At 37.5% G+C, this 72,089-nt stretch overlaps 3 protein-coding genes and 1 pseudogene across 5 annotated transcripts; 2 read left to right on the plus strand and 2 right to left on the minus strand.

The window, feature by feature from the left end:
- Positions 1-13,903: 13,903 nt before the first annotated feature.
- Positions 13,904-17,257, minus strand: LOC113080378 (elongation of very long chain fatty acids protein 4-like). 2 transcript variants are annotated; one of them, XM_026252548.1, is made up of 8 exons: positions 16,814-17,257; positions 16,588-16,654; positions 16,119-16,306; positions 15,971-16,051; positions 15,777-15,833; positions 15,567-15,681; positions 14,440-14,567; positions 13,904-14,343 (listed from the first exon to the last, which is right to left on the minus strand). In XM_026252548.1, exons 1-8 carry the CDS (start codon positions 16,826-16,828, stop codon positions 14,176-14,178), a joined length of 819 nt encoding a protein of 272 aa, XP_026108333.1. In that variant the 5' UTR covers positions 16,829-17,257; the 3' UTR covers positions 13,904-14,175. The 2 variants fall into 2 exon arrangements, with proteins under 2 accessions (XP_026108333.1, XP_026108334.1); XM_026252549.1 differs by lacking the exon at positions 16,588-16,654.
- Positions 17,258-22,363: 5,106 nt separating this feature from the next.
- On the plus strand, positions 22,364-26,802 carry LOC113080376 (target of EGR1 protein 1-like; annotated as a pseudogene).
- A 434-nt stretch (positions 26,803-27,236) lies between these two features.
- On the minus strand, positions 27,237-50,015 carry LOC113080375 (dual specificity testis-specific protein kinase 2-like). Of its 2 annotated transcripts, none has more exons than XM_026252546.1 (11): positions 49,936-50,015; positions 46,661-46,956; positions 40,844-40,965; positions 38,696-38,744; positions 33,638-33,784; positions 32,761-32,843; positions 31,696-31,780; positions 31,507-31,590; positions 31,304-31,390; positions 30,975-31,116; positions 27,237-29,249 (listed from the first exon to the last, which is right to left on the minus strand). In XM_026252546.1, exons 2-11 carry the CDS (start codon positions 46,883-46,885, stop codon positions 28,345-28,347), a joined length of 1,929 nt encoding a protein of 642 aa, XP_026108331.1. In that variant the 5' UTR covers positions 46,886-46,956; positions 49,936-50,015; the 3' UTR covers positions 27,237-28,344. The 2 variants fall into 2 exon arrangements, with proteins under 2 accessions (XP_026108331.1, XP_026108329.1); XM_026252544.1 differs by lacking the exon at positions 49,936-50,015 and adding an exon at positions 49,399-49,929.
- A 7,194-nt stretch (positions 50,016-57,209) lies between these two features.
- Positions 57,210-61,782, plus strand: LOC113080377 (dermatan-sulfate epimerase-like protein). The gene has a single exon (XM_026252547.1). The coding sequence runs from the start codon at positions 57,255-57,257 to the stop codon at positions 60,831-60,833; it is 3,579 nt and encodes a 1,192-aa protein (XP_026108332.1). The 5' UTR covers positions 57,210-57,254; the 3' UTR covers positions 60,834-61,782.
- Positions 61,783-72,089: the final 10,307 nt, after the last annotated feature.

Consider the following 72,089-nt stretch of genomic DNA (forward strand, 5'->3'; position numbering starts at 1 on the left):
ACATCTCAAAAACCAATCAGCATAAGATCTGTAAGAGTGTTGCATCAATGACACAAATTCAGGATTTCCGAATCTCTGGCCTTATTGTAAATTAACTGATATGTAGGGAGCCAAGCATTTGCGACAGCAATCCCATAAACAGCTAGTTCACAGAGTAACCCACAAATTCATGAGTGATTCTCTGTCATACTCACACTTAGCTGAAAGCATACTGTACAATATTTGTTCCTATTGCTGCAAGGTGATTATTAATCCCCACCCAAACATTCTTCTAGCACCTTCCATTATCACACTCCGCTCTCATTGTCTCGGGATGGTCTTATTTAATTATAGGGATCCTGGAACCATAGGTTCATTTTGTGTTAAATAGGAGTGCCTGGGGCTGGATTTAGAATAGAAAAGGCTCCAGTCCCCACTCTATGAACTCTGCCTTGCACATAGGCCTGGCTGCATGGGGAATGCAAGGCATGAGGGGGAACAAAGCCCACCACTGTCCCCCATAGAGAGGTGGGGCACGGCAGGCCCTCAAAATGGCCCCTCTCCTCCACAAAATCCAGAATATTAGCTGTCCTGTTATGGGCGGCCATTACATCTGCTGTTTGAGTACATCATGTATGCACAGACTGCTGCACGGCAAAGACAGACAACACAGCCTAAGTGTACAACAGCAGAGCAGGAATGAACAACATCTGGGTGATCTCGTTCTCTCTGCTTCTAGCCACCATTCCACCGACATGGTGCCATTCACGCGGCATTCTCAACGTCTGCCTAGCGCTCGCTCACATTGAGCGTTCCCACTCGCGCACATGCCAGGAATTCTCCTTCACCTGCACAGAGCAAAGAGAATGCAGGCTTGAATAATATCTTTATTAATCACAAGATGCCAGCGCCTCGCTCTGTTGCAAGATTCAAACCTGTTGTTGTGCAGTGGAGCGAGGACGTGTCAGCTTGACAGAATCCCTTATGTGGGTTCCAGTGACAGAAGGACCTGACATCCTTGAAGAGAACAAAATCCCATAATGCACTACAGCGGACTGAGTTGTAATCCAGTCTGGGTGGCAATAGAAATGTTGATTATTAATGTACTTTTAAGACATAAAACTTAAAACGTGCCAAATTTTACCCCATGATTGTCTATAATGTATATTTATGCTTATCAGGCTTGTTGTTGTTAGAAAAAAAAAATGAAACCAGTAAAAATAAAATACAAATAAAAATCCTTGAAATAAATTTAATATGAACCGAAATGAAATTATTTGGACATTTTTTCCACATAAATGTTTGCAAAATATCTTTCACAAAATAACATCACGTTATGTGATTGATTAGATTGTCTTTTCAGTATGAATGAATATTTAGAAATAGATATTGGCTGTTTCCCAAAAGCATCTTTAGCCTATAAGTAGATTGTATATTTGTAGACTTGTGATGCTTTTGGGAAACGCACCCATCGTTATGTGGCTAGACAAAATGTTTTGAAAGTGTGGTTCTTTAATTTAAACTGCAATAAAAGCTGGCACTTGACATACTTCTCACAACCCCTACCCTGTGCACTCGGTCAAATCTAACTCTCTTACCTAGATCTTACCTAAATCTTCCTTAATTGCCTCTTTTACCATGGTTATTAAGAATATTTCCAGGTTATTTATGCTGAGAGTGCCAATCACACAGAAGACTCTTAATCAAGTGATTTTCACAGACTGCAATGTGATTAATCACAATTTCGGAGCTTGTACAAAAACGGGTTTCTCTTGAGGTGGCCAGCCTCTGTGTCATCAGACAGACAGAACCACAAGAGACCTTCCTTTGACAGTGTCATCACCTTCATGACACGTGAATGGCCCTATGAAAGAGATGTTTATAATTTCTAACATGCAGCTGCTGTGGAAGCGCCTGATTAAAAGCATAATCTCGGAACGACAGATATCTCTTGGCATTATTTACAAAGTAAACCTGTCAGCTGCATCGCACTCGGTCTGTGACATCCGTTCTCAGAGGAGCCACTTTTACGAGACAGCTTCGCCTGGCCGTACGACACCACCTTCAAGATTTTGATGTCGGAGCAGACTTAATTGTGATGGTGCTGCCAGCAGAGCCCACCCTCCATTTATTCCACAGCAGTCTTCAGCTTTGTGGCTGTGAGCCCGTTCATTGTTTTGTTTGCCATGACGCTTCTTCGAGCAGATTTCCCCAGGATTCCCCAGTGCAGTGGGAGCTGGCAAATTGATTCTTACAATGTTTACCTTTCCCCTATCTTAATAATTAACCCGTAAATTAGCCATTGTCTGGCTTTAAGTCCCTCGGAGGTGTTCCTGAAATGAGCTGGTTAATTACCTTTTCATACCTCTGGCTATGAGCCTTAAGGAAAGCTGTACATCATTTAAAAGCATCTTAATAACATTTCCTGCTTTTCATGTTAGCGAACCCATCAGCAACTTTGTGGATGATGATGGTGGGGAATGTTCTTTTAAAGGTGAAGTGTGTCATTTTACGAAAATATCCCAGTTTAATGTGTAGAGACAACTATTAATAAGCAGCTCTGTAGGCCTCTTTTACATCACACATGAAATAAGATTTTTGCTACATAACTGAGCAGTGCCTTTGTAGGAAATAAGGGGATTTTTATGTAACTGCACAGAATATTTCCTTAATTAATACATGTTGGCCATTTTCTTCAATAATAATGATTCATTAAATTAAGCAATAATAAAATTGTATTTAATAAAATAAAAAATAAAATAAATAGTATTTATCTGCAGCATCAGCTACCAAGAGTTGGACAACTACTACAAACGTCAATGAAATGTTAAATCATATTTACTTCCAATGATCACATTTACATCCAAATGCTAATGAATTAACTCTAATTTGTGTTCAGAGGAGGTTAAAGTAAAGTCCAAGTCACATGTTCTTGGTTAAATACACGTTACTTACACTATCCGAAAAAAATACAAAATAAAAATTCAGTTGTATATTTTTACATAAACAATGTTATCAATATTCTGTTTATTAAAGCCAAGTATGGATCTCATCAAGTTAGTGTTTTTAAGCATTTTACATTTATTCCAACATTAAAACCTGAAGGCAGTAACAATTTAAACAGTATATTTTATTTATAAACTTATGTTTAGCTATTCTTTTGAATAGTTAACTTTGAACTGTTTTGGAATTATTCGGTTCATCAGTCATCAAAGCTCAGTAAATAGACTATTGGTCACAGACACAGAGATTTACTTTAATTTGACCAAGCTGATTACTCACTAAAAACTGCTGATCATGTTTTCACGCCATTTTAAGTCTTATTTTGATTTAACAAAGTGATTAGATATATAATATCCTGTGTCCCATTCGGAGGGGCTCACCCCTATGCCCTAATCTTTTCAAAGGGTTTGTCCTCCAGAGTGAGAGCATCGAAAGGTTGAAGGGTGTAGGGGCCCAAAAAAACGTCATCATGCAAAGAATCTGCACAAACGATCATGGGAGGTCAAAGTGTCCATCAGTTGTACCCTTTGAAGTGGCCATGTTTTGAGCACTTCAGTTTGGAACGACCCTTCAATATGGCAGCCATGATTGCTTTCACTCCAAAGTGCCCTTAGGAGTGCGTTATATTGGAACACCACAAGTGTGTGAGTTGTTTACTTGCTTTTTTAAAGGAGTCTTCCCGTTAATGCCACATTGTTTATTCAGACTGATTCGCGAAAACAGATCATGCTTAAACACAAGAGGCGGGATTTATCGCATGAACCAATCCCAGCCAAACATAACCATTCAGAACCAATCATATTGCGATGGAGGTTTTAGTTTGTCTGTTAAAACTCAGTGGGCTCAGGGGAGGCGAGAGTTGTGAACTCCCACTGTTACTTTACATGCAGGTGTCGCTGTTGGATGATGTTCTTTAGAAAACCGAGTGATTTATATAGGCTACTTTTTAATGTTATACTTTGTAATATTGCCGTTGTTTTATTTTGTACTACAATTTTTATTTTCATCCAATATTTTGAGGAGACACTGCCTCGATTGCCTGCTCAGAGGAAACGCCCGAGCTTATTTGTGTTTTTATTAAACGTCTGACCCGACACACAAGCAACCAGATAAGTTTGGTTTATTTTAGTGTCGTGTTTAGAGACCTGAAAATGTAAAGTTGATGTCCCTATAACAGACCGGCATGCATCTTAAAAATATTTATTTAAGAATGTTGTGCAAGTTCACTGGAACAATGATGATGTGCACTTTACATACTTTTGGAAACCGAGTATTTTGTTGATCCTGATAAGTGCTCATTATCAAAGTTGTAAACATGACCACATTCTTCTTATTGGGGTGGTGTCACGATGACTTTGTTTCCAGAAAATAAAAAAAGAAGTGACACACACATATTCCAGAAATGCTGGAGAATTAAACCAATCTTTAAAAGTGTTTCCGATTTTGTGTGCCTTATGCACCAGACGCTCATCCAACGGTACTGAAGCCGTGGGTTTCGGGAGGGGGGGACTATCTGATTGACAATCAATAGAAGATGGTGGGAGTGTTTAAAAAAAAAACTGTTATTATTTCTGAGGTTTCAAAATTACACACTTCATCTTTAAGATGTACACAAACATACCATTAAATTGGTTTTAGCACTTTGTTTACAAAAGAAATATGGAAATGGGTCTTTGTTCTCAAAAACGGACAGACAGCTGAACATCTTTTCTTTGTTTATTCTTCAGTTTTCAAAAAGATAATTTTTTCTCTGATAGACTACTTACAAAATGGCAGTGACATTAGGAAAAGTGTTAAAAATCCTTTTTGTAATGACACAATCTACATCTCTTGTCCTGATTGTTCTATAATGTCTCGTCTGGCTATCAAGGGCCCTTTTCCTCAGCAAAGCAGCCAACTTCATGACCATTACCTTTCTCTTCACTGTGCCTGAAAGCCAAAACAAATCAGAGAGCATTCAGACACGGGCATACTTGAAAGATGAACCATTGATAGGTGAAGAGTAGTTAGGTTTCCTGCAAGAAAAAGATAATCAGTGTGTTTTAGATGAAGGTACGCAAAACAATAGTTGGTTCTCAGATTGGAGTTCATCCTCCAGAGGGAGAAGACAGGCAGCATCCCCCTCCCTCCAGCTTCTTCACATGCTTGGAAGTTTCAGAGCGGTTGAAGAGTTTCTCTCTATCACGTCTACATTCCCATGAAGCTTCTGCTCTCACCCTGCCGCTCCTCAGCCATGCTACCATCTCCCCGCTGCACCACAGAGATACGACACTAAAAATTGGTAGCAATGATGTTCAACAATACCCCCTTTGAGTAAGGAGTGTTATTATTGGCCATTCTTGCCTGCATTCAGCCCATTCAGCCCAGTGTGCAGGCCTGCAGGTGGGAATCAGATGTTGAGGAGTACTGGTCTGGAAAAGTCGCACATATCTGTTTTACAACAGCAGCGTGCTATTGCTGGACGAGTGCCCAATCTAGAACGGTTCTGAAATTTTAGTCTAGTCCTAAAACACCCTTAATATCACAAAACATCACAAAAAGAAGTTGTTCTCTTTGAGACTTCTGAAGTCTCAAAATTTATCTTCATTGTCTATCTTAAATGAAATGATATTCTTTACAAATATCATAAATAAAAAGGTCAATTTATTGTTATTAATTTGAGTTAAATAATTTTAGTTTGAGTTAAAATGTTTATGTACGATATAATATAATGATATAATACACTACAGTTCAAATGTTTGGGGTCAGTAATATTTTTTGAGAAATTAATATTTTTATTCAGCATTAAATTGGTCAAAACTGATGGAAAAAGCTGTTAAAACATTGTTAAAAGAAATTCTGAAAGAAATGTTATTCTTCACAATTTTCTACCATAAATCAGAAATGTTATCCCAGTTTCCACAAAAAATATTTGATGATATCAAATTTTTAAATATAATAATATGAATTGTACTTGGCCAAATTAGCATATTAGAATGATTTCTGAAGAATCATGTGACAATGAAGACTTGAATAATGGCTGCTGAAAACTTTGCTTTGCCGTCACAGGAATAAACTACATTTGAAAATATATTAAGGTTGAAATGTTATTTTAATTTGTAATAACATTCCATAATATTACAGTTTTAATGCATTTTTTTTATTAATAATAAATAAATCAACCATTTAATGATAAAACATTCTCTCTAGCCACTTAACTTCCCCATGAATTTAAAATAAATTTAGATTTGATTATTTGCAAATATTGTGTGATTTGATGTGTGCATTTTATTCAGTGTAACTAATGAAATGTTGCATCAAGGGCAGCCTGTGATATCAAGACATTGAATAAAATAACTTTGGAATTCAAAATATGTTTGTAAGAGTCATAAACAAAGAGCGCAAAGTATTTGCGGACTGAAAGTTATAAAGTAACATCATCATTCGGCTGGTTATAGAGAGTAACTGTGTGAAGTACTGCTAGATAACATAAAAGGGAATAACGGAGATGTGCGCAAGGTCTTTGAAAACTGCTGATGGCCCGTGATGAAATCTTGCTTGTGATTGAAATGTTCAGGAAGTAGAATGGAGGGGCGTTGTCTTTTCTCACATTATGGAATGTGAATCCTGCAGTGATGATCCAGAAGAGATCTGCATTCACAAAAAGACACTATATCACTCAAATGCGCTGCCCCCATGTTTATACCCCAGCACTTTCATCTAACTCTGCATGCATCATATCTCCGTGAGAAGGAGGAGGGCAGAGACTGCGAGCACTGATATGGGCTCTACCCCCTCACAATCTCTCTCCATCTCTTTTGCAAGTGCATCATAAAAATGGGGGGTTTGCTGGAGTAAATTAACAAGAGCCCTTGATATGCAGATCAGTGCCTATTAATCAAAGAAATGAGATTAGGATTTCAAATGGGGATGAAGAAAGCCTCTATTATCTTGCTGGAGTGTCATGTTTAATAACGTGGAACGGCACTGTAATTCACCGGCACGGCAGGCCCAGGAGGAGAGACCAATCTGCGGCAGGCCCCTGCTCTGCGTCAGGTGACCCTGGAAGCTCGTTCTGGGGTGAGGGGAAACACTCGACGTAAAGAGGGAGCGTGGAGGAGAGAGGAAGAGATAGAAGAGAATCAAAAGAGAATGTTCCTATGGGAAAGTGTGGGCCCTGCTCATTTGGCTTTGATGTTAAAGTGTCTTGCCGTGCTCGGTGAGGCCGCGTCTACGCAGCACATAAATAATGGCTGGCTAAATGTAGAATCTGCTCACTCATGCAGCTGGAGAACTGACAGAACGGCACGAGGTGGACGCACATGTTCATCCGCACACAAAGAAACTCGCAGATATTTACATGACCGTTCAAAAGTGTGTGGTTCAAAGTTTTCTCCAGGAACTTAATATTTTTATTCAACAAGGATGTATATAATTGATCAAGTGTGACTGTATAAACATTCATAATGTATTTTTTGCTTAGGTTATTTTACAGTTAAAGACTGGGAACCAATGAAAATCTCAAGACTCACCTAAGTTATAGTTGAATCATTTTTTAAGTAAAACCAAGGGTTGTTACAATTATCTCTGCTCTGACCTACTGCTAAGCTTTAAACACGGCTTTAAACACTGAATTGTCTCACTGCCCTGCTCACAATTGATTTCGACAGTCTTTTCGCCATTGGGAAAAACATAACTCACTGATGACTGTGGGCCTGCACTCCTCAGCTCCTTGGGAACCACAGAAATTATGCTAGCATTAATGTTTAATATAGCTGGGGACTCAAGAGATGCACATGTGTGCAGGGTCCTTTGTCTTTGTGTCAAGCGAAATGTGCTTCGATGCAAGGAAAAATCATTTCAAATGGAGTACAAGACGAGAGAGAGAGTGCTTCCACTTGGTCACTTCATGGTGAATAATGCAGAAAGGGAGGGGAAAGATGACAACTGGGTCCACACAAACAGACCAGGCCCCGGTTAGTCCAGGCCCACTGAGAGCTGACCCACACAGATTCCTTACATCTGCTCAGTGTATTGAAAACAGCAGTTTGCAGTCTTAGAACTGCAATTACTGAGATGTATGCTTGCTGCATTGTGATCAGATAAGTGTGTCTGCTTGCAGCAGATATTAACGGGACAGTGCACACAATAACAAGTTACCAGTAACAAAGCCATTATATCTACACATCTGTATGGCTTTCTGTGGATCACAAAACAACGAACAATAAGAATAAAAAAAGAATTTTGAACAATCATAACCTAGACATTTAACATCCCTGCTGAAAAACAAAAAGAGTTAAATCTGGTTGGCTGGTCTCAGTTGGTCTTCCAGTCTGGTTATAACTGGTTTAGCAAATTGGTTTTAAAGGTATTTTTAACTTTTTGGAAATTTTGGAGAAACAACTTTTATTCAGAATGCCATGTACAAATAAAATGTCTCAAAAGTAAACATATTAAGATGATACAAAAATATTCCTGTTTCTAATGAATGCTGTTATTTTAAACTTTCTGTCCATCAAAGAATCCATATAAAAACTGTAAACCGGTTTATACAAAAAATATTTAGCAGCACATTTATTTACAGCATTGATCATGTTGAAATGGCTGTTGAAAATTCAATTTGGTGAGCATTAGAGATTTATTTCAAAAACATAAAAAAGCTACAGCTTTTGAACAGTTTATATGCATTTTTTTAAGTGTAAAGACAACCTTAGGCAAATAAAAGTTAGTTCATGATATTAATTCAAGCAAGGATCAGCAATCATTTCTTTATTTGCCCTATGATGACAATGCTGAGCTTAAGCCTAGGACAAGATAGGAATCATTTAACACACGATTACGGCAGCCAGATAAAACATGCCATTAGTCAGGTCAAAATGCTCTGTGATAAAAAATAAATAAATAAATGACAAGATGGTCAACACAGAAAATCAGTGTTCTTATCAAAAGTCCCCAGGACAGCCACAGGATGTGTAGTATGAGCTAGGGCCGGGACTCGATTAAAAAAATTAATCTAATTAATTAGAGGCTTTGTAATGAATTAATCGAAATTAATCGCATTTTAATCGCATATAAATATTTGACCTGAGAACATTGAGAAGTAATTTTTCTCACATGGATTTATAGTATACCATTGAATAATGATTGAATACATAAGCTTAAGCGACAAAATGTTGTTTATTTTTGTTCAACCAAGTCTAGCAGACCAGTGCAATTTTTGTCATGAAGTGTAGCAATAGCATATTTAGAAACAATTTAGAAATATTACATTTCAGAAATTCAGGAAGCTTATAGGTGCTGGAACCTTCTGTAAAGTGTTTTTTTTTAAGTAAAACACAATACTGTCAATTATATTCAGAACATTGGAAACACTGACTATTAGAAAACATCTCTCTGTTGCTTCAGAGGCCATAACATACTAAGTCCAACTCTCAATAACCTTGGCCAAAACAATAAAGAGTTCAACATAAACTGTTGCACCAACAAAATAATACATAGTTCAACATAAAGTGTAAATTCCACGCTAGCTGCTATATGTTTTGCGTTGAGGTGATACTTGAGGCTCGATGTGCTGCCGGTGATATGCGAACGCTAGTTGGTGCTTCAGTATAATCGGTCCGCCGAAACGCATCCAGTGAGAAACGTTCCGTGGTGCAAAAATAAGTTATTAAAAACGCGGGAATTTTTTTTTTTTGTGTGTGTGTAATTAATTAATCTTAGTTAACGCGTTATTTTTTGTGTAATTAATTAATCTCAATTAACGCGTTAAAGTCCCGGCCCTAGTATGAGCATATCTCTGTGCAATACCTGTATTTGGAGCTTTTGTGAAATCCTGTGACATACTTGGGAGAGAAGAATCATCCACAGACCACAGCTGCCTTTCCAAAATCAACGGCGGCATATGAAAAGCATGTCACATGCATTGTTGTATTGGATGTGTGTCATAGAATAAGACAGAGGAGTCCTCACTCTTTCTTAAAGGGGTCATGATGCTGCTAAAAAGAACATTATTTTGTGTATTTGGTGTAATGAAATGTGTTTATGCGGTTTAAGGTTAAAAAAACACATTATTTTTCAGATACTGTACATTATTGTTTCTCCTCTATGCCCTGCCTTCTGAAACGCATAGATTTTTACAAAGCTCATCGGTCTAAAAAGAGAGGTATGCTGTGATTGGCCAGCTATCCAGCACGTTGTGATTGGCCGAATACCTCAAGCGTGTGATGGAAATGTTACGCCCCGTAACTTATTGTGATACCCTGTCCGGCCAGAGTGACAAGATGTAAAGATAAAACCCATTATAAACGTGATGTAAACATGATTTCTAGTCGTGTCCTCTTTTGGAAGGCGGAACAAAGGCGTTTTGCTTCCTCAACGAAACAGGGTCACACACTGAGACCTTAGGTGTTCCTCAATGTCAAGGAAGGATCCTCGGAAGCCAGTATTTAGAGGATGCTACGTCATGGACATCCGTCGAAGGACTGTTCCAATGTCGAGGATCCTCGGAATTTCAACCAAGGACAGAGTCCTTCATTCGAAAAATATGCCATACACAGGAAAGGATGCATATGTGTATCCTTCGCGCTCTTCGCGCTCTCAAATCACCCACAATCCTATGCGCGCAGCTTTGCTATCTTGTTCAAAAATTCAAAAATGTTGAAATGTTGGAGCGTTAACGGTTTTTATTTACGTTACCAAACATTTGTTATAACTGTAGTAAATATAAGTAAAGATTAACGTTTAAATGCCAGTACAAATTAATACCATATTCATATTGTAAATTATACAAATACAAATGGTTAACTGAACCAGACATGTCATTTTAAAAATTGTTAACTTGGTTGCGTCATCAGCATTTCTTTTATAAATAACTAGTTAAGTTGTCCAAAGTAATTTAACGATACCATTCACAGCGTTAATTCAAACGGACCTTTTCACTGAAGTAATGACGTAATTACGTGCACTTGCTAGCCTGTTCCATTTACGTGTTCTCCGAATGCTAAAGAGGAGTCTCGCCTAGCCTCTGAAGGAAGTGACTTGGAAGGATCAGTCCTGCCAAGGAAGTATCCTTGACATTGAGAAACGCCTCTTGAGGGGGCGGAGGCAGGCAGCCTAGAGAACTTTCTTTCTTTGCATGAACATCTGTGCAGCATTATGCAAATATAGTGATGTAGAGATGTGGGGGCGTGTTAAAACGAGCCATTTTAGAGGGACGTGGTTGACTGTAAACTTGTATAAAGTATACCTTTTTGGATTTGAGACTTTAGTCTTTGCATCTTCACAGATCATCTTTATGCACCAAGAGCTTGTAACACTCCAAAGAGAAAAAAAATTAATTGCATCATAAATAAAACACCATAATAAATCCTCCCCTGTGAGAAACATGAACAGTGAGCAAATAAACCTGAGCCATGTGATCTTTTAATATGTACACTGAGCACATAAATAACATATATAAGTTCTGCTGTCACAGGTCTAAATGAAGAACTGAACAAAAAGTCAATTTCAGCATATGCTAAGATTCAAATAATATATAAATACATATGAGTATTACCATAGAATTAAAATACATTTGTCTTGAGCAACGCATTCTTTTGAACTCTTTTGTTTGCTGCATTACAATGTGTCTGTACCCCATTTGGGTTTTCCACAATTTTCTGTAATTTGTCCATTTTTTTGACAGTACTATGGTAATAATGCCATTTTTTCATAGCCTAAATGCAAATAAAAAATTGTATCTCTCTTGCAATGTTTCAGTACAGTGGATTTTGACCAAGTGTTTATAATTTTATAATTAATTTTATTGCTGTATGTGCATAAATAATTTTATTTTTATTATATTAATAATACTGATATACTATTTCAATGGAAGTGATTTTGTACTATATTATATACCACACCGCAGTACTTTCTGTAAGGATGTTTTCTTAACAAAAAGTGATAATTAGACTATTAATGTCCCCGTTATTATTATTATTATTATTTTTTTAGCCTTCCTATAATTTACATAATTTAACAAAACAAAATAATTGCTAAAATGCTAATGTCATCTAAGGTTTGCTTTTTTAAGATAAGAAGCACACTTAATCAACAACACTTTATTAAGTGATCAGGTTTATGTGTGTGTGTGTGTGTGTGTACAGGTCAGGTCAGGTCGTCAGGTTTCCATAAAACCCTCTATCTCTACCATCTTAAGCAGATCTTCCTGCAGTCCGAAATGAAACACAATAACATGAGCGTGATGGCCTCCACCTCGCTGACACCACATCCGCCAGATCGCTCTGATCATGTAGTGGCTGTGACCGCTGCTGGAGATTCTCAGGGAAGCTGAGTGTGGCAGTGGCTGAGCTCTGCTAACCTTCTTGTTAACCCTCTTTGTGTGAAAAAACCATACAGAACCTAAAGCACCATCATCAGCAGTTCATTTGCTGGTACTCAGGGCATGTGTGATTACTGACAGGCAGCGGTGAGGAGGTCTCAGCCCCTCTCTGGGTGATTACTAATTACAGTTCAGACTGAGAGGAAACCGACCTCAGCCAGAACACAACACCACTCTAAAGTTTACAGCAGAAGGAACACTCTAGTTCATGTGTGGTGAGAAAGCAGAAGAGCATGGCTCAACATAGAGATCGATCTATCTATCTATCTGTCTGTCTGTCTGTCTATCTATCTATCTATCTATCTATCTGTATGTCTGTCTGTCTGTCTGTCTTTCTATTGGTCGGTTGAAACTTTTGTGTTTACTATAAAGTAAGATGCTAACAAGTTACTACATAAAGACTACAACCACCATCTTCTGGGATCATTTGTTGCTCCTGAAAACAAAGTGTGCCTAATTCTAAACAAATAATGTGGAGGGAGGTGAATAGATTCCTCATCTTCTGTTCACCTTTACAAGTACTTCCATTTCTGTCAGCCTGCATCAGAGACATTTGTTGCTCGCTCTTTATATGCCTTAACAAAGAGAGGCAGAGGAAATAATGGCTGCGACTTAAAGTGACAGCAACCTGAAAGGATGGCCTTCATCTGGCATCTTGCAGGGAAAGTGACATTTAGAGGTGCACCTTGAGAGCTGTCTGTTTACCGCACTGGACTGTGGGATGCATGAAGAGTCGCACATTGATGGCACTGTGGGGAATGTAAGCTTCAACAGGTGAAATGCAACCTGGGCACATTTTGTCAGATGACTGACATGTCGGAGAAGCGTGTGCTGGTTTTATTTGAACGAGAGACAGGCGAGAGCTTACATATATTTAAATGGATGCAATGAATTCTTCAGACTGCATTCAAGCCGAAGCTGAGGCACAAACCTATGTCTGCTCTGTGGAAAAATATTGCTCACAAATAAAATGGTATTTTAAGAAGCTATCAATAGAACAAATAATAAAAATGCATTACATTTAAGAGGTCATTTAGAAGAGCACTGCGATTTTTAGACGTCTATAATGTCATGCAATTTTATGCAGGGGTATAGCATGTTCCAGTGCACAATAGTCCGCAATTCCAAGCCATTACCTTCCACTGCAATGAAAGGACATTGTCACGGTTTCGACACATGTCATTTAGGTGACAGAGTGCTTATTTTTTTGGAGTAGCCCTTCACTTGCTATTTAGAGCTTGCTGGAACAATTTTTCAGGAGAAATCTTCTCTCTACACCATTGATTTTTTTTTTTCTGTGTGGCAAGCTTTCATGCTTGTGTGCCATTCATAATGTATTAAATGCAAATACTATAAATTAAAGGTAACAAAAGGTATATTTAATAAAGCATAGGCCTGAGACAAGGTAGAAGATGGCAGCTGTAAAGAAGGCAGAGCCCTAAATAAGCCACCCCCCCAAGCTACACTGTGATTGGCTGTCCTTATCCAATGAGTGATAAAACAAATGAAGTGTCACGGTGGGAGATTAGATAAATACGTGAGTGAGGAGCAGAAGGTGGACTCGGGTTTATTTCAATTTGGCCAGATCACTAGAGCGTTGCAGGGTCTCAATCCCTAATGACCGGAGGGGGATGGGAGAGAAGAGATTGTATGGGCTCTTGTTTGGAGGAGGGGACAGTACACAGACAAACGGATCTGAGATAAAGGATTAAACAGAGTCCTTCAGACAGTCTCAACCTCAACCACAACATTCAGGATCAATGGATGTCACATTTTTATTCAAACATTCAAAGTATATATATATGTATATTTCAATATCTTCCATCTCCATGCTATCATGCCATCTTGGTCTTCTTGGAAATGTAGCTCTGATAATAAAAGTTGCTGAACAAAGCGATCAGGCTGAAGGCGTAGCTGAGCACCACCATATTCATGGAGTCAGGAAAGTCACAGTCAGCATAGAAGTTGACTGCAGTGTGAATGGTCACGATAAAGAACTGGAGCTGAGGGGGACAAAGAAAGACAGTTACATAAAAGTGACTGAGCCTTTATTTTAAGTTATTATTCCCTTAAAAAAATAAATAAAATAAGAGTCTCACCAGCTGAAGGGAAGTGAGATAGCGTTTCCACCACAAGTACTTATGCATTTGTGGGCCCAATGCTGCCAGGCCATAGTACATATACATCACCACATGAACAAAAGAGTTTATGAGGCCAATAAGGAACGCTGAGGGAGAGAGAACATCTTTAGTCAATTATTCTCTGCCTTGACACTTTAGAACATATGGCTCTCTGAAACAGATAAAATAGCAAAATCCATGAGATATCAGCTGTTTAATATCAATAGCCTACAATAACAAATGCATTTCAGAATACTTTCATTGTGTATTTCTGAAGCAATACATCACCTAGTGGCGTCTGAGTGCCATTGCAACTAAATCAACCCCCGATATGAAGATGCCCATTTAGGAGCTGAATATGATTTGACATAATCCATTCAGGATTTCAAGCTTCAATAGACATTTTTTGTAGTTTATTACAAGATTTAAATATTTTAAATGTTGTCTCAGACATTTGGACCTACAATAGTTTAACCTAACTGTTTAATTTACAATCTGATTAAAGGAATAGTTCATCCAAAAACGAAACTTTGCTGAACATTTACTCATCCTCAGGCCTTCCAAGATGTTGATGAGTTTAACAGATTTTTGAGAATTTAGTATTACATCACTTGCTCAGTGGATTGATCAGTGGATCCGCTGCAGTGAATGGGAGCCGTCAGAATGAAAAGCTGCGTGTTTGTAATAAACAAATTCATTATGAATTGTTTTTAACTTCAAATCCTTGCTTCCAGCTAAAACATGAGTCCACTATTCATAATATTGAGAATTATGCATAGATCAAGTAACATAAAAATGAAAACAGTCCAAAACAGTTATGAAGAAATATGTCAGTGGATTCTAATATGAGAGGACAAAAATTATGAGGGATTATTAATGGATTTGTTTATTACAAACATGCAGCTTTTTTGCTTCAAAAGACATTTATTAATTGACTGGAGCTGTGTGAATTGCTTGTGAACTTGGGTGATGTTTTTATCAGCTGTTTGGACTTTGACTCTTATGGCACTCTATTCAAAAAGTCGACACAGATTGTTATATTCTGCTAAGTGGACTGTTGAGTGTAAATACAATAATCTGTTTTGCTCCAAAGAAAGAATACTTACACTGGCCTCCTGCAACATACTTGACCCCTGCCCACCAGTTGAAAATCATGGTGCCGTGGTGATACACATGCAAAAAGGTCAGCTGATTGTTCTTCTTTCTCAGAATGAAGAACATCTGATGATAATGACATTTACAAATTAATGTAATAAAACATCATGAGACATTCATAAACAATTATCTGACATCAAGGTAATGGATAATTCACTTACTGTATCAGTAAGTTCAATAACTTTGGAGAAGTAAAACCACCAGCACACTCTGGCCATCTGCATGTCATTAAAATGACACAAAATTAATAAAAGCAATAACTATAATTATATATATATATATATATATATATATATATATATATATATATATATATATATATATATATATATATATATATATATATATAGCTTACCCTCATTGCCAAGGGGGTTTCAGAGTAGTCCACAGGCTGACACACCAAACTGTAATTTGCCAACCAAGATGATGCTGCGAACTAAAAGTAAAACTTGAATAAACGAATGGGACATAAGTAGGCTTATTTAATATTTTAGCTGTCATACCTCATAAAACATATAGGCAGAAAGGCACACCATGGAAAAATTGTAAATAATAAGAAGAGCTTTGATGTTGACTGGTTCTCTGTTAGTCATGAGTTTGGGGCCAAGCCAGACGATGAGAAGGTAACACAGGAAGATCCCCCCGACAGGGAGCGGAGAATACACCAACAGCCATCCACCTGTCCTCTGGTCTGTGCAGGGAATCAACGAATGGCTTCATTAGCTCGTTAAACCGCATTATAGCCTTTGGTTAAAGTAGTTTATAAAAGTATTTTCACAGTCTATTGGTTTCCTAAGGACCAATTAGTCAAACGCAGTTTATCCGCACCGCACCGGTGTAAATAAAAAGAACTAGTCTATATATAGCCTAGTCTACAACTTGCGTTTTCTGATATAATTCATTATATCGTATAAAAATGATAAAGAGCAGATTTAAAGTAGAACACCAGACATGCAATTGCTTGAAAAATACCCCCGTTTTCTAGGACCCATTGGTAAAATATCTGGAGGCTTTGCCATGTCGACGGAGATACAGACACCTGAGCGATTAATAATAGAAGAGATGAATAAGGAGTTTGTTAACGTATGGACATACTGTAAATGAAATAACAAACAGACAAACAAACAAACAAACCCTAAAGTATTTTAGTCACTCAATAAATATATATGAAATTGTATATTACGCGTAGATGCCTTACCATTGCGCTTGCCATTCATTCAGTAGGCTAATGCCCAGACAGCGCCATCCGTCGGTTACATCTAGGAACAGCGCGAGAGTTCGTTGAAGGGTGTAACTACAGGTGTAACTGTGTACAAATGTCAATTATGATCGCTATTTCATTTCCAAGAGAGACAAAACATGATGTTATTAATGGAATCACGCAACAGAGGCCTTGTTCAGCATGAATCAGTGGCTCAATGAGGAGTTAAGGAGTTCACATCCTCCACAAGACGGATTACCAAAATCCCCTAGATGACTTTATTCTTTACCATCTGCTATTTTGAGCGTTGTACTGTATTAGCCATTTAACACTTGTTGTTTTTAAAGCCATTATTAATTAAGCCTAATTTAATAGGCTACGGAATTAATACTGGTTTTAATCAGTTTTATAAAGTAACTTGCAAATGACTTCACTTATAGGAGTTAGACTGGGTTTATTACAGCTTTACTCTCAGTTTATTACAGCTTTACTCTCAGCACTTATTATAGGCTGTATTTTGTTCTCTTAAAAAGTGACACAAGTTTTGTTAATTTTTTTTTTAACATAAATGTTTAAATAATTTTTAAGAAAACAAAGTTATAATGATTATGTGAATGCTGCATTGGCTCCTTTGGACCACCGGTGACATCTGGTGACACCTGTGCGGTTACTGTTATTTAGATGGTGATAATGCAAATATTGGTGATGATGGTAATGATGATGATGCTTATGTTGATGGTGATGATGCTCTGTATTCCTAGTATCTTCTGTAGGCTTGTTTGCATCGTCTTCGTTGTTTTCAAAGCCTTCTGATATGGAGAAATTTGCTTTTAACTGGAAGAGTGTTTCTGTTAATGAACATTTTGCAAACATTTGATAAATGTTGTACTTTCTGAAGCATCATATTGTTTAATATTTTCATACACTGAGCAGTTGCATATATTTTTGTGGTATGTAACCCTGATGGCAGCTTCTGAAAAGGGACGTGAAAGGAAACTGAAGGGGAGGACAATGTGGAAGCTGAGATGTCCACATCTGTGTGGAAAGGAAATACAAAAGAATGACCATGACACTGAACACAGAAAACAATGCTTGAGAAAAATGTCTGATATATATATTTTTTTCTGGAGAAGCTTCAAAAGAATCACATGACCCTAAAGGAAAACTAGTCAGACTGGTCATATTACTGAATAGATTTAGAAGTGTGTTTTGCTCATACCTGTCATAAACTAAGAAATCATCCGTGTCTCCCTCCAAGATGTCCCAGACAAGGTTTTGCAGTGGGCTCTGTTGATACACAGGGATGCCCTCTGCCGTCCTCCTCTACAGCTCCCAGTATATGGGAGACAACCAGGAATGATATGTTAGTCAGCTTGTCTCACAGGTCTCCCAACCTTCTGAAACAAAAGGAAAAGAACACAAGCAGATTTAACTGACAGAGCAGCCAAGATTTTTGCATTGCAGTAGTTTACAAATGGAATAAAGCAAAAACACTGAAATTATACTAGAAATAAAAACTGTTACTACGAGGAGGGTCATTCTACAAAATGGCTGTAATTGTGTCCCTCATAAATATTGTTATGCTTATTACATATTCTAATTAATTTGATAATTATATAGCCTACTGTAATTTATATGATTACTAAATACTAAAATTTGTAAATATTTTATACATTATTTTGTCTTAATTCTTTAAATACATAAATGTTTTAATAACTGTATTTTATATTTTAAGCCTTTTATATGCTTTGAAATGTGTAGATATTCTTAAAATTTTAAATGTATTTAAAATATACTAATAAAAAAAACATATATATTGAACCAATTTTGTGTCATGGGTGAATAATATTTAACATCAGTTAATTAAAGCTTTCTGAGTTCTCTTTTATATTAAAACATAAATCCATCTACAGATACTTAAGTGTTTTTAAATTGTGCCAGTTCATGAGTCTTGTATTTGAGTTTCTTTCTTTCTGGCAATATTTGTTGAGCTAAACATTCATTGATCACGTCATGTGAAAATATATATCTATAGATTTACTGTCATGTTGAAACGATGCAATGGATCCCTCAGTGACAAGTGTTTTACCAATTATTACAGGTCTGTTGAAAAGTAATTCAGCATGGATATTAAAATATATATGAATGTACTTTTCGGCTCATACCTTTCCCTTAAAACCCTTAAAAAAAGATCAGGGGTCTCAGATTCCAGTAAATAAATGAGAACATAGATCGATTATTTGTTGTCTGGCCTCGCTGTAGATACACCAAAGTGAACAATCTGAGATTTACACTTAACAAAATATTCTTGAAAGCTCTTACACCATCTCATGGACAAGGGAACATGTGAGTGAGTAGGGGGAGAAAAGTTTTTTTGGGGGGTGAACTATGCCTTTAAAACACATAGTTGACAAGGGATTCATCAAAGAGCTGTTGAAAAAAACTGCACAGACAGGGGTGGCAAAAAGGAACTCAGGAAAAACTAAAAAAAACAGAACCAGAAATTCTGGTTTGAAGACGCAAGTTTAATATTTAGAACAGCCCCCTCAGTTTGGAAACTGCATTATTTGTTTGCGTGATTGCTCTATAAATAAGTTACTGATACACCTGATTTACACCACTTTAAAACAGCACCACTGCCAACATCCCACTTTAAAATAGTGACTTTACACAAGTCCAAGTCTCATTTGTCAACTTCCTCTCACAGAAACAAGTGAAAACTTATCTTTGTCTCAGTAGTAAAAATTAAGTTTAGAGTGATAATCTTTGGTTTTCAGGGCACATTCTTAGTCGTTTATGATTATGCGAACAATTGAAATTATTCAGTTATATCAAATATAACAGTTTAGCTAAATTTTCTCAAAAATGGGTAACAGACGCAATATTTGAATCAAGAGATTTCAACTACATAGCCACCTGCATCAAGAACAAATATTTATTTCTGGATGATAGTGAATTAACTCTAGACGGTTGTGGTATTATTGCAAATGCTTTTTAAATGCAACAAAAACAATCCAAAATAACTGAACCCAGTAAACAAGCATCCTCTGTGAGTCCTGCCGCAGCTTGGCCTTCGGGTGGTTTAACCGTTTAACAGCATTAGTGCAGTTTCTTATAAACAAAGTGTCTCAGGTCATGACTCCAATCAGTCCTTCATTACTCATCACGTTGCCCTCTAGACTGTCACAAGCTGTTATGATGCCCAGGCCCAGCTCTGCCAGTTCGTCCTGCATACTTGTGGTCAAAATCATTTTGGGCTCTAGGCGATTACACAGCGTCCTGTAAGAATGCAAAGGGTAGCCCAGTTCCCTTAGGTACTCGTATCCTTTAACCCCCACTGCGCAGCGGATTTTACGGGCTGTCAGTAAAGTTCCACGGGACCACACTGCCCTCCGACGTTAACGTTAAGGTACGTATCTGATCCTCAAACAGAAAAACCTGTAGCCCCTTCTCTATTTTACTCAGTTTGTAAAGGCGTTTCTTCATTTCCTCTGCCTGTGAAACAAAGAAAAGACAAAATGTAAGCTGTGCTTTCAACTGCTAATTTTTACAATCCATGATGATTTCTAAGAATACATGTTACCCCTCTCTGTAGTCTGACTGTGTGCTGCTGATGCTGACATCATTTTTTTGGTCTTATGGTTCTAATTTGTTGAGATAGTGAATTGGTGGGTTTTTGTTAAATGTGAGCCAAAATCATCACAATTAAAAGAACCAAAGACTTACTACTTCAGTCTGTGTGTACTGAAATTATTTAATACTCAAGTTTCACAATTTGAGTTGAATTACTAAAATAAATTTACTTTTCCAAGATATTCTAATTTATTGAGATGCGTCTGTAAATATTTGTTACCCACAATGTATAACTAATACAGAAGGGCTTCTAAATTGCCCTGATATTGTAATAACAATTACAAAATAATAAAATAAAGCAGTTCTTTTGTTATCTGTTGAAATTTGGGACGGCTTCTTGAGATACTCAAAATGATGATGGCTTTGCTATCATAATCACATACATTTACATTCAGCATCTGGCTCATATGTAAAATGTAAATGTAAACATTTTGATGCATTAATCTCTAAACATTTTCATCATCTTCAAAATCAACATTTTGCATCTTCCTCATCAGATCCACCATTAATTGATGCTAACTTGCTCTGTGGGGAATCACTGAACCATGTGAAGATTTGCTGGTGATACTGAAGCTGGTGTTTTATTTAGTTTTATGCTTGCATAATATTAATTAATTTCAGATATTTACATACATACCTAAACTATAAATTTTTTAACAAAAAATGAATCAGAAAACTTTTACATTGTGCATTTTCCCCCCCATTTTGTTGATAAATGGGGAAATCCAATACTTTTGAAAGAGAATGCAAAAAGCAAATGGGAAGTATGTTGGGGGAACTGAATACTTTGCAAGAGAAGGCAAAAATTTTAGGAGTGAGCACAAAGAAGAACACAAATGTTTGAGGGAATAAGGGAACACTAAAGACTACAAAGGTTATGTGATCGAATCCCAGGTTTCTCAGTCTAAAACAATACATTACCTCACAAAACAAAAATTTTGTGAAGGCAAGAATTATTTGAAAAACAGCACCTTTGCAAGAGCAGAAAAAAAAATTGCCATTGAATGCAAAATTGCAGGTAATCCAAAAGTTTTGTGAGCGAATGCAAAGTTTCTCTAGGAAACGAAATTGTGAGAGAACAGTGAAATGCAATAACAATAACGAAGAAAAGGAATTCAAAAGTTTTACTAGTAAAATCAAAAGCACTGATTTTCCCCTATCTCGTGTCCCCTCAGAGGCTCTGTACTAATAACTTTAACTGGCTCATTTTTAACAGTTAACACTGTGGGGTGACAGGAGAGGGAGGGTCGGTTACATCAAACTGTGTGGGGATGGCGTTGGGTTTGAGTTTCCTTCCCCCTGCTGGTGATCTGGCGATCTCCTCAAACTGGCAGTGGTCCTGCACGTCATGAAAAATAAAAATACAGCTTTATGACAAAAAAAAAAAAAAAAAAAAAAAAAAAAAAAATGCATATAATATTACATAAAAAAGAGACTAATATACTAATGTTTTAATTGTCGTCTTTTGTAGAATTGAATGTTCGCATGCTTTTCACTTGCCTGGCTGGCACAGTCTGGAGCAGGGAGTGGGAACAAAATCACGCCGACAGTTTACAAGCCACTTTCTCATGCGCAAGGGGTCTTTCGGAAAGCGAAAGAGCTGCTTTCCAATAGTTGTGGAGTTCGAGCAGTTTGGAGCGGAGCATCCACCCATTTTTATTTACATATGCCAAATGTTTAACTTATCATCTGGGCACAACAACGATGACACGTAGCGGACTGTTACAGTTACGACTCAGCAGGTGTATTATTAAAAATACTTTACACGTCAGAAAAAGATACGCAAGTCATTTTAGCAGACGTGCGCAATGAATTTACTTGCGGTCTCTTTAATATAAATATGAATATAAAATGCGATTCCTTAAGACGATTTGTTTTACTAAAATGTGAAATGCAGAATTTGTTTGAGCCAAAATGGCGTCAGTCAGTTCGGTAGGCTACTTGATTACGTGTTTCCTCAGAGTTGACTTTAGTAATGCCTGTATAAAATTCGTCCACATTTAGCAGATGTAAATTATTATACATACGTATGCATGCGCAGCATATTTGTATAAGTTATAATTCAACAAGTTTTCACGAAGATGCAAAACAATCGTTTAAAGTAGACTGTATTGTTCCTCATTCAAGTTTAGATGCCGAGGTAAATGATCACATTGTATTTTTCAACTGGCCTGATTAATAGTTGTATTGCATTCAGTGTAGTAACAGTTAAATACAAACAAAAAGTAAAAAAAAAAAAAAAAAAAAAAAAAAAAAAAAAAAAAGACTGTACTTACAAAGACTGTAAGAGAAAGAAGAAGAAGAAGAACAACAACATTACGGAATAAAAAAAAAGTTGAACTTATGAGCAGTTGTACATATTAAGCTTTATGTTCTCATATTTAAAAGTGGTTAAAAGTATAGATATAAGGGGTTTCTGAGATATGTTTGACTTGTCAATGTACATTTTAATGTACATAACATTTTTCTGAACTAATTAAAATATTCATGGTACAGTATATTCATGTTATGTACATATTTCTTAGACTGTCAAGAAATTAATAGTATTTACTAAATGTATTATATTCTCGTCTATCCTTCACACTCTAGTCCAGTAGGTGGCGGAAACGCTCCTCATGCCAATCTTCATGAAGCATAGAAGAAACTCTAGTCGTAAGTGTACAAACAAACTCGCATGTTACAAACACGGGTAACTTAACTTATAATAGTGTGAAGAACACATTAACGACGTTTAAGGAGTACATATAGGAGCAGTTGTTTAAACGTGAAATCTAGATACTTAATGACGGGGACATGTAAATTATAGATGTAAGTTATTCGGTTCTAATTTACGCCCCCAAATGAAACTTTGCCAACAGTATCTGCATCGACAGCATTATCATCTTGTATTAACGTTACTTATAAATAACAGCGGTGACTTCTTGTCGTCGTTTAGACCGACAGTTTGCGGTTTAGTAAAGACCAGTAAGAAAGTCGCTGTTTAGCAGATGTTAGTTTATTTAGGGGATTTATATAATGTCAACCTCGATGATGGTCCTAGTTATCGATGTACAGGCAAACAACTTTAAGGAGTTGTGGGCAGCAATGGTGATAGCCATTAAAACATCTTCATTCATTGCCCTTGATCAGTGTTGGGCAAGTTACTTTTAAAAAGTAATTAGTTACAGTTACTAGTTACTTCTTCCAAAAAGTAACTAAATTAGTAACTCAGTTACAAATTTTTAAAGTAACTAGTTACTTAAGAAAGTAACTATTGCGTTACTTTCAAGTAAAATTACATTTTAAATGCTCAAACGTGACCCCACCTCTACCCCTCTTTAAAGGAACTTAAAATACATGTGCATGTTCAATTATTTATGATAAATCTGAATATTATAATGAAATGGACACTTAATACAATACATTATTAACAGAAACACGAAACATTGTACACACATCTAAAAACAAAAGTTGCTGTGGGAAAAAGTGAGACTAGCCTCCAATCAAATGGCATGTATGTAGATATTATGTTTATATAGTGGATCAATGCAAATAACACGATAGATTTTTGGGAACTTTTGATATTTCCTTTTATTGTTTCTTTAATTTCTTGAAGGAAAAAGTAATGTATATACTTCCATTTAGAGAAGGCTACTTTTGGATTATTTGGGCTCGTCGCCATACCTGTCTCTGGTTGACTGACTGGCTTGTGTTGTTCGTTGTGTGTCCTGTCCTGTCCGATGATGGGTCGTTCGCGAATGAGCGTTAGTGATGATGGATCGACTCGTTCGCGAATGAGCTTTTGATGAGTCGTTCGCGATTCGCGAATGAGCCGACTCTAAGAGCCGGCTTTTTTAGTTGAACTTCGGGAGCTGGCTCGCATATCTGAAGAGCCAACTCTATTTTTTCAAATTTAGCCTATAGAAATTAAATAATTATGTAATAAAAATTGAAATATTATAGTCAAAGTCATTTAAAGAGCCGTTTGTGAGCCAAAGAGCCGGCTCTTTTCAGTGAGCTGAGTCAAAAGAGCCGAATTCCCATCACTACTATGCGTGCTTTCGAACACCCGCCCAACTCTACCTCTGATTGGCTTACAATGAAATTTTACTCTACCTCAGCCAATCGTCAGCATTTATGCGCTTGTCTCGTGCTCTGCCCACTAACCAAGGAAGAACAGTAAAAAAAGTATTTGCCTCTCGCTCAGAGATCTAGTTGGTCTGATGAAAAAAAAAAAACAGCTTCATCATCAGTTATAGTAACGCGCCGCATTTTTTGGCAGTAACGGTAACGGCGTTATTAAGATGAGAAGAGTAATCAATTAGATTACTCGTTACTGGAAAAAGTAACGCCGTTATTTATAACGCCGTTATTCCCATCACTGCCCTTGATACGGTCTGTATCTAGAAACTAAACCGAATGTGGACATTTAAGTGTTAAATACTTTACTTCAACAAGCTATATGCTGGAGGCGTTCCTTATTATAAGGGTAATGATAAAGTATGATTGAACCTATTCAAAAAATTTTGAAACTTTTTTTCTTTTTTTTTATCAAGAACTTTAAGATTTGGAAGCTTAAGTGTGTTTTGTGCTTGTTTTAGAGAGGTGATGCCCATGGGGTAAACATGCGCTCTTTGTTCGTAGAACTGCTCAGGGCCAACAAGCCTTTAGTGGTCCATAATGGTCTGATAGACATGGTCTTCCTGTACCAGTGCTTCTATGCCCATCTACCTGAGGAACTGGGCACATGTATTGCCGATCTGTCCCAGATGTTTCCCTTAGGCATCTATGACACTAAGTATGCAACAGAGTATGAGCTGAGGTTTTACAGCCTCATACCTGGAATATGCCTATAAGAAGTGGTATGTGTAATATCTCTATGTCAAAAGTACAACAAAGTGTACATGTCTGTTCAGTACCTCAAATGTAAGGCATTTTCTTTGTCCTCCACAGTAAGCTGGAAAATAGCAAAGCCATCGCAGGAGGTGGCAATGGGAGTCATGTGTTCAGAGAGTTTTATAAATATACAGGCAACATGCAGAGCTACATAGACTACAGGCCCTGCTCGGACTACCAGAATCAGCATGGTGCCCTCAACATCTGTGTTCAGTTCTCTGTGAGTGCCTCAACACTACTACTACTGTTCAGAAATCAAAACTTTTCTATTAATTCTCAAACTGATATAGAGACAACAATAAGGAAAAATAGTTTAAATAATGTTTTAAATGGCCGCTTTTTACTAGTAAGTTCTATAAAAGATCAAGGTCAGTACTGTCAATAATGATACTTGTATAATATTTGATTTCATAGAAGTATCAATGAACGGCAAATTATCAGATTTGTTTACTGACATTTACACAATATTTTTCTGTATGAATCTTGTAACTTAATTTACATAAACCCATTAAAACAAATATGCATTCACCTTAAATATGAAATGACTCCAGATGATGTTTCGGTCATCACTCGATCTGTGCTGTTTGAATGAGAGCTGTCTGTGACTTTCCCCCCCACTTTCAAGCCTTGAGATTCATGCAAAACAAATAAAACCACTAGTAAATGATAACACTTGTGGTATTTTGTGAATATAAATACATATCATTAGAATTATAATAGGTCTCACTTTAACTTATCCCTTTGTGATTGTATACCTCATGGCCTGAAGGGATGTTATACCACAAAAATACAGCATTTTGTATGTGACACTTGGTAATGTTTTCTGCTCTAGGCGTATGGATGGTGTCCTAACGGCTCGCAGTGCCCCATGTCACATGACACAGACCTTAGAATTCAGCATGATGAGGAGACCAGAGAGGAAGAAAAGGAAGCACAATAACAAAAAGAAAGCTTCCAAAGACATGCAGTTCCCCTCAGGGCAAAAAGTCACACTTTGAAGAGGCCATTGTGGACCAAGCAGTGTCCATATCTGAACCAGCACTCCCTGAACATCAGGAGAAGACAGCGAGTTCTGAGCCAACAGATGCTGTGCATGCGTTTGAACCTGGGAAAACAGCCAGCAAGAAAGGAAATGAGGAATCTCAGCCAGAAGCACCTTCTGAAGTCCTGATAGACCAAAAGAGAAGAAAGTGGAAGGAGGAACTCACCGAGCAGGGTTTGACGCTTTCATAACGGTCTATATTTTTGCTTATGCCAGAAATCTGACAAAAAACACAGAAGAACCCAGCACTGCTCCCCGCATGTCTCAATAAACTCTTCCTCAGTGGCAAGTCTGTTCCTCTACACGTAGCCAAAAGCACCTTCTCCAAGTCTTCAAAGGCTCATGTGCACAAGATGGACTATGTCTGGGGAAAAAGCTCTGCTGTAAAACCTGAGGGAACAGCATAGAAACCTTTGATTTTCAGATTTCCATATTTGTGTACACTTTTGTTCAAATAAAAAAAAAAAAAAAAAAATATATATATATATATATATATATATATATATATATTTTTACCGTTTTCTGACCAGGGCATGGCTGTTTTTCGTCTTCTGATTTTAAATCTAAATTCAGTATTCTTAACAGTTTGCTAGAGTAGACTTAGTAGATACTATAAAAGAGCCTTTAAATGCAAGGTTTACTACAATGGGAATAGAAAAAAATAATAATAACAGAGTTGGGGGGAAAAAAAGGAACACCCCCTCTTGTCCGTATTTGGTTGAACCAGCTTTTGCTTAATTACAGTCTTTAGTCTGTTGGGATCTGTTTTTATGCTAACTTTGCACATCTAGACTTTGCAATATTTGCCCAATCTTATTTGCAGAACTGTATATGGTTAATGAACAAAAAGTACAAAAAGCAAAGCCACAATAAAAATCAACAAAGGCATTCTGAATTTATTTTAAACAAATGGGAATACATATGCATTTAAAGAATTAAACTCATATAAATGGGGGAGGTGATCTGAAGTCCTGATCTGTCTCTTGTAGAAATATACATCTCTGATTCGGTTACAAATCTACAATCTAAAAGTGTTGAGAAAACAGTCAGTACTGAATAAGCAGAAAAATAGAGAGAATAAACTAGCAAGAAATAACCATTTTCAACATGTACAGAAATCTCTATTCATCAGATTGTATAAACAACAACACAGTTTAAACAGTTCACAGACATGAAGACATAGTAAAATTACTTTTTCTCTTATAAATATCAAAATAAATCCCTGTAAAATGATCATGCCTTGGTTAAATTTATTGCATAGAAATGTAGTGACAAATATATATATATAAAAAAGTTCAAAGCATTTAACTTATTTCAAGTGCAATTATAGATTAAGTAGATACAGACATGGGTTTTTTTTTTTTTTGAAGACCTGAGAGGTCAGAGTGAATATGATCTTGTTTTGAAATTACCATGGCACACACCGTTAGCATAGGATCAAAACAGGACCTTCTTAAGATGCGAGATGGCATGGAATGATTTTTTTTAGGCCCATGCAGTGCAAAAAAATAAAATAAAATAAACACTCGATCACCTTCCTCCAAATAGATTTGTTCTTCGTTAACTTCTGAAAAATAAAAATAAATAAAATCATGTAGAAATGGCCAAAGCTGCTCACCTAAATAAGCACTAGATACTGTTTGTGGACAAAAAAAACAACAACAAAAACAGCATTTGTGGTATGTGCATGTATTATAAAGAAAAAAACCATCACAGAATGCGTCTCATCATGAGCCCTGTGTGAGGTGACGTCCACTGTATCTCCCACTTCTGGAGTTCTTCATAGTGTGATGGACCGGATCAGTGTTGCACACCGTTTTCTTTTGTTCAATCCAAGCCACCCTTTTAGCTTAAGTTACAAGGGTTTACTTTCCCTCAAAGAAAAAAATACAACTTATAATCATATTAAATATTTTATGAATATAGTCTTTTGCGTGGCATTTGATCAATTCAAACTTGAGTAAGTGTTCTCAACCATCTAGATATCACATCTGGAGATGCGTTCTCCTGAAGATTGAGCTTTGCAGGCTGTGAGGACAATCGGACAGAGTTCCTGTGGCTCCACAGACATGCTCAGCGTGAGTGAGTTCTTGTTGGAGATCATCAAGCCATCCTGGTCTTCAGCCTTCATGTCCTTGCATAAGCCGCCGAGGTTTCCGTTCTGTATCTGGCTAAGGATTGTGCCTTTATCGTCTGGAGGGCTTCCTCTGTCCATGGCCTCCGCTTCTCCTCCCTCAGAGGGTACCAGAGATGACCAATCCTCAGCCGCTCCCACTTCCTCCTGTCTTTCCGCTGGCAGCTTGTATGGAGGGATCTCAGTAACACCGTACTTCTTAGCCCAGCTGCTCAATGCTTTTTGCTTGCTTTCAGCACCGGGCTGTCCGGCCTCGTTCTTGGACGTGAGGTGCGATGGGAATAAGACATCCGAGTGGGGCAGCAGAGGTGAGACGGGAAGCGAATAGCACTGCCGACCGGGCAGCTGCCAGGTCTCTGGCCAGGATGGGAAGCAGTTGTTGCCGGAGACTCCTGTGCTGGTGTTGAGGTGAGGCTGGTGTGAGCTTTGACTGCCGTGAGGCGAGTGCAAATCAAACATGAGCGAGAAGACCGACTTGCTGGGCATGTCGTAAAACTTGATCTTGCCACCTTTTAAGTCCTCTCTGGCACTGAAAGGGTTGACCTTCGGTTGCCCGTGTATGAATCCTCTAGGTCCTGGGTTGTAGTAGGGGTCCTGGACGTTCACTTTACGGGGGGGCTTACGAGAGAAAATGTCAGACTGGCTTCGGGAAAGCCAGATGTTGCGATGTGGAGGGGGGGACTTGGGTGAAATCTTGTCATCCTGAAAATCAAGAGGATTTAACCTCTTTATATCCTTTTCAGCTGGACCTAGAACAACAATAAGAAATAAATTAATTAATAGTTATTTATATTTATACTAATACATTTTAACATTTCAACTCAATATACCACAATTCCAAAGTTTGAGGTCAGTATTTTATTCATTTATTTTTTATTAAAATTATTTTATTCAGCAAGGATGCATTAAATGGATCAACAGGGACATTTAAAATTTTACAAAAGATTTAAGTGCATATAAATGCTGTTCTTTTACATTTTGTGTTCAAAGAATCCTGAAAAAAGTAAAAATGTTTTCCACAAAAATATGAAAAAGCACAACTGTTTGAGACACTGATAATAATAAGACATGTTTCTTGAGCAGCAAATTATCATATGAGAATTATTTCTGGAAAATCATGCGACACTGAAGACTGGAGTAATGGCTGCTGAAAATGCAGCTTTGCCATCACAGGAATACATTATACTTAAAATATATTAAAATGGAGTTATTTTAAATTGTAACAACATTTTGCAATATTACTGTTTTTACTGTATTTTTTAAAAATACTGTAAGAATAGATGTTCATCTTAAGTAAGTGTATGATCATACCAAATTAATTAGCTAATGTACTGATATTTATTCATTAACTTGAAAAGTGTAAACACAGTACAGCACTGAAAAAGGGTAAAAACATTGCTGTGTTAGTCCGAACATATTGACCAGAGCCTGATATAACAGTACTGGCTCAACCAATGGAGTAAGTTTAAAGTGTAGCTAACTATTTGTTGAGCAATGGAAGACGCAAGGAATGTTCCGAAACCCTGTTTAAAAACAATATTTTTGCTAGTCACCAAATAGAAGACACCACTTGAGCATGAAATAATAATCTTGAACAGCAGGGGGTGACAATCACTAATGTTCATTTACTTACGTGGAAGGCAAAGCGTTTAATCATGTTTAACATCAAAACTCTTTGGTTATTTCTGAGTAACATGCTAACGGTCTAATCAGATTTAATGATCTGTGCTAAGCTAAGCTAAAGACCCGGAGATCAGCTGAATGGATCCAAACACAACTGTTTAACTCTGAGGGAGTTGGAAAATGAGGCTATTTTCAAAAAAGTGGAGTGTTCCTTTAAAGGGATACTCCACCCCAAAATTATTATTTTTTGTCATTAAATAATTTACTCTCATGTCGTTCCAAACCTGTAAAAGCTTTGTTCATCACATCACAATTTACGATATTTTGGATGAAAACTGGGAGGCTTGAGACGGACCCATAAACTGCCAAGTAATGCTGTGAAGTGATGAGAAAACAGGGCATCCTTGTGGCACAGCTGACACAGAACAGTATTCGCAGCCTGTGCAACGGTGATGTGGGGAGAGACAGAAAAGACTAATTGTTGAATAAAGTCGTTATTTTTGTTTTCTTCACTAACAAAAAGTATTCTCTTTGCAGTTTTAATGTCTCCAATCCTGTTCGTTTTCCAGATTCCTTACACTTAGAAGTCATTGGCCTCCTGGTATTACATGGAAAGAGAGTGCTGGATGATATGAGCAAGCCTCAGGGGGTGACAGGATGTACTAGCTCTCCGTCAAAACAACTCGCATCAAAGATGTGTTCAAAGCACAGCAAAGCTTTTGGGTTAGTGCCAGAAATAGAGAAGGAAATGTTATGCCATGGACACCTGTAGTTTTCATGATCGCATTGACAGTTTGCAGCTTAGTTATTTCACTCCCAGTATTGATTTGTCTGTGTGAATAAACACACACCTTTGGACAAGGGCTTTTTCTCCACCTCTCCGGCGGTTAGTAGCATCCTCTCCCTCTCAGAGTCGTCATCTTTAAGCTTTTTCTGGATTTCTTCCAGTCTCTTTACTGTATCTGGGAACGAGGGCCTGAGCTTTGGATCCATCTGGGATATAAGTGGAGACAACAAGAACATAAAAACACATCAGCATGGTATTATTTATTAGGAAACTATAATAATATAACTATTAAATAAAAATATAGTACATGTTAATAATATAGTTAGGATCAATTACTTGGTGCTTTCTCAAAGTATTACAAGAGTCACTAATGGATTGAAAATAGAAACTCACATTGCAACAGTTGAAGGCAAGCTGCAGGAAGTCTGGGGGACAATCTCCAACCATGTGCTGGAAGGCATGGTAATCCAGGCCAAAGTTCTGCAAGGAGCAAACGTGGGGGTAAAAGTCATACTCAGGACAAAGAGGCTTTAAATGACTAGCACAACAAGTGATGTCGTTACAAAGTTGATCTGTAATTAAACATGACTGCTCACTTCAGTGCGTGGTAGGTAGTCAGGGTCGGCCTGTATCCTTGCAATTATCTCACACAAAATAATGCCGTACGAAAAGACATCAGCCTAGAAATGAATACAGAGAAATTATCATGTGTTCTGAAAGAGGCTGGCAAGAAACAAGCCTTGTGATAGTGCTGAGATTGTGTTGACTGCAACTGAGAATCCGACCTTTTCATTATACGGCTCGTTTCTCAACACTTCTGGAGCCATCCAGAATGGGGATCCCACCACGGACAGCTTTTCCCCCTCAAAACTGAACACAGAATACTGGTCAAAAGACTGCAATGTCAAAATGCTTTCACACATTCTAGAAATACAGGCCCTTACAATGACTAAACGGCACTTGAAAGTTCAGTTGAGGCAGCTGTACTTTGAAAAGGGAAGTCTTGGAACAATGTGTGTTAAATAGGGAAGGGGTGACCAGTTGATCAACAGCACGTCTTCTCAAGTAGCTTTGTCTGAGTTTTCCCCTTTTTTTAGTTTCAATGTTTTTAGTGGCAGTGCTTTAAATAGAATTTTGTCAGACCGTTTTACATAACATGGTCTTGCACGTTTTGGCATTGGCATTCAGCGCACATTAAAATGGAAAGTTGACCCAAAAAAATGTATTCTGTCATCAATTACAAAAACATTTGTTCACTTTTAAACACAAATGTATCAAAGTCTTATAGGTGTGGAACAACATAAGGGTGAATAATATATGGCAATTTTTATTTTTGGGTGAACTGACCCTTTTAAAATGTACAAAAGGATTTATAGGTTAAAAATAAAAGCAAATCCTGCAGTCGTCTCTATTCTGTCATGCTCAGTCTAGCTGCTTTTAAAAGCACGTTATTCAAGCATTAACAAAAAATGAGTCCAATTGGGGTCCGGTGAACCTGAAATCAGAGCTTTCAGTTTACAGAGACTAGTTGTTCAGGTAAACAAATCGACTATTCATTTTTAATGAAAATATGTAGTATTGCACTAGTAGTGAGAAGGTCATGGGAGAGAAAGGGTCTTGAGCTGCTCTGGTATTATTAGCGCTCCTAAAAGTTGACTTTGGACGGTATGTTCCTTCCAAAACAGATAGCACCACCCCCTGCCAGTACAGTTTGCATCTCACCATTGCTTCCTTTCAGATTAGCAAAACAGAAGGATGCCCACTCTGCTGTTGTTATAATCAGCACATTGCGAAATTAGTGCATGTTTTACTTGTTTTTCAAGTCAGTCTCCATGTTGCCCGTTACTCACTCATGACTGGGGATTTTCTCAGCAAGGCCGAAGTCTCCAACGATCGCGGAGTATCCATTATCATCAAACTTGATTAGGCAATTCTGAGAGAACATCAAAAGAAACAGTAACTAGAAGAACATATTGCTCCTCCCACAGGATACTTTACACTTGAGATTCAGTCAATTAGAATCACTTAAACGGAAAGTAATGATGTAGTGAAAAAAGCCATAGGGTGATTCCCACAGCGTATAATTATGGGAAGTCCCAGAAGTGCTTAGGAGAGAACGCAACAGCTGGAGGTAAAGAAAGCATGTCAGCGCATGGCACCTGCAAGAGCACTGTGAAGACTAAATCAAAAGCACCTGTTTCAGTGCTGACTGACATGGTCTTCTTGTTTATAAAGTTGCATCATTAACCCACAGGACAAGTGTTCCTTCAGTACACCCGGCAATTGCCTACCTTCATAAAGCTAATAAAATCTAGCAATGTAATGATTATTTATGACATTACATACACTACCATTCATAAGTGTGGTGTCAGTAAGATTTTTTAAATAATTAATACTTTTATTCTGCAAAGAAGCATTAAATGTACCAAAAGTCATGTGAAAATGTAAAAAAAAAAAAAGCTAGTTATTTTTTTGATATCTTTTGAAATATCTTTTAATGGAAAACCCTGAAAAAAAGATAGCATGACTTGTGTAAAAATATTAAGTAGCACAACTGTTTCTTGAGCACCAAATCAGCAGATTAGAATGATTTCTGAAGGATCACGTGACACCGAAGACTGGAGTAATGATGCTGAAAATTTAGCTCTCAACAGGAATAAATGACATTTTAAAATACATTCAAATGTCATGACTGAATGCAATAAATAGGAGGACAGTGTCCTGTACCTTGGAGGTGAGATCTCTGTGAAAAATGCCCTTGGAGTGTAGGTAACTGAGTCCCATGGCGATATCTGAGGCCAGTTTGACCCGTGTGGCCCAGCTCAGGTATTTATCGCTTTCCAGCAGTTGTTCCAAGTTGCCACCATTAATATACTGAGAAAAAAAGAGAGAAGACAAAAAAATTACTTTTTTTAATTTATTTGAAATTGAGATTGAGATTTATATATCAATAATCTGAAAGCTGAATAAATGAGCTTTCCATTGATGTATGATTTATTACGATCCGAAAAAATTTGGCCAAGATACAACTATTGTGATACAACTACATCTGGATTCTGAGGGTGCAAAAATATCAAAATACTGAGAAAATCGCCTTTGAAGTTGTCCAAATTAATTCTAAGCAATGCATATTATGCATGTAATGTAAAAATTTAGTTTTTACATTTTTACGGTAGGAAATGTATGAAATATCTTCATGGAACATGATCTTTACTTAATATCCTAATGATTTTTGGCATAAAAGAAAAATAGATATTTTTGACACACAATGTTTTTTTGGCTATTGTTAAAAATCTAACCCAGACTGGTTTTGTGGTCCAGGGTCACATATCATGCAACAGATTTCACGGTCTGCATCTCTTTGAAGTTCACAAATGGTCCATTTTGTTTTCAGGAGGGTACAATAAATAGGATGATGGGTTAAATTTGACAGAGTATGCAAAAAATAAAAAATAAAATAATAAAAAAAATAAAAAAATCAAGTGGATTGGTTTTCAAGTCCCAAAAGCATGCAGATTAGCAGAGCCCAGCAGGAACCCTTTAAGTGCTTCTGTTACACATTGTGAATTTGGATGACAGCACCATCTATTAGGCAATTATTCTGCAAGAGACATATGAACTATTATTTTGCAGTGCAGTGAATGGTTTGTGTGTGATTAACTTTAAAACAAGTCTAAAAGATTAGTTAATGTGGCACACATGCTACTCACTAGGAGCCTGATGCTTTCACCACAGGGCACTGGACTCAACAGTGTGCTAACTTTGGTTTGCCTGAAATGATCTGTGCTGACAGATAAAGGGCTCCACATTTAGCTAACAAAATTAGCCATGGATGACTAATCACAGGGGGATCTTAGTATGCAGTAAGCACGGCGAGATATCAACAGGCAGACAAGACGGCTGAGTCTAAATGACAGGATCTCTACAACTAGCTACTCCTAGGCCCCTTATCCATTTTAATGGCTCCTACCATATAATCAGAGTGAATAAAATAACAAAATAGGGTTGTGTATTTGTAGTCTAAGGACTCAGTATCACATTTACAGGCAAAAGTAAAATCTTGAGGTACAGCACTTTTTAGTTACTCTCTCAAAATTTGCGGTCCATGGCATAACATGGAGATCAACATTTATAAAAAAACACCAGCAAAGCATCTAATTATCTGAATTCCCTGGAACTTCAAGTTGACAAAATGAACACTCAGCCCTGTCCCAACTGGCGCGCACAGCCCTTTCGTTCCTCAAATGAGTCAACACTTTCCTGCGTGGGATGTTGGCTTATAGTGCTCTGTAAAGCTCGACAAAAATGTCAAGGACACATAGCAGCATAAAGCAAAAGCAAATTTTTCTGTTATTAATGCTATTTTAGAAATGAACAATTTGCAAGCAGCTGTAAATTATTCTGTAAGAAAAAGGTGTCTTATAATAGGACACTCAAAGCAAATAGTATTTACAGTAGCTGGTCATGTGATCGCAACATGACCCACTCAATGTAAAATATAACAGCTAAGTTGCTATGACTGGATTCAACAGTTTTGCAGAAATACTAATTAGTTCTGTTGAGACCTTTACCAAGCTTTTTTTTTTCTCCTCATTTGTAAATGGTAAACAATCAGCTAAGCCAAATCTGCCTGGCAGTTCCGTCTAATCCTATTTGCCTCTCTTCTTACAGACCTGATCTCATGCCCAGGACCTATTCCAAACCCAGGTCAGGAAATCTTTCATTTGGAAGTGCTCTGCTTTTGTGATCTCTTTTGGCTTCATCTTTCAGTGGGTTAAAACTAATCCAAGATCACACCATTTTTGTCAGCGTTTACTATACGATTACTGCCAGACTGATTAAACGGAACAAAAAGGAATAGCCCAGGTTAGGTCTAAAGCTGTGTTTCTCCAGGTGATTAGGTGACTAATGTGCATGCCGATATAGAGCTAATCCACTTGGTGAATCAGTAACATTGAATGTGTTGGGTGCTAATGCAGGTTACAACAAAGGATTAAAACCTTCCTGCGGGGCTGATTTCAGAACCGTTGTGTGATGAGAGAGCTTACGTAATACACTGGCAACTCACTCAGTGGCCTTTAAATGAATTGTCTTTATTGGGAAAAACAGGACCAGGAATTCTTAATGGCATGAGCAACATAAGGCCTCAGTGGCTTCGAAAAATAGTATAATCCCTTAGCAGGCCAGTGATTACCACTGCACTAATACCTCTTTCTGTCAACATGCATCAAAAAAGCAGAGCAAAGGTCACAGGGCGATGTAAGAACAAGTGACCTTCAATGACTTAAAGGAGTAGTTCACTTTCAGAATGAAAAGTCAGTCATCATTTACTTACCCTCTACTTGTTCCAAACCTGTATGAGTTTCTTCCTTCTGTTGAACACAAAAAATGCTAATTTGAATTTTTTTTGTATCTGAACAGTTTATGGGCAGTATTTTTTTTTCCTATGGAAGTTAATGATGCCCATCAACTGTTCGGTTACTAACATTTTTCAAAATATCTTCTATTGTGATAACAGAAGAAGGAAACTCAGGTTTGGAACAAGTGGAGGGTGAGTAAATGAAAGAGAACCATTCATTTAAAGATGCAGTATGTAATACTGACAGCTAGCAGTAGCCAAAATGGGTACTGCAATCCAAATTCAAAATATGGTTTCTCCCGCTCCTTTCCACCCATAGACTGTAAAAAAAAGAAAAAAAAAAAGAAAGATGGACGACGTGTCTCCACTTCCTTCCACTATAGAAAAATGAAGCCAAAGCATCGCAGTATGGCTGCTGCCATCTGGAGTAAATTACGCCATTTGCAGCCAGAGTCTGCGCAGTAGAGATTGTTGAGTGTGTTGTGAGGTGGAGCTGTGGTATCAAACTCCCACAGACCTGTAATTAATTTGTTTATTTTGACTCAAGTCCCATTTGTTTACAGGGAGAGGGCGGGGTTTATTACCTGTTCTGCAGCCAACCACCAGGGGGCAATCAAAGAGCCCGCAGATTCACTTTTCAGGACGCGTGAGGTACACCCGCTTTTTCCTCAGTCACGGTGCTACAGCGAGTGGTCAGATTGAAGACACGCAACAAGAATGAGCGCAACTGACAATGGCAGGCGTAGAAAATGAGTAGAAAAGTTGATGAGTTGATTTATCTTTGTTTTAATATGCCTCTGGTCTTAGACCTTTTTAGATTGATGGTGAGTGGCAAAGTGTTTTAAATACTACTGGAAAAACTGGCAGTGGGCAGAAACAGACCAAAACAAAAACAGACCTTCTGACACAGAATGTGAACTGTAGAACTCATGTCAGATATCAATAACATTACAAACTAGTACATTACAGTAGTGTTTACCAGGCTTTTTCTGGTATACTTCTGTGTTGTGAAAACTAAACTAACTAAACTTCCTCCAAGACCTGGGGCCTGTACCATGATGGTAGCTGAACAAATTCAGAGTTACAGGATTAATTTTGAGTTGACAAAACCAAACCTCTCCAATCCGGCTTTGTTGGTACCATGATGCGGTTCATCAACTTTCTTTGTCAACTTTGATCCTGAGTTTGTGGAGCACGTGCACATGAATGTCTTGAATGAGCCTTGCAACATAAAGCAAGTTTGATTTACTTCTCTCTAGAGACCAAGCGAGATTAAAAACTAAAGGTTTTGCTAAAGGTTAAGAGATTGAAGAATAAGACAAATTTAAATATCATATGAAATACGAAGGAGAATAAACAAAATAAATAATCTTGCTCTATTAGTGCAGTCACAAGTGAAATACGTTTGAAAATATATAGTGACAGAGAAAGATTTATAATAACTGTTAAACTAAAACTGCTTGTGTGTAAAAGATAAATAATAATAATAATAATAATAATAATAATATGAATCACAATAATTATATAAATCATAAAACGACTCTTTAATTATCATTAAAGCCAGACTTCTTCTATTTTTTTCTTTTTTAGCATTAGTGACCTTTAATTTGGAGCAAGATAAACTGGAGTGACTGAGTCAGACATGTGTCACTTCTCTCACATCTGATTGGTCCAACTTCAGTTTGAGATCTCTAACTCAGAACATAATCTGCCCCGGAGCAGGTTAGCTGTGGAGCGTAAGTTACTATGGCAATGAATGCCGCTAAACGCCAAGCCACTAACGTGGTACCTAAAACCCAGGATTTATCTTTGAAAATGTTTTATATTTTATAAAATCACAACAGAACACAAACATTGAGATATATACATATATACATATATAAATAAAAAAACAAACACACACACACTTCCTGCTTAACAAGTAAAACCCTCTTTCCTGTGAAATCTGTGTTCATCTTGAGCATAAGACTATATAGCAAAGTAACATTCATACAAGCATAACACACCCCCACAGTTTGAGATGGTGAAAATACAGCATGCCTTTAGGGGACTGCCAGAGGGCTCTCTAATAGTATACTTCCCCTCGAGCCATTGCGAACAAAGACTGAACTGTTCAGTGTCACAGTTGATTCAGAGGGAAATGGCACAGATTTAGGAATCAAAAGGTGCCCTGCAAGCACTCTCAGGCCAACGTTTTCCAGTAGTGCAAGTATTATTCAAGCATAAATTCAACACAATACAATTGGTACAAAAGGCTATCTTATAAAAGTTATCTTCTGCTTTTTTTTTCAAGCTAGAAGGAAGTCATGTTGCAATGTCATCAATGTTATAAAGAAGTTTTGTTTTAGGTACAGCTACTGAAGAAAAGTCAACTGTCTCACAGGAGATGTGTGGTGAATGAAACACATGATTCAGATGTGACTTACCTCTGTGAGAGCATGGAGCTGACCTTCCTGTACACACACCCCCATAAATCTACACCACAAAAACAAAAAAAGAAGAAGAAAGGTTGATGTCAGTTTAATGTTCTGAATCAGCAGCAGTTAAGAGTTTGAGGAGATTTCTAAGACGTTGAAAATGTGCAATGTGCAGTCAATGGCGTAAGTGCAAATTCAGCATTTATCAACTAGAATGAGCTGCTGCTGTCTACACCAGCGCTGACTTTCTCTGAGGCTGCTGTCCAACGGGCTCATTTTATGATCTACATTCATTTGTTGTGTCAAAAATGGCTTTTACAAATGACACCCTAAACTCAGACAGGTTTATGGGGCTGTACTTCAACACAAGCTATAAAATTTGAGACTGTCCCCAGTCAACTGAAGGGTGAAACTCTGATGTAAACAGGCACAATGGCACAGTAAAGGCAAGATTTCTGCTATAAATACAAATGTCTGCTTCATCTTTCAGAGATGGAAGATGTAGCAAAGAGTGCAAACAAGTGTAATTTCGTTAAAGGGAAGCAAAACAGTAATACTGTACATTACAATAGTCACAACATTACAATATATCTGTCAATTGCATTAAGAATGTAACACTTTTGTTCAGCATGAGTACATGAAATTAATCCAAAGTGACAGTAAACTGGTTACAAAATTGTTCCATTTCATATAAATGTTCTTCTTTTAAACTATTAATTCGAAGGAAAAAAGGTTAAGCAACATCTGCTTTCAACACTGATAATAAGAAATGTTTCTTGAGCAACAAATCAGCATTCAAATGATTTCTGAAGGATCACGTGACCCTGAAGACTGGAGTAATGGCTTCTGAAATGGCAGTGTGAGTCCCAGACGATATAGACGTGCAGTAGCCTTTCACTAATTGGTTCTCAGCAATGACACAATGTATCGATGTGTCTCTGAATGGCCACCTCACACGAGTCATTAGAAAGGATACAAATTTGTCTGTGTTTTCAAAGTTATGGCCCCATAAAAGCCCAGGCCTGGCTTTTATTGCGGGTCTGTGTTGGGATTTCTTCAACAAAGCTCCTCTTAGCTTTCTCCTGTCTGCACTAGAGTCCCTCCACCCCCGTTCAATAAGATGTAACAATGGTGTGATTGTAAACCACACACAGACCCTCTCACACTCCTTTATCCACCCACAGACTCAAATTCTGCTCTACAAACAAGCCAAGTATCACAAAAATGGAAGCAGTACCAGACATATTTAACCAGTAAACCAAATGTGTACTGCAGCATTGTTTGAAAGACAACTGCTTTATTATTCTGGGTGGCATTTTGTCACAAAAACGCACTGATTCCAATCTTAAAAATACAATAACAAATAAATAAAATAAAACAAACAGAAATAACAAAAAGATCCTATTTCCCAGGTACGTGCTATCTCAGTTGACAAAACTCACGAATTCTTCACCGAGCAAAAGTCGAGAATCAAGAAAACAGCTTTTTGATCTCAGTGAAATCTAAACTCAGGATGTCGTTTCACTCCATCTATTGTTAATGGATTTCTGTAGAACGAGGAGGAAGAGGTCATCTCTGCTTTTCCATTACAAAGGAGAGAAAGATTCACATTGAAAGCAACACTCTCACAGTCTCACAGTTTCAAAGACTGCATTCATTTTGAGCCACTGGCAGTGCATAAAGCGAGGCACACTCCTTGTTCAAAGAGTACGAAACATAATATTAAGCTACATCAGCCACTGCTTTATATGAATACTGCAGTCAAGTTTCTCTTTGAAAAACATGTTATTTCAATTTTTCCGTTTAGTTACAAGCTCATTAAATTGACTTTTATTGGCATTAGCTCCTTAGTTTCTTGTTAACGTAAACCACAACTGCAAACACCAGCTTCGTAAAGTAACTACACAGAGACACACGGCAGTAGAGAATCTGAAAGGAGACTGGCCTGGAATTTGCAATAAAACCTTCCTTGCACATTGAAGCCGTGACCTAGCTCGGAGCCTTGGACATTTGGCAATCCTGTTACACCTCTCGGGCCATCATTTGATATACTCTCTTTTTGGAATAAACATTGCAAAAAGGCTGTCAGCACATTCATTTTAATCCAATCAAAAGTGCGTTAATGCACTGTGACAATGGTGTGGTACTGAAACAAACCTGAGTATGTTGGGGTGAGAGAGTCTGTTCATGAGTTGAACTTCTCGCAGCATGTTGGCACGATTACTACTCAGCTTGTTCATCTTTAGGGCCATTACCTGGTCCGAAGCTTTGTGACGCACCTAAAACAAACAAAGAAAATGAGAAATGTTCATTTAGTCTTACTCTGAATTAAGCTAAACCATACAGACAAAATGAAAAAATGTAAAGTCTGTGTTATATTCCGCTTGAGCAATCAGGACGTGTACATTGACAGCGCGACACGGACTACTTGTATTTATACTACCGAAATCATGCATGGTTGGTCCGCTCCGCGAATGTGTTCCATACATGCGCAGTAGATTGGCTTAAACAGTAAACAAAACGTGAACAAACAATTGACCGGGGTTATTGCACATCTGGCTGTCTTTATATAGTTTTATCGATGGATTGTACAGGTTTGAGTAGCAACGGGCTTCTTCACACAGCCTGCGCATATGCAGTGGCCTACTGACCGCACGTATTTGTCCAAAAGTATAACACAGGCTTAAGAGGAACTCATTTATGCTTTGAATGTTCATTTTGAAAGGAATGCAAATACTGCGGCTTTTGTTAAGTGTACCTCGGACCATTGCTTCTCACGTGCTACTATCTGAAAATGTCATCAAAGAAAGTGAAAGCCACGGCATCGGACCAACAATACTACTCAGAGTGGAAGTGCCATAGCAAATGAGATCTGAAAGAACAGTCATTATTAAATATCGTTATTACACAGCCATTTATTTTTTAGCACATGGTGAAGAAAGAAAAGAGACGAACATTGCACGATGGACTTTTGGCCATGTATCGTTAGGGATTTCACAACATTTCTGAAATCTGCTTTGCAGATCAGTTTCCGCATTGTGCTTTCATCTCACTGACCAATAAAAGGACATTTAGGAAAAAAGATATCAACCACAGGATTTCCTCATGGGTACAAAAAAATAATAATCTTCTATGTCTGTAAAATGCTGACTTCCTCAAACTGTGTTTCAAACAGTGTTGAAAAGACTCAACAAAATGAACTACTCAAAATTCTGTGCAAGGGAACCGAAACATTGAAAACTGTGAATGTTGTATTTATAACACATAGCAAACATTTTGAGCATTTCCTTTTATTTTAAATGCATGTTGGTGACCGTAGTGCAACCAATCTCAGTCTGGGGAATCAGCAGCCTAGGAAGAGCCCATTCCATGTGCCCACCTACAGTGAGAGCCACCTGTCAGACATGGACCCAGCAGATGCCTCCGCTAAAGCATCTCTCAATCTGTTCTGCCATTTTCAAATCACAGCTTGCTGCACATGTAACAAATCCAGCATCCTAGGAAAATGTTTTGGTTCCTCAAATGCAGATGGATTGCAGCATTGAGCAATATGATTATTTAGGGATCGACATATTGCTGTGGGGTTTTTAGATGTTTATTTGAGCCTGCCACATTGGCACAGATCGAAACTCATTTGTTCAAATAAACTAAAAAGACAATTATTGAATTAGTTTCCCAGACAGGCTCTTTCAGACCCCCGGCACAGCTGGTATTTGGCTCATATGCAGACACCCCCTGCCTGTCATCCTAAAACCACTCACTCTGCTTTAAATCTCAGCCACCTGTGTGGAAATATTCTAAATGGACATATTACAAATCACTAACAAGTAATGCTCATCGATCTTAAGGGGAGCAGGTTCAGGGGTTCAAAACCATAGCTCAACAAGGGCTCCATAATTATTTATTTACACAGAAACAAAAGTTGAAGTACTTTTTGATTTCAATTCACTGCACTTTTTATTTTCCAGGATATAAATAACTATGTAAACAATTAACTTTTGCCTTTTTTTGTCCGAATAATTTTAGCTTCACAGACCTGAGGCAATACTAGTTTGACTTAAATATTTTTATTTATTTATTTATTTATTATTATTATTATTATTATTATTTAAACTGCAAAAAACTATTCGCATGCTCAATTCAAAGTTCACAAAAGGCTTTGGAATTTGCATTTCCTGGACACTAGCTTCATTAAATAAAAGCTAATGTTAAAAGTGAAAGAGTCTGCAAGAAAAATAAAGGGAGCTTAATTCCTACCAGCGAGAGTGTCTACATCATAAAACAAACATCATAAAAGAAAATCCAAATACGCAACTGGATGCCACCAAACAAACTTCATAAAAAAACTTCCCTCTCAGAAAATGTGCAAACATTTAGTGGTACAACAGGCTTGTCACTGGGGCACTACCCTTAAAGGAAAATCTTTGTAACTTATTTATCTTTAGGATGCAGATCATGAGGAAAATATTTTATGTATATTTAAACAGTCTTACGGCTTATACATATGGGTACTGCTTTAGTGACAATCTGCTGCATCATTTTTGCACAGTTCTTTTTAGTTTTTTTCTTACAGATATTATCAGCAGTAAAAAAAAAAAAAAAAAAACTTGGTAACAGGTTCATTTATCTGCTTATAACAAGCACAAAACATTCTAGTGCAGGTAACTCTATATGGACAGAATTAAACTAGGCCAATAGAGGCTTCGAAGTTGCAGGGTCTACAATTCTTGCATCTCTCCAGACACAGTTTGATCTAAAACTGGCTGATCTCTGATCTCTAAATGACTTATACCTTGCCTTAGAGGACAAACTTGGCCCATTTATGACAAAACCACAATCTAAAAGAAAACCTGATGCAGCACGTGCATGTACAGAGACGCTCTGCTGAGACCAATACTGCTTGTGACTGAAAGAGTTCACTGCTTGTAATGTGCCAAAGTTAGAGTCTACCCGGAGAAAACAGAAGGCAGGAGGGAGAGAATGAAAACTCAAGGCAGCAAGCTAGTCTTCACTTTAGACTCTTTGTGTGCACTCACAACACAATGCGTGCATTAAAAAGTAACAGCATACAACCACAGAAGTTCTCTTAAAGACACGTTGACATTTGTGGCAGGAACAGTATTTAAGTGGCCGTTACATGCTGATGCTATGTTAAAGAAATTGATCTTGGTAATGGGCATCATCATGCGCTGTTCTCCCAGGGCTTGTCTGACCCCCAAACTTCATTTAATTATTCACAGTGAATACATTACTGTACTACTGATGCTCAGCATCATGTTAATCATCTGGAATGGCAATTATTTGACATGTCAGTGTTACCTGTCATGCTTGTTTCAATGAAAGATACCAGTCTGCTACATTAGTTTGAAGAACACAGAGAAATCACAGATGAGGCACTGACTCTCACAAACTCTGAAAGCTACTTTGTGCATGTTACTGTAAAAAACAAAGGTTAAGGCCATCCTTAAAAATATTCCTGTTTGCTGTAACCCGACCGACCCTGTTAATTTAGCACCGACTCAATTTTTTTTTTTTTTTTGCTTTTAGTCCGACCGACTTGCCGATTGTAAATTTGCGTTAAGACCGACCAATTTTTTTTTTTAACTCTTCAAACAACTAATACAAACGCAATAAAATACTATTAATTATAGTAACTATTGTAAATATATAAATTGCCTTGGCCTACATACAAATGAAGGCTATCTTCTTTAATTAAAAAAAAAAAAAAACCTTGACGTCATCTGTGTTTACAGGTGGCCTGTGCGTTCGCTTCGTCTCCTCTCATTCACTGTCAGAGTCAACGGTTCGCGCTTGGTAATGATGGCTGCGGCTGCAGTAAACTAAATGTTTGCGGTCACTGTTCAAAGTCATATGGGTTCGGGCACCATAATACATCAAAAAAAAAAAATCATTAAAACAGCTTGACACCGAAGTTCTGGAAAAACTGTGCCCAGATCTTTTCCCATCCCTTCTCCCGTCTAGTCTAAAACCGTGACCGTGTCGACTGTCACTTTATGTTCGAAAATCTATTGCACGAATCAACCAACACAAGTTTAGAAAACGAAAATAAGAAATTGATTTTAACGACCTTCTCTCGGAGCGCGTCCAGGTTTTTTTTTTTTTTTTTTTAACAGGCGTCACACAGCAACTGCAGCTTCGGACAAATACGCACACCGTTTCTCTTTTTACAACAGAAATGTGAATTCTGCCGGTATTCAGACAGTCTCATGCATACAGATACAGATTCGGGTTAGAATCGCCTAGGGCTGTCAAAATAGCTGAAAAACTACATTCAAAAATTTTACTTAAATATGATCAAAATTCGAATTGTATTCGAATTTTAAATGAATAATTTCAATTAGGTTGAAGAAAAGCTTTTTGATTCTCTTCTGAGGCTCAAGAGCGCATCGAGCAAAATATTAGGCCTACTGCATGTTTATTCAAAGCATCAGTATACATGACTGTGAAAAAAAAACACAATATTTAAAAAGGTTTATGAGCCAATTTTTATTAATTAAGTTGCTTAAAGAACTATAAACAAAACAGCATCATGAATGGATTGTTAAATAAATAAAAAGGGCGGAAAAACAGTCACACAGAATACAATTTTTCATTGAAAAACATGAGATGCAGTGGGATGGGGAACAAAAGCCCAACATAAAGTCTCGAGATATTTTTAGAAAATTAAATTAAATACATTCATTTTACATGTCTTTCTAAACATGCTGCTCTCTTGTGCGAGACGCGAGTCCAACGGTGTCCCTCTAGAAAATGCGCAAAATAGCGTATGCGTTCTGTGTGAACGGGTTGGTTTCAGTTTTGATGTAAACAAGATCTTCTCCACATTGATGTTCTTTTTTTTTTTTTTTAGATTCTTCAACTGGATAGGCTAACATAACCTTATTATGCAATGGCACATACATCGTCGTCGCATCTGGTGCGCGTACACGAGGTGAAAGATGAGAAAAGCAGATACTACTTTCGAAAATGTTGCACTCCTGTTTGTCATTGCGCACGTAACTTCACGCCAATAAATCATCAGAAATATTGGTCTTTACCAATATATTGAATCTTTACATTCCTCCTGCCTGTTGTCCGTGGATTTACCTATATTTGGTGTTATTTGCCGTATAAAACTTTAGACATTCAAAATGGATTTTACAATCGATTCAATGAACATTTGTCACTCAAATCAATAGTAATAGGTAATAGTATCTAAACAGGCTTTTTAATGGACTTTTAATGACTTTATTTGATAGGATAAAGTGCGGAAAAACAGGAAACTATTGGGTTAGAGAGAAGGGAATGATACCAGGACATGAACTGATATCAGTCCGGATTTAAACTGTGTCACTGTCAGCCAATGGCAGACATTGCTATGCAATACTTCAGGCCCAACAGTATGTAAATGGACTAAAAGCAGCCAGATTTACTGCATTTAAACTTGGACACAAACCTGAATCTTTCCAGGTGTTAACCACAATGTTTCATCTTCATTAACTTCTAACTTTGATATCATATAATACTGAAAGACTCACTCTCTTAAGCATATACCATCATTATGGCGATCTGTACTAGCCTATAGGCTACTATTCTTCCTTTGCACAAGTTAACGACATGCTGTAATCAAATAGCAAGTACTGTAATATCATCACTTTTAAGCCAACAACATTTAATTTTACATGCCAAAATAAGCACACCTATCTGACATTAAAACCTAGATGACAGTCATCAACTGAATCCTTTAGGACCTTTTCCACTAAATCTCCGTCTTTCTTTAAAAAAAATTACACAACTCTCACCTCCTGGTGTGCAAAAACTGTAGGAGTTATCAAACTGTTGAATCAGATAATCAATGTTTTCATGTTCCCTTTTAAAGAAGAATTATCTCTGAACTCAACTCTGCGGGTGATTTGGTAAAACCAAGTGACTAATAACTGAAATTGAAAGGACTTAGTCATCACACAATCTTACCTTGTAGACCTCTGAAAAAAACCCAGAGCCAATCCACTCGCAGATGAAGTCATCAAGTCGGGTCAGGCAAGAAAAGGCACTGATGAGGGCCCGGTAAGATGAGGGACACACTCTGTCCAGCGGTGCCGGACCGGTTTCTGCTCCTCCTCCGCCAAAATCCGGGTCCTCCAGCCAATCTGACCGCATGGGGAACCCAGCAATGGAGTTGCGTTTGCTCCGCTCCATTGCTACTGGTGCACAACTAATCTGGTAGCGTATCAATAACCGGTTCACATTTTTGACTGTCTTTGCTAGACCTACAAAGGAATAAACAGATAAATGGATGAGTAAAACATTGTTAACAATACCATGTCCTATCATAGTTCCCATTTTTACAATAACTGAACATCTGTATTGCTTCTATTTGCTGCGTACAACAATGAAGGAAAAACTAAAATAAATGGTAGACTTTAAAAAGTTGATTATGAAAATGGATTTTCTTGATCCAAGTTCCAGAAAATATCCTATTCAAAAATAAAAATAAAAAAACAGAAGTAGAAAAATATTTAATAGGGAATAAAGACTCATTCCATGCCAACTTTAATTGAGAATAAAAAAACTGTTTAGACATTTTCTTTAATAGCTTTTAAATCCTTGAAAGAAATTCTAAAAAACACTTTTTAATGTACTAACCATTATCAACTATACTTTTGATTTTAATTTGATTATTTAACACTTTTTGCCCAATTGTTTCAGACAAAATTAAGGAAAACAAAGTGCGAGTTAAATTTACATTTCTTACAGTATCCAAACAAACAATACCCAATGGTATGAAAATAAATCTTGACTATATTTTCTATAAATGAAGACAGAATCAAACCATTCACATTCATTTCCCCTCAGTCTTTAGGGAAAAAAAAAAACTAAACGTGAAAAACGAAACGGAACGGATACAGGATAAACTGTCCCCTGCAACATTCCAGTTGTAAGCTTAGGAATGAAATAAGGAAATAAATAAATAACACAAAACTCGGCCAGGATCTAAACACTGCCTCCCACTTACATTTGAGTGCAACACACCCCAGTAAAAAGCCACTTTAAGGGTCAAACATTCAGGCCTAAAGGTGATGACACATAAGGCAACTTTTTAAGATATGTTGCTGGGCAATGTTGCCGTCAACGAGTAACCAGGTGAGACACAGGGCCCACAACCCATCTAAAGTATCCAGATGCCTATGTGTTGCCTATTCTCAATGGGAAAGTCCTCAAGCAGCATTGCTCATAAAAGCTGCCCCATGTATCATCAACTTTAGGCTGCTCAAGAGCTGGTTCTACTCACTCACTACAGAATCAACTCAGTCCATATCTGTAAACCCCCCACCCCCCCATCCTCCCTTGTAATGAAGGAGCCAATCATATGTCTACCCTTCAATAACAGTTAAGGTGGACGGTCCCTGTATTTTTATTTCTATAAACATACAATAAATTATGCGATTTACAGTAGAAAGCTAGGGGATTTAGAGAGTGTAAGAATGGCAGGACTACTGTTTAAGGTCATGATTCCAGTGGCAACATTCCATAGAGCTCATTTCAAGCTTGACCCTCAGCTGGGACAGCCTTAAGGCCAGCCAACATTCAATGCTCAGCTTACTGCATGATTGCACCCACATACAAATCACTATTTTCCCAAAATAACACACTCCGCCTGGAAATAAGCATGTCACGTAGGGTCAAAAATTATGCACTGGGTTACTACAAAGGGGTTTCACCAAAACAACAGAAATGGCAGAAAGCTGACTGCAAACATTACACAATAAGACCTTATTCTGATCTAGCAGCACTACTATCATTTTTAACTGATATCTCATGATCTCTAGCAACCAAAAAGACAAAAATTCCAAAAGAGGTTGTAATGCCTTCACATTCTACAGGTCATTCACAGGTATTTTAAATCAGGTGATTAGACATTGCAACCCCATTTACTCATTGATGAGGTGAACAAACAGTATGTCGGGCATTCCAAAGATTAGAAATAAGAACTTGAACATCTTGTACAGATTTTTCAGCTCATACCAGACATTTTTTTTGCATGCATCCTTTTAACATACTTTACAGTAGGGCTGTGTTTATCATGAATCTGCTTGACACTTAAAACCTAGACTCAAATAGGCCTATTAATGACCACAGTTTACAAGGTTAAAGACATAATGCACTTATATAAAATTACAATAACCATTTATTTAGAACTGAACTATACAATTTATTTTGTTTAATGTAAACAAACCCTTCCTCATTTTTTATTGCCAGGAACAAATACTTTAAGGAAACTATGGTAACGGTTCCTAGCGATCCATTATGAAAAATTGCAGACAGCCTTGCACGCTAATTGTGAGTATATGATAAACTAGTCATGCTGATATGTGTGTGTGTGTGTATTTTTAACACGGTTTGCGTAGTTACTAGGGAAGCCAGCTCAAAGCGGGCGCGAAAAACATATCGGAAGTGCAAGTGTTGCAATCGGAGATCGCATGATTGATGCTGACCGAAAGTGAACTCGGTTGCTGTAAAACAATATGCGCCTGCATACCGCAGAGAACAGTGATCAGGTGCAACTGCATGCTGTCATTAAACTGTTACACACAGGTGGACACCAAAGCGCACTTTAATTGTTGATTGACACATGCGCCTGGTTCTCAAGTTGAACGCACTTTAAAACGAAAAAGATAACACCTTATCATACACAAAGTTCAGTGTCTTACCTGCTCATCAGGCTTGAAAGTGAAGCACATATATTCTGGCGGTCGAAATGCCTCACTTAGTCCCATTGCATTTTGCAAGAGCAGACGAGGGCCATATACTACAATCCATATAACGTTATTTACATGCAGATATTACGGCTTGTGTTGACCAAGCGTCGGCTATATTTGAACTCCACGACGAATTAAACAACACAATCACCGTGTGCACTTCTTAAAACTTAATTTGCCGAGACTATCACAAACTTTCCGGTAGAAACCCAATTTTAACAAACACAAGTAGACAAGTGCGTATGTTTTGTCGCGCTGTCCACAAGCACGAAGCGGTCACCACAAAATAAATAACGCGCGAGCTCTTTCCAGAGAGTTCTTTCTATATCATGAAAGGCCTTTCGCTCGGTTTCTATTTCCCGAACTAAATTAACAAGCAGTGGATCCCCAAAGACGTTATTCCATTTAGGGTGAGTGAAAATACAATAAAGTAAATTCAAGAGACAACCACTTCCATAACAGTTGCCTCTCCCCACGGACCAAACTTACGTTTTCATTTGATGGAGATAGACGTCTACGTCAGCCATAGAGATAAAAGAGACTCCTTAAACGGTACTATTTTGAACCAATCACCGGGAAGCAAACTAGATTGTGGGCGGGTATTGTGATTGATTGACTTGATCTTGCTCGAATCAAAAATGTTTCCTCAAGGAACAGCTGTCCAATGACAAGCGTGCTTGTATGGCATACTAAAATACATCAACAAAGATAGATTCACAATAATAAAAAGTTATAAGGCCGTTTTCTAAACGTCTGTGAAGGCTTTGAATGCATTACATGCTATTATGGGATCGAAAACAATTGTAAGAACAATAAACAGCTGAGGAAAACAAATGCACTGACAACATTTACAGCATTTAATTCGTTAGAAATTGTTAAACCAAACGACAAATCCACTGTGCGTAAATTGTATTGAACACATGATCAATGTAAGGACGCCCACTTATTTTCTAATAAAAATGTGGTAGCTGGATTAATATGGCGCCATCTTTCGGGAGAGAAATAAACTTTTTTTTCTTTCTAGGGAATACTACAGCAGGTAAAATTAAAATTAAATTACCATACTAAAAACAGTTTGCAATAGAGTTGCCAATTGTATAACAACAACAACAAAAACAACAACAACAATAATTTACCTACTTTATATTAAACGTTCAAACATTTAAATTAATCAACTGATACAATGTATTATACAATGCACTATTATCTTTTTTAAATATAGGCTACCTGCATGCAACTACATGTTGCTTAATTAATTTCTTAGAATTAAACTGTTGATTCCTGCCCCTTAATTTACCCTTAAGCCAAATCAATAATTAATTTATTTGTTTTGAAGTAAGTACAGTTAAAGACATCTAAATAAAAGGGAGTAATGACAACAAGAACAATATAATAATAATAATAATAATAATAATAATAATAAAAATAATAATAATAATAATAATGGGAGAAATAATTTTCAATTAAATAATGGGAGAGTTTTAGTTAGTGATCAAATTATTTAAAGATTTAACAGTAGTTTTATCACAGAACATGTTATTATGTAAGGGACTTTGTATGGTGTCAGGATGGAGGAGCTCAATGACACGTAAGTGTTCTACGTGGATAAAAATTGCTTTAGTAGTGAATGTGTTGTCAGTGCAGCCTCGTTATTTGTGCTGCATAGCAACGTGTGGAGATCTACTGGAAGAAATTGCACTTAATGAGTCCACACTTGATGAAAAGTGGGTTTGATGGAAATTTGTGTTTTAATATTCTTTATCACAACTATATTTATTATGTTGGAACCATTTTTTTTAAAGTAATAAGGTACACAAGCCCTGCTGCTTTGTAAATAGTAACAGCTAAAAGGGTCTAATTTGTCAAGGCCTGTGGTTTGTCATTACTTATTGCATATACATACATACATACATACATACAGTATTGTTCAAAATAATAGCAGTACAATGTGACTAAACAGAATAATCAAGGTTTTTAGTATATTTTTTATTGCTACGTGGCAAACAAGTTACCAGTAGGTTCAGTAGATTGTCAGAAAACAAACAAAACCAAGCATTCATGATATGCACGCTCTTAAGGCTGTGCAATTGGGCAATTAGTTGAAAGGGGTGTGTTCAAAAAAATAGCAGTGTCTACCTTTGACTGAACAAACTCAAAACTATTTTGTACAAACATTTTTTTTTTCTGGGATTTAGCAATCCTGTGAATCACTAAACTAATATTTAGTTGTATGACCACAGTTTTTTAAAACTGCTTGACATCTGTGTGGCATGGAGTCAACCAACTTGTGGCACCTCTCAGCTGTTATTCCACTCCATGATTCTTTAACAACATTCCACAATTCATTCACATTTCTTGGTTTTGCTTCAGAAACAGCATTTTTGATATCACCCCACAAGTTCTCAATTGGATTAAGGTCTGGAGATTGGGCTGGCCACTCCATAACATTAATTTTGTTGGTTTGGAACCAAGACTTTGCCCGTTTACTAGTGTGTTTTGGGTCATTGTCTTGTTGAAACAACCATTTCAAGGGCATGTCCTCTTCAGCATAGGGCAACATGACCTCTTCAAGTATTTTAACATATGCAAACTGATCCATGATCCCTGGTATGCGATAAATAGGCCCAACACCATAGTAGGAGAAACATGCCCATATCATGATGCTTGCACCTCCATCCTTCACTGTGTACTGTGGCTTGAATTCAGAGTTTGGGGGTCGTCTCACAAACTGCCTGTGGCCCTTGGACCCAAAAAGAACAATTTTACTCTCATCAGTCCACAAAATGTTCCTCCATTTCTCTTTAGGCCAGTTGATGTGTTCTTTGGCAAATTGTAACCTCTTCTGCACATGCCTTTTTTTTAACAGAGGGACTTTGCGGGGGATTCTTGAAAATAGATTAGCTTCACACAGACGTCTTCTAACTGTCACAGTACTTACAGGTAACTCCAGACTGTCTTTGATCATCCTGGAGGTGATCATTGGCTGAGCCTTTGCCATTCTGGTTATTCTTCTATCCATTTTGATGGTTGTCTTCCGTTTTCTTCCACGTATCTCTGGTTTTGCTCTCCATTTTAAGGCATTGGAGATCATTTTAGCTGAACAGCCTATCATTTTTTGCACCTCTTTATAGGTTTTCCCCTCTCTAATCAAAGTACGCTGTTCTTCTGAACAATGTCTTGAACGACCCATTTTCCTCAGCTTTCAAATGCATGTTCAACAAGTGTTGGCTTCATCCTTAAATAGGGGCCACCTGATTCACACCTGTTTCTTCACAAAATTGATGACCTCAGTGATTGAATGCCACACTGCTATTTTTTTGAACACACCCCTTTCAACTAATTCAACTAATTGCCCAATTGCACAGCCTTAAGAGCGTGCATATCATGAATGCTGGGTCTCATTTGTTTTCTGAGAATCTACTGAACCTACTGGTAACTTGTTTGCCACGTGGCAATAAAAAAATATACGAAAAACCTTGATTATTCTGGTTAGTCACATTGTACTGCTATTATTTTGAACAATACTGTACATATATGTGTGTGTGTGTGTGTGTGTGTGTGTGTGACTGACTTTAAACATTTCCCTTTTACAGGTTTAAGGAATACCTAAAAAATAAATTCTGGCTGGTGGAGGTGAGAGTGCAGTTTATTCTATGCAGTTTTATGTTGTGTAATATGTTTACTTTGTAAATTTGTGTCATGCCCGCTGTGTGATATCATGCTTTTTTGATGCACCATGGTGGCGATACTGTCACACATTTGAGTCAATATGGTATGAAGTTGGTGCAGAGCTGAAGAGTATGGGCTCTACTGTTAATGTTGGCAAGATTGATACCACAGTGCACTCAAGTGTGTTCAGTTCACATGTCTGTAAAAGTGTGCATGTTGGAAAGCTTTAATTACATTGATTGCATACCAAAATCATACATTAGCTTAGCAAAAACTGCAGCCGTACCCCCTCTAGATGTCTCCTGTTGTAGTTTGGTTTGAGATGACAGTAATGGTAATGCTGCACCAGGCCATTGCTTAGCAACCAATTAGTTTGCTACTTAAATTGCAGGACAGGCTTACCTGCTGTTTAATGGGATCAGTTCATGAGACTCAGATCGTTGAATTGTATACATAGTCTGCGTTGAGTCTGTATCTTGTTAACCAGATGGCCATATGGCATATATTGCATTCCAACAATTAGAAATCTCTTTAGTTGCTTGGAATTAGCTTGTTCAGTGTCTGCCTTTTGCTGCCATTGTCTTCCGACTGCATAATCTTCTTAATTTTAAGTTTACACATAAGCTTTCAGGGTAAATCAAATGTAGCACATGTCTTGTGTTTTACCCCCCGCCATGAATACACTCTGCTATTAATTAGACTAGACTAGACTGTGTTTTTTTTTTTTTTAAATCAAAGCTCATTAACAATTATTAATTGTGATTTGCTAATGGTATAGCTAACATAACGCTTTAGCTAATAACATGAATAGTACCTGCTATTGTTCCCTCCAATATAATGTTTGTTTACTGATTTATAAATACAATAAACAGAAATAATGCTTGCAAAAACTATAATGCTTAATCCCTCTATATATAGACACACACACACACACACACACACACACACAGAAACACATTATTAATAGCCAAGAATTGTTCATGATGTATTTGACTCGGTTCTGTTCTTTTAATAAGGTTAAAAGGAGATCTGTCTTTTGACTACAAAGGACAGTTCTATAGATTTTAGTCTCATCTCGTTGCTGGTTGTAATTCTCCTCATGTTACCCCCTTGACCTTTTTTTCTTTAATCAAGACCTGTGATAAGACCACTCTCTAGTGTTCAGTTGTTCCAGCATGTTATGAGTCATCATGATCTAATCTACATTTACATTGGAGGGGAGTCGCTCCTTAAGGTAAACATTATGTAAAATTAATTTCGGTCACATTTACATACAGCGAATTGATTATGATGGAATAGGAATGAAACACAAACTATTGAACACTGGAGCATGAGTTCACAACTAGCACTGCTACTGGATAGGATTTTATTTTAAAGTTTTATTGTTTTCTAAACATACTTTGTGAATAGGTTTGATTTGATTAGTATAATATACTACTAGTGAAATGTAATGTACATTATTTTTATTTTTCAAACAGAAGGAATACTACAAAGCTGCTACTGAGTTTATTATCCACACATATTTTTTTACAGCATCTGAGGAAGTTCTCCCACTTATCTGATATCTCACTTATCTGAGTAAAATACCTCTGTAAAATAATCAGCTTCTTAAAAACAAACAAAAAGACAGATTCAGTTCATTACTGATTTTCTCCATAGGCAGTCACTCTACGGGATGTTCTCGCATTGCTGTGTTCAAAGACGGCACTAACTACCTTTACAATAGTTTGATGTACTACTTGCAGTGCATCACTTTATTAAGCAAACATCTGAAACTAATAGGATCTGTAAGCAGTAAAATCTCATAGTCTCTCAGCGTCTGAGCTCCAGGCTGTTTCCTCTCATCGCCTCTCGAAGGGTGCCGTTCCACTGGGGAACAGAGGGGAAGTGGTAGTGAAATGCCAGGGCATCGAGGCAGAGTGTCACTAGGAAAGGGCACCAATAATTCTTCTCAGAGAAGTTAAGATGCCCTTTATGGAGACTGTTTACCAAAAAGTAAGATTGAGACCATTGAGGATTTACTTCGCGTTTTAAATAGTGTTCTGAATGGCAGTGCAAAGTTATGTGGACTGAGATACTTTCCTGTCCGTCTTTTCTGTCACGCTTCTGTGTAATACACTGTGCCTTTTCTAATAAAATGGATTTCTGCAACACACTAAATTAGTTTTTAATAAAGCAAGGTCTACTGTGGTGAACTAACTAACAATCTTTATTATTTTTGAAGAAGGATTGATTCTTATTTCATTTTTTACACCCCAAAGCCAAAACACATGTCTGATCACATCCTCATCAAATATTTACTTGAGGCTTATATTTAGGTCACTGTTGTCCTAGTAACTAATATAAATCTTCCTGATCTCAGTCGATGTTCCAGACTGCTCTATTCTTCTCCTGTTTTGTGTTTGGACTACCAGTGGGTATAGTTGTGCTGGTTACCTGGGGTACATGTACTGCTGTGCCAGCAGATGATGAGAAACCTGTGGAAGGAGCTACAGCAAGTCCTGCTTTAGATGCACATGTGAGGAAGGCAAAAGAAATGCAGCCTGACGACATAGAAAAACCTCAGAAAGAAAGAGGATTAACATGTTTACTGTTTACTTAGGATCATGGTAATCTTTAACATATCATTAAATATAATATTGTTTTTCCATTTTTTATAAATTTTCTTCCCAGTGTACATAAATGTCAAAAGTTAGTAGAGACAGAGACCGATCCCAACAGACTAAAATCTGTTGTATTTAAAGCAAAAGGTGGTTCAACAAAATACGGACACAAGGGGGTGAACATTTTCCAACTCAGTGATTGTTTATTTATTTATTTATTTTCCTGACATGTTGGTGTTATAGCCTACCTTTCACTTACTGTAGGTGTTAAGTTGCAATATAGCAAATACAGCGTGATAAAATAAAAACTGTGTTCTTCATTTCAAAAACTTCATTTCTGGCTGCAAAGCTACAAAATTTGATTGTTTTAAATGAGTCTTTTCTATATAGACATACCCACTCTATGATGTACTCCACCTTTATTCATATTTATGATACTTTTGTTATTGTACTTTCCGTTGGAGCTCCCTGTGTATTTTTTTCAATACTTTTGTAAGTTTGAAAGAGTGTGCATGCTTCTCAACTCATCATTTTGAGCTGTCTTCTTAAAAGTAAAATTGCTCAAACTATATTCTGACTATTCTGCCTTAATTATATTAAATATTTGATTTAAAATGTACTTTATATTTGTATAACAAAAACCTGAATGCTGCCAATGTTAAATAAAACCACTCATGTGATATTACGCCGCCATCTATCGACCATATTAAAAATGCTAAAGCCGACAGTGAGAGTTGTACTACATAACTTGGAAGTTAGAAAAAGCGACTTGCCTTGTAACACAGTATTTTTTTTTTTTTTTTGACAGAAGACAAAGTTAATGGAGGAAATGTAACCATAGAGCCTTAAAAGTGACATTGAACTGACATTTTGGATTCTGTCTGTCTTTCCTTCAGATGACAAAACATCAGCACTTAGACAAACGACGCAGTAAGCGGGACATTTCCTTCACCTTAAAGTGGATTAATGGATTATCTCGCATTTTCGTGTCACAAGATGATTAAAAGGCGTTAAGAGTCACTTCACAAGGTTCTGTGGAACGTTACTGCCGAACGCTGCAACTTTCTGGAAAACTGTCTTCCATGAGACCCGCTGGATCAAAGGATCAAACTAGTAATGTCGGATTCTGAAAACGGAAGTTTCTCTGACACACAGTCTGCATTTATTTGATTATATTTCCGTTATGACATCTAGTGCGGACATCGTTTCAAATAGCGAGACTGACATAATTTTCATCCGTCTAAATAATACGGAAATAAAGGCGAAATAATTTTGTTTTGCGTGGGTTTATCAAGTTTTAGTTTAGACGGATAACCGTCTATGGGAGTTAAAAGAATGTGTTCTCAAGGAAATGTGAACGCTCCCTGCTGGCTACATAAACACCGCCATAGTCATTTGGATTTTTGCCTGAAATAAAAAAAAAATATCTTCAGCTCTTCACGTGAGTACAAGTTGGACTAATAAGACATTTTTGGTCTCTTTGGAGGAGGAGCTTTTGAAGAGAAAAGCAGCACATCTGTTTCTTGGATCGTGGTCATGGAGAACATGCAGAGGTCTGCGGTTTTGCTCTGTGTCTTGGCTGTGGGATTGACTTTCTGTGGAATTTCGTCTGCCTCAGACAGATATGCGCCTTTGAATGAACACCAAACAGACAATACCACCTTGTCCTCACATCTTCACCCCAAGCTATACTTTGATCAGACAGAATTGCGTTTGATGAAACAGAGGGCCACCACCACGCATAGACACATATTTAAAGCTATTCGAAATGCTGTTTCTATTATGTTATCCAGTGCAGCTGTTTACCAGCCTCCGGTGAGCCATGAGGATTTCGGAAAGAAATGGAATGAGATCTATGGTAACAATTTGCCCCCTCTTGCACTATACTGTCTGCTTCAACCTGAGGATGCTACCGCCTCTCAATTTTTGATTGAGTACATGGACCGAATGGTGGAGTACCCAGATTGGACGGTATCCAGCGCACCAAATGATGAGGTCCCAATAGCCCACTCTCTCACTGGGTTTGCCACAGCGTATGATTTCATTTACACCTTTCTTGACACCCGGAGAAGACTGCGATATCTCAAGAAAATACGATCTGTTACAGAGGAGCTATTCGAGCTTTCCAAGCACAGAGGATGGGGAAAACAGTTTCTACAGAACCACCAGACAACTAACATACTAGCCATTCTCATTGGTGCTCTTGTGGTGGGGGAACATAATGACCCAGAGACCATGATATGGAAACAAATATCAGTCAACTATATGGAAAAGACCATGTTCCTTCTGAGCCACATTGTCGATGGCTCTCTCGATGAAGGTGTTGCATACGGTAGCTACACAGCAAAATCCATCACCCAGTATGTTTACTTAGCATTGCGTCATTTTCAGATAGACAACACACAGAACAACTGGCTCAGAGCTCACTTCATGTTTTACTTTGCTACACTGCTTCCTGGATTTCAAAGAACAGTTGGCATTGCAGACTCCAATTACAACTGGTTCTATGGGCCAGAGAGCCAGCTTGTGTTTTTGGATGCATACGTGCTCCGAAATGGCTCAGGAAACTGGCTGGCAGAGCAGATTAGGAATCATCGTCCTAAAGATGGACCCATGGTGCAATCAGCAGCCCAACGCTGGGCAACTTTACACACAGAGTACATATGGTATGACTCTGACTTAACTCAACAGCCTCCACCTAACTTTAATAAAGCAACCATGCACATTTTCTCCAACTGGGGTGTGGTGACGTATGGAGCAGGGTTACCACAAACTAAGGGTAATACTTTTGTGTCATTTAAATCTGGAAAATTAGGAGGGCGAGCGGTGTATGATATTGTCCATGCACAACCGTACTCTTGGTTAGAAGGCTGGACGAACTTTAACCCCGGGCACGAGCACCCTGATCAAAACTCATTTACTTTTGCACCAAATGGACAGGTGTTTGTCTCTGAGGCCTTGTATGGTCCTAAATACAGCTATCTTAACAACGTGCTGGTGTTTTCCCCCTCACCCACCAGCCAGTGTAATCAGCCATGGGAAGGACAGTTGGGGGAATGTTCAAAGTGGTTACGATGGGGAGAAAAGGAAGTCGGGGATACCGCTGGGGAGGTCATTGCAGCTTCATCGCATCAGGACATTTTGTTTGTGAGTGGAGAATCTGTGTCGGCCTATTCATCTGCCATGAAGCTAAAGAGTGTGTATCGGGCACTTGTGCTTCTCAACTCTCAAACATTACTTGTTCTGGACCACATTGAGAAACACGAGCACTCCCCTCTCAATTCTCTCAGTGCGTTCTTTCACAACCTTGACATTGATCTCAGGTATGTTCCTCACAGATCATTTGGAAGATACAATGGGGCTCTGATGGATGTGTGGGATGCACATTACAAAATGTTCTGGCTGGACGCTCAAGGATCCAGCCCCGTTGCCCAGATACAAGAGGCAGAACAGGCTGCCGAATTCAAAAAGAGATGGACGCAGTACATAAACGTGACCTTTCCCATGGAGAAACCTGTCACTAGAGTGGCTTATTTGATGCATGGCCCATATGCCAAGGTCTCGGACTTTAGATTCATAGACAACAGTAAAAATGGAGTAAAAATATCAGTGACTCTTAATGACACAGAAACTGTTGTGTCAATTGTAACAAACTACGAAGACATTGAGGCTAGACATGACTACTTGGGCTTTGCAGGCTTTGCTAAAACAGAAGACAGCAGAAGAATAGTTCAGTTTGGCCGGGGGATTAAAACCTTTCCAAGTCAAGTCACAAAAGATTCTGTGTTTGACTTTGGATTGGTGGTTAACATCTCTGTGGTACTGACTCTATGTCTTGCTTTTGGTTACATAATGAAGAAAAGGAAGTTTCATATGTCGTTCAATATGCTAATTCATTGCACTCTGGTCTGTATGCTGTTATTGTGGGTGACTGAACTTTTGTATCATTTTTATGGCTGCGATCAGCTCTTGTGCAATGTTAAACCAAAAGACCGCAACATATATGATGGAACAGACTCTAGCGTCCGTGACCTCCTCCCCATCATCACCATCACATCCATGCCAGGCTCGGGCGCGGAGATCCTCCAGCACCTTTTCGATAATAGCTCTGACTTTGTATTCCTCCGGATCCCTTCGGCCTACCTTAGGTTCCCCATATCTCCTTTCGTATCTCTGGTGGACGCTTGCGAGTGGTCCAAAGCAGATGCGCAAAATGGACGATTTCGAGTCATTCAGGGATGGTTCCATTCCATAGTTCACAATGTGAAACTACACCTGCAAAATATTCAATTGCACCAGAGCAATGATGAAATAGAAAATAATGTCAAAGAAAAAGGACAAAGAAAGAGAAGAATGCTGCTGTCAGGGCAAATGAGGACAGGGGGCGGCAAGAGTACCCATATGGACATCGGATACATACAAGAGCTCAGGCAGCACCTGGTGAAGTATCCAAATGCCCGGCCTGTGCTGAACATGGGCAGTGAAGGCTGGTTCTTGAAGCTGCCGTATCTTCAAGAGGTCATAGGTCGCTCACTTCGCTCAGTTCATGTGGTACGAGACCCACGTGCATGGATTTATCTCATGCTCTACAGCAGCAAGCCAAGTCTGTATTCACGTAAGAACATTAAAAGACACATCGTTAACATTTTTAAGCAGAACACTGATGGTGTGGATCAGGGCTGTGCTATAGTGGACTCACAATTCCTTCCTTTAAAGAAGATCCTCTCCCAGCCAGATCCAAACCCTGTACAGCTTCTAGCTCAGCTATGGCTGGCTCACAATTCAGCAGGACTCAAGGTGAGCGCTGGCCTCCCCCCACACACTTACCTTATAGTCAGATTTGAAGATGTTGTATATTTTCCTGAAGAGACAGCGAGAAAAATACATAACTTTCTTGGAATCCCCGTTGCACCAGCTGCGTTAAACCAGCTGACATTCGCCGCGTCCACAAATCTGTATAATCTGATATATGAAGGGGATATATCACCTGCCAAAATCAGCATTTGGAAGGAGAATATGGCTGTAGATGAGATTAAACTCATTGAAGACACATGCTGGTCTGTGATGGAGAGGCTGGGTTATAAAAGACATACAGTCAGGCATTCATTTCTGTAAACGTTTTTGCATTTTTCATACTGTGCCTGAAGGTTATATTTTTGGGGGAAGTAGGCTTTGTCAGCATGACAAATAACAAGTGTTGCCTTTTCTGCAAAGTCATATGACCAATTGTTTTGTGCTCTGAGTATATTTAGGCAATGTTTATGTATTATTTAAATTTTACAGACAAAACTGGGGCTAGAATGTTTAGATGTTCTAAAGAACAAAAAGTGATTACTCACCATTGAAGATGGGGAACAGATGCAAAACTTGGATCACAAAAACATCCAGTTTGACTGGGAGACGAAAATATGGTATTTCTCACCAGATGGCTGGCTAACAGTATTTTTTCAGTGTTACGTTGTGTGATATGTTATTGTAGTCATGTTTTTATAAGCAAACTGAATGTAATTTGCATAGTCATTTTTCCACCAAGAGACCTTATTATTTGTATTTAGAAGAGTAATGTTTAAAAATCCCATAGTTGTGAGTCTGCCTCATCCAAGGGGTGCTGTAACGGTGGGGAATGTTAGGATTCCAATGGCCCAACAAGGAAGATGGGGCCTGAATGCAGAAAATAAATTGTTTGCCGAAATAAGAAAAGTATGACCTAATATGATGAGGTACCAGTGTATAAATGTGCAAAACGTGTTCACTCTGTGACTGTACAATCAAATCAGTTTATTGACTTGAAGGGGAAAAGTGTCTTGACACATTAATTGTCTATTGAATATTTTTGTATGTGAATGTATGTTTTTCTGTTGTTTCTTTGCATCCCTATATAAACTATATATTAAAAACCAGTAGCAAATCCATCTTACTTTTCTGAAAATGTTATGTTTCACTTATGATGTAATCATAAATAGAACATCTAATAATCCAAACAAGTAAAACCATGAAATGTCATATTTCTCATCTTAATGGGTACATTTTTAATGCAGTTTTAAGAGACAACTAATGTGAAATGTTTTAAAAGCCACAATGCAAATGGATTTTCCATGGTACCACATGCATATGGAGAGTAATCATCACTGTGGGATAACTGAAATGGAGGAAAATAATGACAATTTATATAATATTTTTAAAAACATTTGCAAAGGCTGCTTTTTTGTTTGTCCCTGTGTGTGTGTGTGGGGGGGGAGGGGGGGGTTGCCCAGCATGCTTTCGGACTAAACTCAGCAAGCAATTCTTCATAGAATATAGTCTGCATGAAGAATATTAAGTAAAATGCTAAATGCAAGCAGAACCAGTTTGTACATAACGCCATATTGCTGTGTAGTTCCCCAGAATGTCTACCATATGGTGTCTATTATTATTATTATTATTATTATTATTATTATGATTATTTTATATGATTGGCATAAAGGAGTTTCTGAAAACAAGAAGTAAAAATATGATGCACGGCATAAACACAGTGTAACATGAACTTTTTTATTTGCACCATAAAGGAAAATGTACATTAATGTATAACCACATTAAACTTGATGCTGTATTTGATATTGTTCAAACAAATTTGACTGATAAAGGCAGGTTAGGAAAATGTATTTTCCTTTAAATGTTATTTTCCTCTTTTCAGTACATAAACTTCTTCCTTTTTGCTTTTAAGTGGATAACACCATTGCTACATAACACATTTGTTAATTAATTAATTAAATTAGCACATTGGAGTTAAAACAGTGTTAGCTGGCTTCTGGGGATACAAATTAATTGAGTAAATCAGTAACAGACGTCACATCACAAAAGATGAGAATGAAGGATTCTTGCTACGATTTAAAGCATAGAATAAAAAATGTCGTCAGCAGAGGGCAGCAGATAAATAAAGATCCTACAACATGCTCTTGAGCAGAAATGTATCATCAGTAGCTAGTATTTCACTACTATCAGCAGCAAATCATGTAGGGACTTGAAAAAAACCTTGCTCATTGTTGTCAACTAAACATTTCCTTTTTACACTCCAAAATACTTGTCATTTGCACTTACAAGGCTGAGATGCACAAGGCCTTAAACAGTGTATTGAGTCTTCCTGTGGTTTCCTAGGTGCTAACCTAATACTTGCTAATCTGTTTAATTCATAAGAACCAAACAGTGATAGTGTGTTAAATACAGAGTTACAGCAACAGCTCATGCATTCTAATGAACAAATCATGCCTTGATCCTAGCTCACTGGATTTTGCCAGAAAAACTGAATTGGTTTCAGATTATTGTATTGAAACCCTAGAACCGTGGCCTTCTAATGCGTCTCATGAAATGGATTGATAGTATTCCTGATTAGCGGACAGTTCTTGTACCTTGAAATGCACCGGTGCCTTCAGCATTTGCCAAAAGCCCAGCTAGTGTTTGATCATTCACACTGGGCATGTCCCGTGGCAGCGACTTTGATGAATTAGATTGTGTTGTGAAACCAGTGCTATTTATTCTTCTTAATGTCAAGCCCTTGGAAAGAGCATACTGATAGGAACATGTTTTAGCATTATCCATTACAATGAAGAATGCACATGGTCTCGGAAAGGAGAAGATGAACGAAGTTCATTCAGTTTATGGTCATGCGGCTTTAGTGGATGTTCAATTTACACAGATAAATGGATCATATTATAAAATTAGTAACTAAGATCAAACCTCATAGTTCAGGCTTCTCCTAAAAGAGGAGAAGCCTCATGAAGTTGATGAATGCACTGTTGAATACTATGAACTAAAAATATGATAAGTGATTAATGACAGCCCAAAGAGGACTTCAGACAACAGACCGGGTTCCGGGGGTGGAGGATACGCTGGCCTAGAAGAAGACATGAAATGAGTTGCGTGGAAATGCATCCATTTTCGGACACTTTTCAAAATCTGTTTATAAATCTGCTTCTTTCAAACAAAGTCTGTCAGCTCTCCTCCTTTGAATCAAACTAGATACAATTTAAATGCTAATCAATTTCAACAACAAGCTCTTCTAGACCTGACGGATTTCCTGCCGCATCCTCTGGTGTCCGAGGGGACGGGAGTGTTGAGGCTTTGTTTGAGATCAGTGGACCTTTAACACTTTCTCTTGTGACTGAAAAAAGTTTCACTAGATGTACTTCCAACATATTATTTTAGCATAACTATTTTACTAGTTACTTATTCAGTACCTAGAGTATGAGTCTATTAAGAGATATACAGAACACACAATGTGAGGTAACACTGTTCTAAGACAGTGGATAAAGTGGGATCTATACTCCATTTTGGAGGATTAATGCTCCAGAAGACCATGTGGAGAGAGGGATAAATATCACTAATAGCCATGGCTGGGTCTTTAACTATGCCAATCTCTAAAACTCGGCACACTGAAAGACCAGATTGTCAGATTGTGTCTTAATTTCATCTGTGCAAATAATGAACGTTACTGTGAAGAACTGTTTACACTGTACAGTAAATACTTCTGACTATAACTTTATTCCATCGATTAGTGTCCATTTTTCTTAAATATGCTGTTTAATTGAGATTGGGGCTATTATTATCATCTAATGACTTGTCAAACCCCCTACTAGCATAGGGCATAACACACCCAAGCATTAATTAAATCGTGAGCTGTGTCCTCCGGGCACCGTAGTCCAGTTCACTCGGTGGCAGAAGAAGGGCAATTTGAACATAACCTCAATCTGAGATTTTTCCCAAATGAAATAGTGAAAACACAGCACACAGTAATTAAGGAGACAGTGCCCCCTGAGTGCCCTTGTCCTGGCCCTGCGTCAGCTCACAGGCCTTTAATATTTCATCAAGATCTCTCCAGCTCTCACCTGTGCTCGTAGAGACTCTAGCAGATGCTAGAATAATGCTTTACTCTGTCACTCTCTCAAAACCATTGGTTTGACCCCAGAGATTCAGTCTGACACCCCTCTAATCTGACAGCAATTACCTGTTACACCCATCTGCACACACCTTTCTAACTAGAAACTACAATGACAAAATCACAATCCAAAAAGAGAGAGTTTCACAAGGTAATAAAATTAAACGACAGTTAACGTTCCCACTGAATTATTCACTTACATCAAGTCATTTAGCAGACACTTTTGTCCAAAGCGACTTACAAATGAGGACAATAGAAGCATTAAAAAAAAAAAAAAAAAAAAAAAAAACTATAAATAAATATTATATATATATATATATATATATATATATATATACACACACACACACACACACACACACACACACACACACACACACACACACATATATATATATACTACTCTTTTTACGTACTGTTTTTTGCCTAATATATGGTATGGAATAAGGCATTTTCAGATGCAGTGAATGTATTTTTGAATGAATCATGATTTCTCAAATGATTTGTTCCCCAACACTGATTTCTTGAGAAACACCACTGCAATGAGTTGGGCACAGGTTGATCGTGATAGGAAAAACAAAGCTTTTTGACATTCTTAATCAACTGAAAAAAATTACTTTGCAAAATGATCCATATGTGCATTTACATGGAGCATTGTATTCCTATTACAATCAGTTTAAAATCCGGATTAAAAGTCTGTGGGGATAGCCATTTTTATTGCTTAATATTAATATTGCATAAAACGTATTATGCTTGTCATCTCCTAATTCAGACCTGAAATAGATAAATATTAAGTGTAATATATAATAAATATAAATATTAAGTTTTTAAAAACAAAAGGAGGATGGTAATGCGGTTCAGCGATAAACTCTATATATCCATGCAGTGTGAGCATGTCGAAATCATCGGAATGATTTCATTCAGATTGAAACTAAATTATCCATGTAAATGTGGCTAATTTTTTGTAGACTTAACAGTCTAAAATACAGCGAAACCTCTGCTCAAACACCTTTAACAAACCAATTGCAAATGTTTTTATGAAAGTATAAAATTTAATCTACATATAAAAAAATCAAGGTTGTGTAAAATTTGTATAGCAAATAATTGTATGCTGAAATCACGTGATTTGGTGTGTTTGAAACAGACTCCGAACCACTGTTTTGAAACAAAAGATTTGTAAATGTTTTAAGCTTCAAGAAGCAATGTTTTGTTTCCATTACTAGTTAATTATCCTTTGACTTTGTGTGGAACCATTTTCGTTCAACAGTAGACTAATTTATGGTTAACTTCTTCAATGAACTGTTGTATTAAAGAAATATCACACTTTAAATAGAAAAACAACGAAAAAGCAGTGCAGTGGAATGCAAAAAACCATTCTGTCTCATTGGACCCTAACTTGTGTGATATTTCTGTTATCATTTATTTATCCTCATGATGGTACAAACCAGAATGACTTTGTAAAAAAAAAAAAAAAAAAAAAAAAAAAAAAGCTACATTCTTGATATCAATGTATCTTTTATATATATATATATAAATGGTATAAATGTCTACACATTTGTAAATCACAGATATGAGTCACACTGACTACTATTCAGCATTTGGCGAGATGTAAAATGTCACGACAAGGAGGCACAGGTTGGTATTATTTATACAGTAACCACTAAGCAATTTGGGATCACAAGCATTTGATCTCTAAACTGAGCTCTCTGAAAGCTTTCCGTTTGAGAGCGTCGGGTCTCAGCAGTGCACCGGGAGCTAGTGGCAGAAACAGCATTAGTAAATCTTAAGAGTAAAGAGAGATGCTGTGGTATGGCAGTCGTTTGAATGAGAGCCACACTCTGTTGGCCAGAACTACTCCAGTGTACCTATCAATCACAGCCAGTCGTACTCCACTTTTACCACATATGTTGGTAGTGGCTGCCATTGAAACATTGGTTGTATAGTAGATGGTGTGATCCGTATCTCTTTGCAGCCATGCTAGTGAAATGTGATGAGGATGAATGTAAAGGAAGCATTTATCAAAACACCTTTATATATTAAGTATGTGGTGCAATAACCCATCGTACAAAGGAGATATAAAGAAGAACTGAGACCAAACAAACAGAGGACACTACATATTTATCTTTTAAACCTTGCTTTCAAACAGTTATTACTCCTCCCTGAGGCGTCTTTCCCTACCAGGAAAACATGTACTGGTGTTGATAACAACATAATAGCCTGAGAACCCCTTGACATATACATCTTAAACTATCTCAGTGTGTTTCTGTTCTCCTTTAAAGCGGAGACTGCGTGTTCTACACTGTCTCTGCAGGTAGCGTAACTTCAGCCTGCTGCGTGGCTGAGCGGGAAGTTGCGGAGAACAGAATTATAGGACGTGCTCTACAAGTTTGCCGATGCACAATAAGCCTGCCTACTGATTTCAGAAATATTGGCGACCTTTCCAGTTTCAATGCAACAGGAACATATTAGAATATTTTGATACTTGTTGGTAGATACTCTACATTTAATGCTCATTCTTTTTATATATTTTATCCTGTAAATCATATTATGTCATATCTGATGGATGAATTTCTAACTAAGGCCTCTAAATTATCAACATGATCAAAACTTTGCTGAAAAACCTTCACAGTTTTCTACATGGCCTCTTGTACTCTTGTAATTTATAGTTGATACTGTATTAAGTAAAAGGCATTTTAATCTAAAAAAAAGAAATTTAATTTTCAGGTTGTTTTGATTCAGGTTGTTTTTTTCTATGAAATATTCCTAGATTTCTTTTTTATTTAAACTTAAGAATGACTTTTATATTGTTAGTAATATATCAAAATGGACATTTACTGGACTAAAGCAACTTAGGTTTACTCGATTTTCCATACTTTTTTTATTTTTATAGAAAAATCAGCAAGTATCAAATTTTATATGACAACAATAATTCTACATCTCTCAGTCATCACTGTGTTGCATTGCATTATATGTTTTGTGAAATAAAACTACATAATATTTTGTGACATAGTGTGAAATCTGATATTTATACATTTTATGTTACTTTAATGCTTGAGTTCATAAGTCACTTTAAATGGTGTTTGCTTAAATCTGCAGTTGGTAAGTTTTCAAAACTATCGCCTTTAGCCTGATTCACAGTGGTAAGATTATAATTCTAATTTGAGTGGTACGGGTAGGTTTTCGTGGGAAATTCGAGCATGACATTGCATCACAATTAGAGATTAGACTGTAGAGAACCTGAAATCACACACTGATACACACTATATACTCATATTCACACAATGCTGATGTTGTTAACATTAATAATTTAAGAATAAAATTTAACAATAATAGTAATTTGCACTGTTTGATATGATACTAACCGATCATTATGCTTAATCACCACTGGTAGCGCAATTTATTTTAATCTATTTTTCCTTAGTTGATCAGACCAAATGTGGCAGGCTTGTTACTTGTTTCTTATTTGGGTCATATATTCCAAGACGTAGACTAGAATCTGTGATTGCGAAGTACAGTAAATAACTGACTGCCGCACATACTCCTCAAAACATTCGATTCATCCATGCTGGAGGCGTGCCAGAGCACAACCCACGCAAGGGAGATAATTCTGCACACAGCTGCAATCCCCGGTTTTCAAACAGAGATGGCGACAAAGAGGCAAAACTTATGGACTGCAACTTTAATATAAATTTGTAATGTAAATGTTTTTTTTGTTTTTTTTAACTGTTGTATAAATTGCTTTGATAATTGATTGACTGTTTTGAAGTGCTTAACCACTACTGATCTTGTGTATCTTTGTGTGTATAATTTGTTTTCTTCTATTGATTTTTAGTGTTTGTTTTGTGTTATCATAGAGGGCTTGGCTAACAAATGTATTGGTTTTTGGGTTTAGGTTTCTCGTCTTTTATTTGTATTTTTTGTCATTGTCGAGTGATTTCCTGTTCCCTCATGTGTTCTTGCCATGTGCTCCCTTAGTCAGTGTGTCATAATGTTATTAGGCTTGTTTGAGATGCATAGGTGCTGCCCAGACTGACCAGTTTACAAAATCAAAAAAGTGATTGGAGACCAGATGACTCTCTATGCTTTTGAATTGCTCTCACAGATCTTTGATCGGTTTGCACAGCGCCGATGCACCGTGAACAAGCCTATTTCTTCTCATTGGTTGGATTGTGACATGTGACCCATTTTGGTGTATATATATATATATATATATATATATATATATATATATATATATATATATATATATATATATATATATATATGTATGTATATATGTATATAGCCCTCATGTTGCCATTGTCTCTTGTCTAGCTTTGTTTGTGTAATCCAATATTTGGTGAGCTTGTTCACATGTTTGCCAAGTCTAATCTTGTTCATTGTCTTTTTGCTCACTTTTGGATTTTATTAAACTGCAAATGGGCTTCTTATTCATCTTGCCTCCAGTGGACGTACATTACAATTAATTAGAAAAAAATAACTTTTTCTTTTTTGTGTGTGTGTGAGCTTGAACAGATTTTCGGAGCTTTTTGGGTTATTTATCCTTCAGTGGTAAAATGAGAATAATTTCACCTGATTTCACACTTGATTTCAAGTTTTTGTAGCGTATGTTTAATTGCTGATTGTTTACAGGTTGCCTGCAGTTGCGACCAATTTGTGCAGGTATTATGAGCCGTAGAAATATTGTGGAAAAAGCAGAGTCTCCTGCAGAACCCAGCAGTTCACCTGCTGTGTGGTTTCATACAATGCTTTAAAGCCCATCTGTAACGGTTGGGACTTTATCTGCTCTGCGGCACTCAGGACCCTCCAGGTGATGACTCACCCAACTTGTGAAAATGAAATCTTTTCACAAGCTGCCCTATTGTCACAGAGAGCTAGCACAGGTGCTTTAGTTTTGTGTGTCGGAAAAGTTGCTGCATAAGGTGCACATATGGTGGAAGGGCATCAGTTTCGTTTTTATTCTGTCGTTTTGAAGACATTTTCATATCAAAATGTGCCAACTGTGTAACTTTGTTGATGTAAGCAAATGCATTTTCAAATGAGTCAATTTTTTAAACCACATTGTTTGAAGTGCTTTCTTGGGTTGGGATTGTGTTTAGAATTTTAGCATCTTAGCATGTCAAGGTGACTAATAATCTATTTCAAATTTCTGAAAAAGTACATTAGAACAACTAAACCTCACCTAATATAAAGGCAAACTACTTGAACTCAAAATAAGAATATATATTTATGCAATGTAAAAGCATGAGCTAAGGCTCGGTTTTCATTCGGCTCAGAAACAGACATCTGAGGTTGACAGCTTTTAAATCCCCAACAACGAATGAATGAAATAGCTGTGTGGTGAAACAGTGAAGATTAAAACCTAATGTGTCTTCTGATGTCATGAATTTTACATTATTGCTTCTCTCTCTGGAACTGTTGCATTATGGCATTTTGATTAGAAATCTGAGGACTATTCGGCTTGCTAATAGGAGAATTTTGATTCTAGACTGATGGTTTTCAAAGAGCACTTCATCTTTTTAAACATTCTAACCAATTTGTTCTCCATTTTGTTTTGTTACCCATCTCTTCCAGAGCTCTGCTAAGAAAACATGCATCTATATGTATTGGACTCCCAGATTAGTCCATTTTGAAATACCTGTATACATTCTATTCCCTTTTTTAATATCAAATTTGGTCCAGCAGCGAAATAACATCCATCCTTAAGAATAGTTTGAAGTGATTTTGCAGATGGAGCTAGTACAGCAATCCTTTAAAATGCCTCGTTCCTCACACCTCGAATCAACAGTGAGCACATAGAGTAAATCAAGTAAGTGCCATCGCATTGGAAGATGGTTCACAAACCCCAGAGGAGAAGCTGCTACTCTAATAAATACATTTTCATAAGTTCATAGCAGCTCCAAGCGACAAGTTAAAAGATTTCCTCAATCAATTTGCAGAGGCAGAAGATATTATCCTGAAGAACATAATTTTATGAACTGTGATATGATAATAATGCTTTTTCTGTCTTATTGATCATCTGATACGTTCAGGCGGGAGTAAATACAGAGAACATGTGGTTTCCATCTGTTAGCTCGGGCACATTGGTTCACTCAATCTTACAGTTCGGCACATTACATGAGAAACTCTGAGCTTAGGACGGAGTTCCTTTAACAGTGAAAGGTTATTTATGAAATCAATTATGTTTTAAGGCATTATACGCCTCTGTTAGCCTCTTTTGTGGGTGGAAGTTCGATGCAGGCTAATGAATAGCGCTCGAGAAATGTCAGTGGTGAGATTTGGCGAATTAATGCTTATTATTCTGATGTGGCACCAGCGAAGAAGCGGTTGGTGTTTGTCCGACTGACCCTTAACTGAGATGATTTTCATGCTGGTTACACTTTTAATTAGAGATTATACTGTAATTGAGCTACTATGGGGCCATCACATCCCCCCTTTGCAGAGCATGAAGTGCAGCTCAGGTTACGCTGCCCCATGAGACCACAGGGCAAATGCTCTAAATCCCCTGTACAAAATATTCATGCAGAAGACAGAATGTAAAAAATGGGGGAAACAGAGAAAAGGCCTTTGGAAAAGGAGAAAAGCGCGCCACATGTAATTCCATGTGAAGTCTTGTACTTATTTCTATCAGGTGGCTTGTAAACTAAACAGCTCTAGGGGGCAAAGAAGATGACAAATATTGTTCATAATGGTTGAAAACTAATGAAGCGTGAGATGCCAGCAAGAGCTTGGAGGGGGCCAGGGGCGATCTCACTGTTGTGTGTGTCCCTCCTCTTTCTCCCTCCTGTTTTCTATACAACCCCCTCCTTTTCTGCTTCTCTTGAGAGCAGTCTCTCTCTTGTTCTTCATCTCCTTTCCCTCCACCTTCATATGAAGTGTTTCTCTCTCTTTCAGCAGGCTGCTTAGAGCATAATGCACAACAAGTGAATGGAACATGCAGTATAGACAGCGGGGATTAGCTTGCTACCAAACAAATATTAACAATAAGTAGATTTTTCAAATTTCAGTTATTCATTTATTTTTAATAATGTTGGCACATCTTCTTCTCATTGGGTGGGGTCAAAAATGACAACTCCGTCATTATGTATTCATCCCAATGAATGCATCTCTCAGTTTTTTTTTTTCTGCAGAATGCAAAAGAAGATATTTTGAAAAATGTCTAGTTTTATTCAATTAATAATGACCACAGAGGAAAGAATGAAAGAAAGAAAAGTGAAGTGATGTGCGGCCAAGTATGGTGATCCAAACTTGGAATTTGTGCTTTGCATTTAACCCATCCAAGTGCACACATACAGCAGTGAACACACACACACACTGTGAACACACACCCAGATGCAGTGGACAGCTATATTGCTGGGGCGCCTGGGAGTAGTTGGGGTTCGATGTCTTGCTCAAGTGTCTCACATCAGTTATGGTATTGAAGGTGGAAGAGAGCACTGGTTATCCATGACAATTCCTGC

Source organism: Carassius auratus, unplaced genomic scaffold (assembly GCF_003368295.1).
Source record: "Carassius auratus strain Wakin unplaced genomic scaffold, ASM336829v1 scaf_tig00031124, whole genome shotgun sequence".
NCBI lineage: Eukaryota > Metazoa > Chordata > Actinopteri > Cypriniformes > Cyprinidae > Carassius > Carassius auratus.

What these genes read in the sequence shown, in the direction of transcription:
- LOC113080378 (XM_026252548.1), bottom strand. An exon ending in CTGCCTATATGTTTTATGAG is followed by an intron (nt 16,052 to 16,118) that starts GTATGACAGCTA and finishes TTTTACTTTTAG; the next exon opens with TTCGCAGCATCATCTTGGTT. An exon ending in ATCTCACTTCCCTTCAGCTG is followed by an intron (nt 14,344 to 14,439) that starts GTGAGACTCTTA and finishes TGTCCCCCTCAG; the next exon opens with CTCCAGTTCTTTATCGTGAC.
- LOC113080375 (XM_026252546.1), bottom strand. Translation starts at nt 46,885, where the DNA reads ATGGAGCGGAGCAAACGCAACTCCATTGCTGGGTTCCCCATGCGGTCA. An exon ending in ACAGAGATCTCACCTCCAAG is followed by an intron (nt 32,844 to 33,637) that starts GTACAGGACACT and finishes ATGTTCTCTCAG; the next exon opens with AATTGCCTAATCAAGTTTGA. An exon ending in ACTACCTACCACGCACTGAA is followed by an intron (nt 31,391 to 31,506) that starts GTGAGCAGTCAT and finishes TGCTCCTTGCAG; the next exon opens with AACTTTGGCCTGGATTACCA.
- LOC113080377 (XM_026252547.1), top strand. Translation starts at nt 57,255, where the DNA reads ATGGAGAACATGCAGAGGTCTGCGGTTTTGCTCTGTGTCTTGGCTGTG.